The 72,089-nt window shown below is 38.6% G+C and overlaps 1 protein-coding gene across 2 annotated transcripts; it reads right to left on the reverse strand.

The window, feature by feature from the left end:
• Window positions 1-5,841: 5,841 nt before the first annotated feature.
• Window positions 5,842-52,871, reverse strand: LRIG3 (leucine rich repeats and immunoglobulin like domains 3). Of its 2 annotated transcripts, none has more exons than XM_012469791.2 (19): window positions 52,385-52,871; window positions 46,581-46,652; window positions 46,307-46,381; window positions 24,600-24,731; window positions 23,933-24,076; window positions 22,768-22,911; window positions 22,252-22,395; window positions 21,714-21,857; window positions 20,729-20,809; window positions 19,748-19,819; window positions 17,428-17,499; window positions 16,777-16,940; window positions 14,483-14,803; window positions 12,768-13,049; window positions 11,077-11,529; window positions 10,112-10,270; window positions 8,048-8,194; window positions 7,675-7,950; window positions 5,842-6,420 (listed from the first exon to the last, which is right to left on the reverse strand). In XM_012469791.2, exons 1-19 carry the CDS (start codon window positions 52,618-52,620, stop codon window positions 6,176-6,178), a joined length of 3,363 nt encoding a protein of 1,120 aa, XP_012325214.2. In that variant the 5' UTR covers window positions 52,621-52,871; the 3' UTR covers window positions 5,842-6,175. The 2 variants fall into 2 exon arrangements, with proteins under 2 accessions (XP_012325214.2, XP_012325215.2); XM_012469792.2 differs by lacking the exon at window positions 52,385-52,871 and adding an exon at window positions 52,145-52,157.
• Window positions 52,872-72,089: the final 19,218 nt, after the last annotated feature.

The following is a 72,089-nucleotide window of genomic DNA, read 5'->3' on the forward strand; positions in this document are numbered from 1 at the left end:
TGAACCGGGGAGGGAGAGGTTGCAGTGAGCCGAGATGGTGCCTTTGCACTCCAGCCTGAGCCAACAGAGCAAGACTCAGTCTCAAAGAAAAAAAAAAAAAAAAAAGAAGAAACAGTTCCAAATGTATTCATAATTTTCAAATGATAATAGCATGAACTCACCGTGATGGTTAGTTTTACATGTCAACTTGTTTTTAGGGTGTTTCCATTAGAAATTCGCATTCGCATCAGTGGACTGGGTAAAGAAGATCCCTCCACACCAGTATGGACAGGCATCATCCAATCCAATGCGGGCCCAGATAGAACAAAAAACTGGAAGAAAAGTGAATTCACTCTGTCGTAGAGCTGGGAAATCCATCTTATCCTTGCCCTTTGGCATCAGAGCTCCAGGTTCCCAGGCCTTTGGTCTTGAACTGAAAATCTCTTCTGGTTCTCAGGTGTTTGGGTCATGCCGCATTACACCACTGCTTTCCTGGTTCTCCAGCTTGCAGACAGCATATTGTGGGACTTCATAGCCTCCATACTCACAGAGACCAATTCCCATATAAAATCCTCCCATATATCTATACATGACCTATTGGTTCTGTTTTTCTGGAGAAGCCTAATATATATGCCTATTAAAAACCAAAGACCATGTTGGGAAAAGTTTAACTATATTTTGATTATAACAGACACAATTTTTTAATTGTGATTAAAACAACACAACATAAACTTACCAACTTGAAATTTAAGTGTACGGCTCAGTAATGTTAAGCTTATTCACATTGTTCAGGAACAGATTTCCAGAACTTTTCCATCTTGCAAATCTGAAAATCTGTACCCATTAAGTAACAACTCCCATTTCCCCCTCCCGCCAGCCACAGGTAACTACTATTCTACTTGGCTTCTTTGCCTGCTTCTGATACTTCATGTAAATGGAATCATACTTCAAAAATGGGACAGTAAGACTGGCAATGACAGAATTGGGAAAAATATACCAAGCAGATAAAAAATTAACTTGGTAAAGGATAGACACATATCAGACACTCCAAGCAAGTTAAACCTTGAGTAACACTGATTTTTAAGAAGTGGGCCGTGGGAGATGCATCAATGAAAGAGACCAAGAAAAATGACCAGCAAGACAAGTAGGACTAGAAAAATGTAAAGATTCAGAAAGGTGCTACAACAATGTATTAATCCAGTAAAATAAAAACTGTAAACCTATGGGCGAGTTTGGAAATTAGGAGAATGGGCAATCTTGGCAAAAACAATTTCAAGTGAATATGAACAAAGTTTAATCTTCCTAGGTTGAAGAGGAACTAAGATTTTGAGAAGTCTGAATGAGAAAAATAAGAGAGTGAATAATCTAGAGGCAAGGTTAAGGGAAGATGGATATTGGATTATAGGATTCTCACAATCATATATACAGGTTGAGGACAAAGTTAAGACAGAGAGACAGCAACTTCTCACTCAGGCACATCACTATAGCTCCCACATAAACCCCATACTTTTTAACTTGGAGCCACTCACTGTTCCTACAGGGGAAAAAAAAAAAAAACACCTCGACACACCTGGCCACTCGTTTACCTTTAGTAAACTGCACAAGTTGATTTCCGGCTAAGTGCCCACACATCATCTAATTCATCATGTGATCACACTGCTAAGTGCTACGCCGCGATTGGCAAAAAATATAGACCTTTTTACTTCGTTTCTTCCTGGAAAGTAACTGATTAACATAGAGGTTAACTCTTTTTAGTATTTCTTATACAGTGACGTAACAGCTGACTTAGTAACTAGCTGCTTCCCTGTGATTTTCTCAGATGGTTCACAGAGTTCCATGGGAAAATAGCTATCATGCTTGGGGTAAAAGCAAAAGAACTGGATTCTGCCAAGTGAGAAAGAAGAAAAAACATTTCAGGACAAGGAGTCTGTCATCTATCGAGCACTTTCTTGAGAGAATATTTGTCTTAGTAATATTATCATATCCACAGCAAGTAAGATAGCACCTAGCACAGTAACCACTCAAATGTTTGCAGAACTAAAGATGAGATAATCCATACAATGATTTTTAGTTTCTAAAAGGACACAGTGTACAGGGGCGGATAAGGAGTACTGTATGGTCAAAACTTTCGGGGGTGATGAGAGCATGGCTTGAAGGGTGTGCTTGGATGTGTACAAAAGGTCTTATATTCCATAACTAGGATTTAAAATCGGTCATCAAAGGGTTTTAAACAGGGAGGTGACCCATTCAGATTTACTTTAGAACAATGACAATGGATTGGATAAAACAAGGGAGAAGACAGGTTAAAACACTGCTACAAAAGAGAGATAAGGGTCTGAACTGCAGCTGTGGCAATGGGGTAAGAGGGAAGGTATCATCCACCTTGAGAAAACCCAGGAGCAAAACCAACAGGAATGGTGATTACTGATGATTAAACCAGAAAGAGTACCAGAACTGTAACGGCTGTGGAATGCAGGTGAAGAAAAGAGATAATTAGCTTAGCCAGGGACATGCTGGTGAGGTGCACGAACCACTGCCAGGTAGTACAGTTAGAAAGCAAACATTCAGAGAGAGTCACTGCCAGGCACAGGGGCCTACTGAGCTACAGCATTTAACACATTGATAATAAGTATTTGTTCATGAACCTGCTTCCTGTCCCACTGATAATAAGATTTTATTCATTTTTCACATCACCAGAGCATAAGAAATGTTTAAAACTCAAGTGTATCGTTTCCAAATTTCAACTCTGCGCTGTACTTAGATCAAAATAAAGCCACAGGAAGTAACTCAAAATAACCACCAAAACAACTACAATAACCTCATGAAAGTATTAGATATTGTACTGAAGAAAAAAAGTTAAACCTGTAAAATAGAAGCCAAAGTTCAACATGAAACCCAACAAAGGCATATAATAAAAAATTATAGAAGCAAGAATTATGCAGTTGTGAATTCCCTTGTCATATTCTTTAAAATGTATTCTTAAAATGTCTTTAATTAAAACATGTAATTTTAATTAAAAGCTTCCTGTGAATGTTGGTTTAACTTTTCTGGTATTCATGGTGATAACCATCATATAGGCAGATATGGAATCCAGATCTGACACTAAAAAAAAAAAAAATAGAAATGAAAAACAAACTTGCAATTTTTACAAGAGTTAAGAATGAACTTGATAAATTGTGCACATTTTAATCTACAATATAGACTTTCATATGTTTAATTTCATAATAATGTACCTTGAGTAAAATAAAACATTTTCGTCAAAAGACATCCCATTAACAGATTTTTCAACAACAAAAACCAAATGGCCCAAGATATTGGGATAATTCAGAAAATATGTGGGCAAAACCTCTTCTCTATTAAAATAAAATACCAGTGAAAATACTTCTGTGCCATTTTAGATCACATTTGGGATGAAGCAAGACAATTATTTCAGTGCCTTCCTATTACACATTAGTTTAAGAAATGCCCCATGAAGTAAGTTCTGGCACCTAGATATTTCTGGAGTATGAAAATTATTCAGTTCATGAAGACACTGTACCTCTCTTTGAGGACTAATTGTTTTCTTGGCAGGGTACTGTGTTATCCAATGTGTTAAGAGAATGCTGTCTTAAACAATGAATTCTAAATTATCCTATTACATAAATCTGATCATTTCAGATTGCAGAAGTGAGAAGGACAGCTCAGGCATTTTGCAATGACATTTGGTTCCTATTCTCTTGAAGAATACCAGTGTAGCACATCTATCGTAATATTGATTATAAATTACTTCCTATCACATTGAATTGAAATAAATAGAGCCTCCCAAGAGTGTACAAACGCCAAACCACTTTCCTTTCTTCTGTCAATCTTTAAATAGTAGTATGGCTACAATAGATTGTAAGAAATAACTTTTGGTTTCCTTCTGTAGAAAGGCTGTGAAAATAAATTATATATATTCCACAGATACTTAACTTTCATAAAATTTTGCCAGAACTAAGGAGTACTTCTTTCCCAATATCCTACAAAACAGGTAAGATTATACATTGTCACTATCTTAATAGTGCCAAATAGTGGAATTAAGACAAAAATAATACAGAAATTTTGTGAACATCTATTAAGATACGTTACACATGAACTCATATCAAAAAGCATAGGATGATTAAACTGGAATTTTTAAGCATTCCTTCAAGCAATGTGACATTTATCTACATTAGGCTTTTAACCTTGAGTCTATGTTATTTTAGGATATCTTATCACCCACTAGATTCATTTTGTCAATTCAATATGGAGTCTCAAAATCATATACATTCTTTTCCTGCAACTGTCAAAGAGAAATCAAGTTCCTACTCTTTCTCCAGATAGTTAAGATTACATTTAATCCACAAGTTTCAGCACATGCCACAGTAAAAGGGTAAAATCATACTGATGTACAGTGAATCTAATTTTTGAATTTCAGGTGTTAATGATTTAAACTTTTCTGCTAAGTATGGAAAAATTCAGTCTTTTAAAATTAGTTCATAATCACTGAAAAGGCCCCATCTGGCAATAATGAAGACAAACTAACAATAAAATTTCAAATATCTGGCAATATGATCAAGCCAAAGCCCACAAAATTACTTCTCTGTACTTAGTCACTGGTGGTCCAAGGAAGGATCAGCATTCTGTCTTGGACTCTGGCATCTAAATTAAAGCAGGAAAATCGACTGCAATCTGGGTTCCAGGCTTCTGGCTTACAAACAACAAAGCTCTAAACTCACTAAAAGCAGAGACTTTACCCTCAACATATTCTCTAAGAAGAATCTGCTTTTTGAATAGCTGATTTCAGTGTAGTTCAAAGACAAGACAATGGCATAAATTCACACCTTTGAGGTCAGTTAATTTTTAAAGCTTATTGTGCTATATTAACTCCTTTTGTGCCAGTTTATCTTGAGCAAGGGGATTTTTCTTTAAACTACACATATGAACTAGAATTTGCTAAAGAAGAAAAAACAGTATAATCTGAATTATTAAACTGAATTTTTTTCCCTTCAATTACTTTGAATTGTGTCATCTAGTTTTGAAAATATGGTTATATTCATTTTTCTGTGTAGATATGTCTGTCATATAAATTACACGTTTAACTAGTACTGTTTTAAAACAAATATTTTAAATAGTTTTACGAGCATAAGTAACAGATTTGCTACTTAGTTTTTAACCAAACCTTGATGATCAAAGAAACTATTTTGGTAATTATTAAAGAATGTTGAAAAATATCTTAGGAGTACCATTTATCTACAGACTACTCTTCAGCAAAAATCAATAAAAACAGAAAGCAATTCCAGCAGCATCTCATTATAACCTGGAACAGTGCATGAAAGTCCACCTCTGCTATAGCCATTTTAGCTATAGACATGTACAATAAACCACTCGCTTGTTGTAAGAAAAGAGACGGCAAATGTGAAACTACTTGGATAAGCATAAGGCATTATTATAATTAAAGAAACATGAATTGAGCAGTGATTTAAGGAACGGCAGTTGTACTATATTATACCAGATCATAACAACAAATCTTTTTTTGTTCATAGATTTAGAAATGAATTAATGTACCTTAAATCTCTGTAGCTCCTTCTTGTTTACAATTGTGCTTTCACATGCACAATCTGATTTGAATCTATAACAATCCTAGGAGGTAGAAAGAACGGTCGTTTTTGTTCATACTTTAATGGGCTAAATATAATTCCCATCAATTTGAGACGTGATAATGTGAACTAATTAAGCCTAAAATGGAAAATAAAATTGTTATTGTATAAATGGGGCTTGGCATCAAATTGACACATTTTATTAAATATAATGTGCAAAATATAATGAAATAACCTCTATTCAAAAAACGGTACAAGGCAGGTATTATTTCAAATGCTTTAGTAACTCATTTTCAATAAAAAGAAATCTGGCATTATAAAAATACATAAAATAATCATGATTTATGTCATTAATTTACATAAGACACTTTTTTGCATAAAACAGTTATAAAATAGTTTTAAAAGGTATTCTTCTATGAGCATTATTCCCAGTATAAAAGTTTTCATAACTTTTTGTAATTTTGGTTCATCTGTATAAATAAAGCATTTTTATCCTTTTAAAACTCGCAACTCCATTTTAAAAACATAAGATTCTCTCTCTTTTAAATAAAAGTTCACTTGAGGTAGTATGTTAAGGTTTTCCTTTGGTCTCATTTAGTCTATGAGTCCAAGTCGTAAGACTGAAAATTTGGAGTCCTGTAGTTTTCTAAAGTCTGTTTAAGGGTACAAATGTGATTTTCTTCTTGAAAATCTGTCCTTTCTTTCCCATCTTCCTCTGACCCAGAGTCCAAGTCTGGGGAAGAATGAGCTTTCAAATAAGAGGCTCTTGGCTGACAATCTGATGGCCGTCCAAAGCTTGAATAGGCATCTAGGTGAGGTCTCCTGAGAGCTTTTCCAAATGTACCTGAAAGAAAGAAACACCTTGAGCACATGGGTCCCTTTGCTAGCATGTGAATCAATAAAATCAACTGCAAATGAAGAAACATCTTACCCCATGAATATGAATAAACGTTTTCTACAAGTGCACATTATGGTACTCACATACATGTACATCTGTGTTACAGACAGATCACTTCCAGAATGGAGCAAAAGACATTTGCCCTCCCTCATATTTACATTCATTGAACAAATGCATCTATTCTTTATCATTCTAATGACCTGTGGCAATGGTAGTGGTCATGCAATAAAGTTCCCTAAGTTCCCCAATAGAAGTTTCCCCATATCCTAGCTGAAAGCCCACAGATTTTGGTGAAGGGTATGCTGGACAGTACGATCCAAGCTAACTGGGCCTGAATATAGAAATTTTCTTTCAAAATAAACCTATGTCTTGCCCTTTCTTTATTAATTGTAGCAAAATATTACTTAATTGAATCAAATTCTTGCCTCAGTCGTACAAAACATATTATTTTCATTTTTTTCTGAAAAGGAATATAAATAATTATACTGTGATAAAACATTTCTTAGAAGCTAGGTAAAATATTTGAAAATTCTGCTTTTTTTTTTTTTGTTGCTGTCAACATGGCAAGTTGTAGCTGATCTTCCCATCTCTCTGTGCTCGGTGAAAAGATGACCTCTGCTCTTCCATCCCATTGTCCCCATGCATCAGACCAAAAAATCCACAACCTAATCTCAGTGCCAGCCAGCATCTAACACCACTGACTTGGGCCTTAAGGCTGGTTCTTTGCCAAAGGTAGTCTAGCTTGTCAGACTAGCAGTTGTTGCTAGGTAGGATGCTGTTTTCCACCCTTCGACTGCGGGTTCAGTTGGAAACCACCAGACATACCAAACCACAATCATGCAGAGCACACAACTCCACCCCAAAGGCCGTGGGAGCCCGAAACCACTTTTTCCACATGGCTGGCAAGCTGAGCTCCTAAGTCATCCCCAAACTCTGGTCTTGAAGTAGATGCCACACACAGTGCTACCCAGAACGCTCCTGAGGTTTAGTTATAAATTAAACACATCATCAAGTAAAATCTCATCTCAGACTTTGCTTTTGGAAGCCTAAATTTACACTAACTAGTAGGATGTCATGGCAGCACCATGGAAGAAACCATTTTTTACCAGTTTGACATTCAAAGCTCTCATTGATCTCTCACACACAACTTATAGAGTATGGATCCTCAGATGAGGTACCTGATAAACCTAATAAACTTACCCATGAAAGAACTACTCGAGGCAATCGACGCTGGCTCTGGATTTGCACTAAAATCTAAAGAGGACTTGTTTAGACACAGATTTTTCATTCCGGGTCCTTCATTTTGAGAGTAACTAGTGTTAAATAGCTTCCTCCCATGTGAAGGCCATGCTACATTACTGAAGCTCCGTTCGCAGGACTCTTCTGAAGGATGAGAACATGGGTAGCAGTCCTTTTTCTTTATGTAACTGGGCTCACAGTGGTCCATTAGAGTTGTTCTTGGGTCAGGACTGCAACCTTTTTAATTTGGGGGTAATGACAGAAGGAGATGACAATTAGCATATCTAAAAGTCTCTTTATGAAAGAACAGTACTCAGGCAAGAAAATCACCTACCTGTATAATACATTTCAAAAGGATCTGAGCCATACACATTTCCTTTCAAATACACGGGGCCTGTGGATCCCAAAAAGGGACAAAGGAACGGATCTGTGGTGGCAGCTTCCACGTCAGCTTCACTGCTATTGTCAATATGGCAGGTCCCTTTAAAACAAAAATCTTAGTCACTGATCCAAGTATTCAAGTGCCATTCAACATTATCCCCAGTTTTGGCATTTTTTATATGTATAGATGAAAGTTTGACTAGAACATCATATAGATAAAAAAAAATGTGCAGAAATTTACAGTAAGGTTTTAAAAAATGTATGAGAAGACTCGATTACCTACTGTGCTAGGTGTGCCGGCCTTATTGCTCGCTTGGTTTCTAAGGGAATCTAATGTGTGTGGATCCTCCAGCCAAAGCAGCCATGGTCTGAATCACATACCATCAGCACTGCCCCCTTCTTACAAAAGGTCCCAGATGACCAGAACCAGGGTTGGCACTTGGCCAATGACCTCTTAACGCCCAACTCAAAGATAAGCTCAGCTAAACATATCATCTCATGGGTATTTGAACCAAACAACACAGAAATGATACGCCATTTACTTCTGGACACAGCAGGTGAAGAATAAGTGATATCATCAGGGTTAGAGATGTCGTGATGGGTCATATGTCTGGAAAGCAGAAACTGGGCAGTCAGAGGTGGTGGTCTGAGAAAAGCAAATATGCAGAATGTGAGGCAGTAATGCTGGTGGCCGAGAGCTGCTCTGGGAGCAGCCTCATCTCCAGCCCTGGCATCTAGGCAGCCTGGCACTATTATGCCCCAGTTCTGTCTTTTTAGGTGTTCTTTAAGTGTCTTTTCAGTTAACCCCATTATAGTTTAATGAGCTTGGGTCTCTACTATTTGCCATTAAATGGTTCTAACCAGAATACTCACGTCTATGCTCAGATCTTCTAACTCTACGTCCTCTATCACTGCCTTGCCAAGCACTTTTAGTTGATCTCACCACTGACTAAACTGTGAAACTGAAAACAAATACACTTCTCTTCCCACTACAATGTCTAGCACAGAGCATATAATAAATACTTAAGGGAAAAGTTGGTCACATATTTTAGAATAACACTGATAGCTTCCACTTGCTGAGCCCTTAATATGTGCCTAGCACCATGTAGTTTTCCATTTTCATTTCACTTGTACAACTACCTCATCGGAAAGTCCTGTACATGCCCCACAGCACACGGAGTAAGTAGTAGGAGTTGGTCTTATACCAAACCTGTGCTCCTGTATTATGCTGTCTCCATTATTATTCTCAAAATCATGCAGCATTTAAAGCAAGGGTCAGAATTAGACCTCTCAAAGAGGCTGGGTGTGGTGGCTCACGCCTGTAATCCCAGCACTTTGGGAGGCCAAGGTGGGCAGATCACCTGAGGTCAGGGGTTCAAGATGAGCCTGGCCAACATGGCAAAACCCCATCTCTACTAAAAATAAAAAATAAAAATTAAAAAAAAATTAGCCAGGCATGTTGGCACAGGGCTGCAATCCCAGTTACTCGGGAGGCTGCGGCAGGAGAATGGCTTGAACCCAGGAAGCAGAGGTTGCAGTGAGCTAAGACCACACCACTGCACTCCAGCCTGGGTGACAGAGACTTCGTCTCAAAAAATAATAAGAAAAATAAATAAATAAAATAAAAATAAATTTTAAAAATAGACTTCTCAAAGAGAATAATGCAAACCATTTGACTTTAAAGCCCATTCATGTAACCAGTTAATATCACTTAAGGAAGGAGAACACTCAGGGCCAAAGAACATTTATAATGTAAAGGAAATACTACATTGCATGGAATAATTAAATTTCTCTAAACCTACTGGTCTTTTTTTAATTGTCAGAAACAAAGATTTTTTTATTCTCCTAGTATTTAAGAGAAGGGTCTAGAACTATACAGTTTCAGCGTTGCTAGTGATCTTGGGCCAGGTCCTAAATGTCAGTGTAATCCATGCCTTGTGAAAATGAGTATCATATCTGAGCCTTCCATTATAAGACTACAAAACAATTACAGCTCACGTTCATTTTAAATACATACCACTACTGTCATGTTGTGGTAAGAAAAATCCAGCACCTGAAGATGTGACAAACTGGTGGTGGCTTCCACTTTCTGAAGAGATGTACCCATCCTGCCTGTCAGCTAATGTTCCCTGAGATGACAAATAACTAGGAATATCTGCTGGCAAGTTGGTCTCATCTGTAATAAAACAGTAGTATTTCATTAACCAAGAATGACCATAATTGTCCCACAGGCATCCCATAGGCATAGACTATTTTGGCTTCTGTATACATCAAATTAGGGGAGATCAACTCTGGCAAAACTATCTTGATTGTATAGTATTCTGGAAAGGCAATTAGGGCTTTGCTGCTCTGGGAAGTATAATCTGATTTTCTATTTTATTACCCGCTGGATGCACCTCCCAAATTTAAAAACAACAAATGTTTTTAAAGGTTTTTTTTAAAAGATGAAGGCTTAAGAATTTTCATGGGGCAGTATGTAAGCTCTCAAATTAAGCTTGATTATTGCCATATTCCCTGCTTAATATTATTAATCAATATCTGACTTTGCACATACTAATCAAGTCACAGCTCCTCTTCCACTGATTACTAAAATCCCACCTAACTACTAACTACACACACATACGCATACACAACAAGACACACAACCACTGCAGAGAGTAAACCTCATCATTAAGGGGCTGTTCCTGGTTCTCCATCACTACCTTATGAAGGAGTTAGAAATACTTTAGTCAGTGACTTGGATTTTATCTTACAGCCACAGGATATTCTGATGTCATTTTAACAAAAAGTATTAATCTTCAAACATCAGCTTTACTTGGGGCTGGAGTGTTATTTTTAGCGAACCATATTTCTGCAGCTTGAAACAAATGAGTCACCCTTCTGAGACGAACTCAGACTGCAAGACACACCTTTTAGAAGTATTTGCAGAACCACAAATACACATGACTCCCGTGACCTGGTGCCAAGCTTCTGTTTACACACCTGTGTTGGTAATGCTGCAATCTTCATTCCTCCGCCTTGTGTGGTATATGATGACCACCCACACGAGTGACGTGCCCACCACACAGCAAACCACGGCTATGATCACGACACCCACAGTGGCCCATCCGTCATCATCTAACGACGGGGCAGTCATCTGAGGGGAGTCGCAGGTCGGAGTGGGGATCACACTGAGGCGCACGTTTCCTCTCTCAGTGCCAAGGGTATTGGACATCTCACACGTGTATTTCCCAGCATCGCTGACATCTGAGTCCACAATAATCAGAAGCTGATTGCCTGCTGCAAAAAAGTGCCTCTCAGTTACCAGCAAAGGGCTATCATCTTTGGTCCAGTTCAGTCTGGGGGGAGGGCTTCCTCCAGCAATGCACTGTAGGACGGCCGTTTCTCCCTTGGTTACAGTTCGGTCCAACAAAGGCCGCAAAAATGATGGCGTTTCTGAAATAACAAGTTATGCTTTTAATTTCCCAAATAAAATTTAGTTTCCATATCATAAAATGTAGCATTTAAATTTATTCAAATTGCAACCTAAAATTTTATTCTCCCACAACTTACTGGACATGCTTTTTTAAGAACCTAAACATACACAACATTCAGTATTTCACTATTCTGCTTTTACTCATAACGCCAGTTAAGTATAATAGTTACTATTTTTAAAATTTCAACTTCCCTCACTTTTGCAAAAGTTGGGAAGCTGGTGGAGAGGGGAGAGTGGGAAACAAAACCGTTTTTTAACATAGAAAGTATAAAAATAATTTCAAGCACAAGGGTATGTTGATAAACAAAAAAATCAGAATGCTTAAGTTTTTTAAGTGAAATACTTTAGGGCCAGATGCCTAGGCCTATACTAAAACTCAGACAATAATTTACTTTATTTAGTATCTTAATAGGTTACTTTAATTAGCTCTTTTGAAGATATATAAATAATAATTGTGTTTACATTTTTAAAAAGCATTTGTTTAGGTAAAAGATGAAAAAGAACTTTGACTTCCACAGAGGTATGGTAGGCCGAGAAAAAAGAATAAGGCCTTCCTAAGTTGTTCCTACATTTCTTTTTGAGATGGAGTCTCACTCTGTTGCCCAGGCTGGAGTGCAGTGGCAATCTCAGCTCACTGCAACTTCCGCCTCCCAGGTTCGAGTTTCTCCTGCCTCAGCCTCCCGAGTAGCCAGGACGACAGGTGCATGCCACCACACCCAGCTAATTTTTGTATTTTTAGTAGAGACGGAGTTTCACCATGTTGACCAGGATCTCTAACCTTGTGATCCACCCGCCTCGGCCTCCCAAAGTGTTGGATTACAGGTGTGACCACCGTGCCCAGCCTCTTACATTTTTTTATATGTTCTTTATGGTGCTAACACTACCGACATGGACAGCACAGTGGGTAAATTAGAGGGGGTGATCCCCCGTGAAAGGGAAAACATCAAAACTTTTACTTGGCCCCTCTCTTTGGAATGGAGGGGACAAGGATTCACCTCACTGGCCAGACTTAAGGATGTCATGCACTCCGTGACTTCAAAGTGTTCAAGAGGGCATTTGCATTAATACTTCCCAGGAAAAGGCAATGCCCCATAGATCTTCATCTCTTATTCTCACAACTTCTGGCACTTAGGGACCCTGGAGGAGCTAGTATCTTCAAGGCTGATTTAGACTATGGAATCTTAACAAATTCACCCACCTAAGACAGTGAGAGTTGCGTTTGCAGAAATACTTCCTGCACTGTTCTGAGCTGTGCAGCTGTACACCCCAATGTCCTCTATCTTCACATCCACGATAAAGAACACATCATCCTCGGGCATCACATGCATGCGTCTCTCCCGTGCAGCTGGGAAGTCAGTGCCCCCATCCTTCTGCCAGGCTATCTGTGGGGCTGGGTGCCCCACAGCAGCACACTCCAAGCGTGCCATGGCCCCAGCTCGTATGGTGAGGTCCATGGGGGTCTTGGTGAATGAGGGAAGCACTGAAATCAGAGAAACAATATAGGCATTAGCACGATGGAGTCTCAGAGGTTCACTTGCATTCCTTTTTATTTTTTTGTTTGATGCTTACAGATTGTCCCTGACATAGATTGGGCAAGGGTTAATTCCAATTTCAAGTCAAGAAAACTAAAGTTGAGATGGAAAGATTAAAAGGCTTTCTCAAGGTTACAGATACAGAAACAACGAAGTCAGGATAAAACACAGGTCATTTGATTCTCAGAATGAAGGTCTTTCTGCTATATTCTGCCACTTTTTAGTTTCCTCAATAATGAATTGTGAGATCTTGGGCATATCAATTAATCTCTTTGTACCCTGACCACTCGCTTCATCTATTTTTTTTTTAAAGTACCTCCTGGTGGCTCTAACATTGGGACTTTTAAGATACATGTTTTGTCCTACAATTTAAACTCAAAACTGTTCTATGTGGCAGGCCACGGCCATCATTTGTTGAGTGAATGCATTAAAGAATCATATTCGAAATCTTCGACCATGGCAGACACAGATAGTTAAATGATAAAGTGGCGAGGACCCTACTGTAAAACTGTATACCTACCACACAAACAAGAAGAGACTTCTATTAACAGTGGCTAACACTGAATTCTACCTTGCAGCCATGTTGCTACATCCTCTACACCATTATTTTACTGAATAAGCATAATGCCACCGGCGGGAAGGACCTATTTTTCCCTAACTGAAAGAGGTGGAACTAGAGGCTGTGACGTGAAGTAACCTGCTGAGAATCACGCAGCCACACTCAGGAGTGGCAGGATTCACACACAGATCTCTGAAATAAAGGCAGTGTGCATCCAACATGATGCTTTGCAGCTTCCCAGATCAGTATAGTACACTGTAAACTCTCAAAGAGCAAAACATGGCTGAGTGAGGTGGCTCACGCCTGTAATCCCAGCACTCTGGAAGGCTGTAGTGAGTGGATCACGAGGTCAGGAGTTTGAGACCAGCCTGACCAACATGGTGAAACCCTGTCTCTACTAAAAATACAAAAAATTAGAAAGGCGTGGTGATGCATGCCTGTAATCCCAACTACTCAGGAGGCTGAAGGAAGAGAATCATTTGAATCTGGGAGGCGGAGGTTGCAGTGAGCTGAGATCACACCACTGCACTCCAGCCTGGGTGACAGAGTGGGAATCTGTCTTAAAAAAAAAAAACAGCAAAATATGTCTGGTTCATTTCTGTGTTACTCACCACACTGAGTACGGTGTCATCCTCAACGTGATAATTGCAGGTTTAGATACAAATAACCAAGAATCTTAATTTTGTAGAAAGAAAGGTAGAGAAAGGAAGAGTCAGGTGGGGAACTGTGAGAAGGACAGGGTTAAGATTCAGAGGGAGAAACAGGTGCTTTCTATTTCTAAAAGGTATCTTTAAATGCTAAAGGAAAAGTCAGATCACATACTATTTACTGTAAGCTTGGCTTTGACAGAGTAGGATGAACCGAAGTGATTGGAGATGACACACTGATATTTCCCCTCACTGGCAAATTCCACCTTGCGCAGCCGAAGGATGGTGGTATACTCCATCACCTCGCCACCTTGGGCCCGGAGGTGTGCGTAATTTTCCATTTCAGCGTCATGCAGTAGTTCATTGTCTTTTTTCCAAGCAAAAGTCATTGGGGAATCACTGCTGCTGGCAGCTGAGCAGATGAAACTCAAATTGGAGCCTTTTATTGCCGACTGTGTTTCTGGCTGAACCGTGATCTGGGGTTTGGGAAAATCATCTGTTCAAAATGGAGAGGAGGAGACAAAACAATGTTAAGGCTCAAGAGTCCAAATCCTACTCAGATTTGAACACCAAGAAATGCGGAAACAAACAGCAGCTTAGGTTTTACCCTTTGTGTATGTTTTACAGATGGACTAGCAGGCCCTGTGTTGAAATGATACACAGGAAGAGTGTTTATAAAGTAACTCATTCATCTCAAATAGAGACGGATACCTATTTATCAATCACTATTACCTGAGAAGAGACTGTTATTTTGGAGCTATCAGAAAACACAGTTTATTCCCGATCCCTTATGCTTTGTATAAGAAGAAGAAGAAAGCAGTTTAAAAACTTCCAGCCTCATGGATCATTTTTGAATGCTACTACTATCAGAAACTGCAACTGTTCCCATGTTCTCCCCAAATAAGGAATAGCAACATTAGGAAATCGAACATCAATCATGACTAATCAACAAAGATAGCCATTAACACCCCATTTACCAAAAGAGGACCACTATTAAAAAGCAGTAATTTAGGTAGAGCCAAAAAGAAAAAAAGAAAAAAAAAGCTGATAGCAAAATATAAAGCATCTCTAAAACAAATTGTAAGACACTGGCTTCGGCCTGGAGCTTGGAATGGTCAATCACGCGGCTGTGCTACCCTGTCAAAGCTACATTATAATTAGAGCTAAGCAACTCTTTCATTCTAAGCAGTTATTTTTAGTTCTCTGTTACTTTTTGGAAAAGTTACCTTTTTGAACTTTAGTGTCTCAGATATGATCTAAACCCAGAAGGAAACATCTGGGATCTACCAAAGTGTACTATTGGGGTGCTCTGAAAAAACAACTTTTACGTTGTGTTGAATGGGTTATGGGGGATGCCTTGATAACTCCAATGCTGCTATTTTTCAATGCCATATCTGCATACTGTAACCGAAGTGGTTTATTTTCTAAATTATTCTGAAATTCGCATTTAATAAGTCAATGTTCAGATTCACAAGGAAGTTAAAAAAAACTATGGATTCTATATATGTGTTTCAAAGTAATAGGGAGTTCCTATTTTAGGAGTAAAAAACTATGAAACAAGGACCATGGGAAAGGAGCAGTTCAGGCCCTTACAGATGAGTGCCAAAAGCTTATTCGGATCCAAAAGCTACATCAGAAGTTTTATTTCCAGAAACTACTGGCACTGTTTAATGCTGCAACCTAAAAATATATATCATGGACAAAGCAGTTTTAAGTAAATTTTTAAATGCCAATGCAAAAGAAGGTTAATATTTTAACACGCATGCTTAAATATAAGCAAACTCTGATTTCTTGTTTCATAAACATACTTATTTTTACAGAGGTCTCCATGGCAGCTACCAGTAAATAGCAGTACCATGTAATAGACAGAAAACTGCACCAGAGATGAAAACTTTTCTTTTAAATCCAGATCTGCTACTAATTAGCTATGTAAAGTTTGGGTAACTAGATTTCTAACGCCGAGATTCTTGGATGCTAAAACAATGGACCTTAAAATTGTTTATAATAAATTCACATTTCCTATTGCTTGTAAATGTTTTACCTACCAATTATTTAGCAGCCCATAAATCATTAATAACTTTCTCTTTCATGTGAGCCTCCCAACAAGCCTCAGAGTTGGGAAGAGAAGAAAAGAGGAGAGTCCCCATTTCATGGATGCAGAGACTAACATTTAGGGAATTTAAGTTAAGTAGAAGGGCTGGGACTATCCTTCCATTCTCCCAAGATCCAATTTCATTCTGTTTCCACCAAACCATCCTGATGCCAAAACAAAGATGAAGCAATTTTAGAAAATTCTCTTTCCCATCTGTGAGATTAAAATAATCAGCAAACTACAGACCCATTTTCCTCTACCTCAGCACAAATAAAAGCTTTATAAAGAGATCATAAATCTATTTAAAACCATTATTTGGATAAACGGGAGGGAAAAAAGAAGAATAAATAAAAGGCCAGGGCAATACTTATACTCACCACACACAAAGCCATCTGGGCTAACAGCAAAAATGCTTCTTCCTTTAAGCAGCTGAGGATGGGCACAACTGGCATTTACAAAGCTCTGAAAGTTGTTTTCCGCCACCCACTGTGGAAGCCATTTTAGTTGGCAATCACACAAAAGGCTTGATGTATTTAAATGCCTGAGGAGAATAATTACATTCAATTTGTTCTGTATGAAACGCAGATTTCTACAAGTAAACTAAACCCAAGTAAATATTAACAAAGCAATGAATTTGGAAACTGAATACACACATCCCATGGAATAAGTATTCTACATTCCATTTTAAAATACGAGGACCTTATCTGGCATGATTTTCTGTTGTTCTTACTGCCCTACTGAGACAGAAATGTTCAATTTATCAAAAGTACCTTATAACTGAAAAATTACTACTATATTGAGTCACTGTACTGTATGTGGTCCCACAAAGTTGCGAATTTAAAATAGAAAAAGAAACTCATTTCAACAAAAAGAACAAATCAACTCCTTTTTTGTTGTCTAGTATAAAAATTAAGTAATGTTAAGAATGTGCCAGGCACTTTTTACAGATACATAATCTATGGTGACACATCATATGACAGTTTTCCCCTCTATACTTTCAGACTCCTAGAAGGAAAAGAAAAGCTTACAATTGTTGCAGTTTCTTCATTTGTGAAAATGCATTGCCTTGTAAAGACATGATTGCGTTGTCACTCAGGTCTCTGAAAAATCACCAAACCAAATGCATCAGGGCAAACCACCACCATTTTGCGCTTTGGGACAAAGTTTGGGCCCACGCTGCCCACCCCATTTGCCAAACAAATACTCCTCTCTATCTATGTGTTGAAATAAGAGGATTGGGGCACCCCAGAAGAATCCACTACAAAACTTGTGATGAAGAACGAGGGCATTTGTATCAGAGATAGGTTATGTTTTAGTGAAAAAGATTCATTTTCTGTCATCACTTACAGGTTATTTGACTTACTAGGGCCCAAGCTGTTCCTTTATTCTATGACTTTATTCAAATTAGTAACTATTAGAAACTTCTAAATATACAAATAAAATTTCTCATAATTATGCTTTTAAAAAGCATCATGTATACAGTATTTTTGAAGACAGGCACTCAGTTAAGTGATTTACATATGTTACTGCATTTATTCCACAACAACCCAAAATATGATGGTATTACTACTCAGCACAAAAGGGGAAGGTAAGAGTTGAAACAATTATTTTCAATTCCAAAACTTATGCTTTTAATCATTAATCTAATTCTGTCACACACAACTCACTAACATAAACACAGTAAGATGTTTAGACAAGATATACTTGTTAAAACAAACAAATACTTCAGGCAGGAAATTAATAATGAATGCACATTCTGGGCTAATTCTCTTTCTAAAGAGACTTATAAGCAGTCTGCATTAAAGTATTCACCGCAATGATTACCACACTGTTTTTCTTTACAGGGGTCAGAATATACAAAGGGAATATTGAGTGAGACAAGTGGCAAGAGAAGACAAAGAAAGAAGGGACCAGACACGGCTAGACAAAGAGGCTCGGGCAATCAGGGAAGATTTACGAAAACTGAAGCAGATATTAATACTCTACTAATCCACTAATTCCACTTTCCCAGAAATGGAATGGACCAAATGACAAACCCTTCTGGCTGGGTTTCTTTTCAAAATAGTCGGTTTCAATAAATACTGCAATCTTGGTCTGCCCTTCCAAAACTCAGCTTTGTAGACTCATTCTACTATAATTTGAATTGCCGCACTCTCACTGTCAGGATGGCTCATAATCCCAATCTCCCGCAGACTAACTGGTGCAGTCAGAAGGTGACAACAAAGTGGTTTATAGATAACAGCTAAATCTTCATTCTCAATATATAGCACACATGGGAGAACCAAACATGTATTTTAAATTGTAACTTCTTTTGTCCTGGTTAACAGATATTAAAACTTTTGCTATAAGCATTCCTTAACTGTCAGAGTAGATACTATACATTACGTTGTACTTTTACTTTTTACTGTACAAGTGTAAAACAGTCACCCATGGTTTTAAGGGGTTGGTTGGTTCCCTTAGTTAAAACATGCACGTTTTGATTCCTATCGAAGTTACCTAGCTTTCCTTTCTTAGTGGCTGAAAATTCCTGAGCCCCTAAATGACATTTCAGAAACGTGTGCCAGGAGTTACTGGGAGTAGCGGCAGAGACTGTACAGGCAAGAGCGGCAGAGACTGTACAGGCAAGAGCTAGTGGGATGCAGGGACACTGTGGAAGTAGGAATAGCTCTGAGCTGAGTACTGTTCCTGACAGTTACTAACTGATGGGTCAAGAAGAAACAAAAGAAAACAACAACAACAACAAAGAGAACAATGGTAAGGGGGTTGTATGTTTTATAATTAAACAACAATAAGAGACCAACAATTCTCAAAGTAGTGCTAAAACCCTACGTCACTCTTAAGGATTGTGGAACATTATCTTTGTTCTTTAATATCCAAGTCATCTCCCTTAACTGTCCAATGGAATCAATAACCTTAGAACCTCCCTTAGCTTAACATTAAAGATAATAATAGCTATTGAACTGTATTCTGATTAAAAATTAAATGAGACAATATATGTGAAAAAGCGGCACAATACCCAACATATAGTGGATGAACAATATCTAGTAGGTTTTTTTAAATTAATCACCATTTGAGAAAAACAATTAAAAACCCATTAAGGAGATACAGCTTTTGTCCTTAAATACAAAGGAAAGCATATACCTGTACACTTCAATATAGGTAGGCAGATAAGTAGGTAGGTAAGTAGGTAGACACAGAAAGAGATAGAAAGATAGGGAGACGTTTAAATGCATTTTATGAAACTGGAAGGATGCCAACAAAATTACATTCTAGTTTGTTTTATCTTTCATGACACAAGAGTAAATAACCATCTTAGAGACTCTGTTTAGGGTAAATTCTGCTACTTACAGATGCTCCAATGCATCCAAACCAGTGAAGGCTTTTTTAGTAATAGATCGAATCCGATTTCCCTGGAGTATCCTAAGGAAAAATAATTACATTGAAACAGTTAATTTAAAAAGCCATTTTGGGGGTGGAACTCTCATAAACACAACTGCTTTTTAAATTATGGGTAAACAATTCCATTTTCTTCAAATAAACAATATATCCTGTAAAAACCTGTCCATGCCATTTATTTCAATAATATAGTTCAATATGGTTTTCAAAGCATTCAACAAAGAGCCCAACAAAAGTAGGCATTCAAAGAGTTACTCTGCTGATTAAGTTAAATCACTGTTTTTCAGAGTCCTTTTAGGAATAGGTAGAGACTTTATTTCAAGTAAACTGTCTCAGAACACTAACAAAGCAGGTTAATAGTGAATGCTTTCTCCTTCCCCTTCTTCTCTGTGGATACCTTCATTCACAGGAGTTTAGGACTATAGGGAGCTCAATTTGAAAACTGCTGGCTTAAAACATGTAATTTGACCATCTGCAAGACCATTTTATGGCTAATTGTAAGATGTTTTCAACCTGTTTTGCTTGTAACCTACCACAGCATTACCAGTGTCCACTAGATTACTTCATTAAAAAAATTCCTGCGAGGACAGTACAACATTGAGGATTTTAAAATGTGGAAGTGCATGCACTAACTTTTACACAAAGATCATTCCCCAAGTCTAGGCCCTCAGCAGAGTTGAAAATTATTAAGTGGATATTAAAGTAAATTACACACACTAAAGTGCTGAATAAAACACTTTCACCTAAGGAAGAAAAAGCTAGTAATATACATCCCGCATAACAGCACGCATCTGGGGAGAGGATAAAGGGTAGTAACCACAATAAGCACCGATTTCCCATCTCTTCATGATATCAACTTGTATAGCTGACTTCAGTCAAGACAAAATTTTTACATCAACGAGTGAGCTAAATTATGAGGCAATTCATACTCACAGTCGCCTCAGTTTGTCAAGCCCAGAGAAAGCGCCATTCATGTCTTCAATAGTCCAGGAAATTTCATTGTTCTTCAGATCCCTAGTTTTAAAAGAAGCATTCCCTTTAGAGTGATAAGCTCAGAAAGCCTAATATCACCACCCATATGGCCTATCATTTGTAAAACATTTCTCATAATTCCCCCCATTATCTCCACCTCTTTCAAAATAATAGAAAACTCTTATTTCTTCAACTTATTTCTTACACCCTGCCTGATTCCTTCAACAACATTTTAAGTTTTTCCCTAAAATCAGAAAAAGTTGACGCTGGCCCTATTAATTCCTCTATCAAGATGACTACATTCTGAAAGATCTGAACAGTCTGAAAAATACATTAAACTTTAAAACCACTGTTCCAACCACACATGCAGAAGTTCGCCAAAGCATACAGCATGTCTTTCAATTATGTAATGCTTCAAATAGTGAACAGAGCAAAAGTTTCTGACAGAGCAAAAATCAAAAGCCTATTGCACAACCTTAAATTACCATTTGAGAAATTTTTCAAAGGTCAATTAATTCAACTCCCTTTTCTTTCTCTTAGGACAGAGATCAGGTTGAGGATATAACTGGCGTGATAAACGGCATCTTCCTTCACTGCCCTTTGTAGACCTTTTTGCTCTAAGTAGTTTTTGATCTGCATTTTATAAAGAAAAAAATCAGTGGACTTACACTTGTTTCCCTCTTACACAGTTACCAACTTCCTGGAGACTCTGAGAAGGCTAACTGTAATCACCAAAACAAACTGATCACTGTCCTTTTCAAGCCCTTTACAAAACACACATGGATGAAATGGATCCATTTTAATCAAACTGATCTGGGAAAGATTAAGACACTACCTCTGAGGCTGCACACATTTCCTTGACAACATAGGAAATCTGCTAGGAGAAAAGTGGGCACATTTAGGAACCAATTAGGTTCATGTACTGACAGCAAAATGTGTAACTTACAAAGTCTTTAAACTGGAAAGCCCACGGAAGGCACAATCAGCAATGTAGCTGACTTTGTTGTTGCCAATGTGCAGTGTATTCAGTAAGCTCAGGCCAAGGAAGCTTGAATCATCTAACCTTGATAAGTGATTGAAAGTTAGGTCCCTGTAAAGAAAAAAGAAAAACAACAAGAGCTTTTATTTTTCAATTCAACACAATGATTCGTTTTCCAAAAGACAGGTACTGTATGAGTTACACTAATCCTTACTTTTAAATTCTGCTTTAATAATACCCAAGTAAATATTTCTAATCTCAGTAATTAAAAAAAATACATTCTCTTTACTTGAAAATAACCATCATTGCTTTTGCCAATGTGACAAAGGACCGCAATAGCAGAAATGGCTTCAACTTAGCACAACAAAAATAAGACTAGGTTGCATGTGAAAAAAGCTGCCACCTTGGAAACTTTGTTATGAAAATTTCACAGATCACTGGTAAGAAGCTCATGCCCTGGCATGATCCCTGCTCTCAAACCTGAGGAGAATAAAAGGCAACTCACAGCTCACTAAGCTTCTGGCAGAACTCCCAGGCATCAGGGCTGATTCTGTTGATGGCATTTTGGCTGAGATGAAGTTCCTGCAGCATCAGCAAGCCGTAAAGCCAGCCTTTGGTAATCTCTGTTAGGTTGTTATGGTCCAGCTGCCTACATTTACAATAAGAATCAAAAGCAGGATCAAAGCTTCATTATCTAGTCTCTTCAAAGGGGACATATGATTACAACCTATTACATATTCCTATTGTTATTAGATGTTCAGCTTTTGTTATATGAAGATACCGGCAAAAACAAAAACAAAAACAAAAACATACTATATATTCTTTTAATTTAGATGCTTACAAATTTATGTACTTACAAATTCTCGATCATATTACCTGAATCAAAACTGAATACCAAACCATAAATAAGACTGTGGATTTATGAGATTTTAACACAGGATTTCAAATAAGACCTACTGAATGTACACTAGCATTCTATGATCATACTACCTGGGTAGGGACTGTGATAACCAACACTTACAAAATTTCCATGTTGCTCAGCCCCCAAAACGCTCCATCCATAAGTTTCGTGACTCCATTTCTTTGCATTTTCAGAGACTTCAGAGCACCAAGTCCTTGGAATGTCAGTCCATCTATGTTTTTAATCTTGTTTCGGTTCAATTCACTGCATTGAGTATCACAAGAGTTAGCTTATATGACAATTAAATTCTGGAGGTAGTAATAAAATGTGTCATTACTACAATATAGTTAAACCAGTTGGTGTTCAATTACATAGAGTATTTTCAGTTTCTAAACATTTTTATTGCAAAGAATTTCAATTTGTTAAGCAAAAAGTGAATTTCCTACTGAAATGTGCCATGTGTTTTTGTAATAATAAAATACTGAAACTAGACTGCACTTTAATTTCTAAAATCTTGTCCACTCAGTATAGACACAAACTAAGATTTGTTTTTAAACAATCCAGAATGAGATTATTAAATGTTACACTAAAACACGAAGCCTACCAAGGAGCAGGGCCTCAAGTTTATCCTGTACAATCTGTTTACAAGTTTGTTACTATTGTTCACCATTCTTTTTAGGTTTAATACTTTCTCTTTAAGGCAGTAGTTCTCAGCCTTGGTTGCACACTGGACCCAACCTGGGAGTTTTAAAAATTTCTGAAGCCTGGATCTTACTCCCAGAGGTCCTAATATAATTGATCTAGGGTGTGGCCTGGGCAGCAAGATTTTTTAAAGCTCCCCAAGTGTTTGTAATGTGCAGCCAAGGTTGCACTATTGCAGGAGTCTGTTCACAGATCGTTCTACCATTATTAACGAGACAGATCTTTACAGCCACTTAAGCTATCAGAGCCTCCTGGAATTGCTGGTATTATTCTCATAAACCACATCTGTTGAGAGACCCCGGATTTCTTCAGTGCCACAATGGCACTTTTGTACAGGTGTTGTTCAATGATTAGGCTGTTCGCTCTCTCAGTAACAATCTAACCTGTCTTGTCAAGCAGCAGCTGGTACTAGGTGACGTTTAAGGCTCTTTCCAATTTGGAGATTTTACAGCTCCAACTCTCAAAGGAAAGGCGGCTACATCCTTGTCCCTAAACTCCTTTTGCCACATTGTAGATTTTAAGCAGTAGACATCAAGGGTTTGGAGGAAGTGAGAAACAGTATCTAAGAGGACATTTTACTTACAGGTGTTGCAGCTGGGCTAATTTAAACATCTTGGGTGGGATAGCTGAGATTCGGTTCCTGTTCAGCTTTAACACAAGGAGTGTGTTGGCCAAATTGTCAAAACACCCAGGTTCCATTGATGTGACTCGGTTGCTGTTGAGATACCTGTTGAAAGTTTAAAGATGAGCTTCTCTTTCTGATTTATTTGCAAGTTAAAGTGGAGGCCATCTCTGTATTATTAAAGAGTCTCCAGGGAACCTAACCATCAGTGGAAACTTAAAATAATTACTCTTTAGGTCCTCAAGGACAGATGTTAAGATTCACACATATTGCTGGTAAAAGAGTGATTAAAATATGTGATGGTTGCAAAAATTTTTTTATAAATATCCACTTTTTATGACATTCATTTACTAATAAAACATAGCAATGGTCTGATTTTGACTGTTGTTTTAAAAATGAGCACTTTTCATACTACCAATGTTTTCTAATAAAAAATGTGTAATTTTTTGTAACCTAAAAATGTAAGAATAAATGGAAGATTGAGGTCGTTCAAGCTTACAGCAAATTCCAAGTCAATAAATTATACTTTGGATCCATCAGTAGTAAAGTGGAGTTTGTTATATCTTATTTTTTCATTATAATATTTTCATTACAGGTGAAAGTTTTTGCTAAAGAAAACTTCACTTACAGATATTTGAGCTGTAGAGGTGGAAATGCCGTTTTGAGCTCTGAAATATTGTTGCTGCTAAGGTCCAAAGTTTCAAGGGATTGAAATTCTCTCAGATGTTCAGGTAGTATTTCAACAATTCTGTTTCCAGCCCTAGAATTAAAAGAAAGCACAGTTAGCAAGGTTAATAGTGCAACAATCTGAAAGAAGAAAAATATTTTCTATTCCTGACTGGGGTTCTTCGGAAATATGAAACTGACTAATCTAAACAGTACTTTTTAAAAGTTGAAAAGCAACACCATGGCCATTTTAAGTTACTCACTGAATTATAAATCATAATATTCAAATATATGAAAAATATTTCTGTGTAAATCTGGGGTACTATTTAGCAGCTGTGGCTGTCTGAATGCTTTGCACTTAAAGACAACAGTTTGATTTTCTTTATGCTATTTTTCACTTTTGAAAAAAATCTATTTTTATTTATTGTTATGTTTTGGAGATAGGATCTCACTCTGGCACCCAGGCTAGAGTGCAGTGGCTTACTCATAGCTCACAGCAGCTTAAACCCCTGGGCTCAAGGGATATTCCTACCTCAGCCTCCAAGTAGCTAAGGCTACAGGTGAGTGCCACCTCACCTCACTAATTTTTTGTACAGCGAGGGTCTCACTATGTTGTCTAGGCTGGTCTCAACTCCTGGCCCCAAGCAATCCTCCAGCCTCATCCTCCCAAAGTGCTAGGATTACAGTTGTGAGCCACCACACCTCTCTATTTTTCTAAACAGCTCTTCTCCCTTCTCCCCTTATTAAATGGTATAGGAAATGCATAACACCAATGTGGCATACCTAACACTGATGAGTTAATTCCCTATTCCTTCTTCTTGATTCCTAATCTATTTCTAATTCTTCTCTTGAAAAGTGCCCATATTACAGGTGCCATTGAATTTAAAATACTTGTCAGATTGGGATTTTTTTGAATCATGGGAGAGAGATCCCCTTTTCTTTAAGAAATAGCAAGTTTCAAGGAACTGCCATAGTCTTCAATAGCAGTGAATATGCTCCAGGGCTTTCAATAGTACAAAAGTATCACATAAGAGCACTCCAGATTGAATAATCCCTTGGCATAATTAGATCAAAACATGTTTTACATTAAAAGTCTTAAACATCAGACCATGATGTCCAGTATGGCAGCCACTGGCCACAAGAGGCTCTTTACATTTAAATTAATTCAAATTAAATGCTAATTTAGCTCCTTAGTCACAGTAGCCACATTTCCAGTGCTCAGTATCCATATACTCCTGGTAGCTATCAAATGGTACAGCACACATACAGAATGCTTCTACCAATTGTGTAAAGTTCTGTTGGTGTTATACTGAACAAACGGAAAGAAACAAAAACAGGAAGAAAAAAAAAAGAGGCCATTACAAAGCTCTCAAAAAGTCATCAATACAGTAACTCCCGAAGGAAAATGCAGCATTAAATGACAATTTTGTTAGAAAACAGCAATCAAACGGATGTGCAAGCCATCTTAATTGTCATAGTAGATCAGGTAGTTTGGACTTTTTTAGACCATCTTTCGGCGAGGGAAAATAACAGCAAGGTAGAAAGCATACCTACAAATCTTAGAAAGGTTCCTCTTTATAATGCAAGGAACAATGAAACAATGCTCTAAACAGAATTCTGTGTCTTATACAAGCCACACACTGGTGTTTGTACAGGATCTGAAGTTAATCTTCAATTAAAAAGAAAACTTACAAAATATACCTTGTGTATTTTTTTGTAACAAAAACTGGATTTCCATGGTGTTCTGAGTGTATTAAGCTCTTCTGCATTATTATAACTCATCAGTCTCTCACTATCTCAGAAGGTTCCCAAGTGAGGTGTACTTCTCACATATTTTCACAAAATCCTGTGCTGCATGCTGACATAGCACTTACACCACTGGTCTTCTCTGCCATCCTGAGATATTCTTAGAAGCAGAATTCTCTATCACTCCTAGAATGTGTATAAAATCCAATGATGTTGAGGATCGATTAAGTGCCAAGCCCTACGCTCAACACTTTTCATATAGTATGCCCTTTAATCATAATAAAATTTCTCTGGTACAGACATTCCAAAACATTTTAAAACTAGGGCTTTTCACCTAACAAGTTCAAGCATTCCCGAGCCAACTCAAAGAATAAGCCCGGACTGTTCCTAAAGCAATCCCTTAAGGCTTCTTTCATAGAATACAGAGTATGAAAGATATTCTGGCATTTAATTTCTCATACATATGGGTACCCCCCTTGAAAAGGCTGCTACTTCCCACCTTGCAAAAATGATGAACTTCTGGTTTTAAACTGATCTGGGAATCTACTCTGGCTCACTGAGCCATCATCATGCCAACACTAAGAATGCCCCAGAACAGAGCCCCTCCCAATCTGTGCTCGCCCGCTTTGCAGGTGAGAGGGGGCCCCAGGGCCTGCACAAGTTCACCATCTACCAGAGTTAAGATGGCCAACTTCCTGGCAGGTGCCACCTTCTTCACAAGAGAATAATAAAGGGAGAAAACAGGCTATACATTTTATCTTTAAACAACAACTTAAGAAAGCTTCTCGAAATATTGTTAAAACCCTTCTGCACAGTATTTTTAAGGACTGTGGGTGGACTGTCTTTTTCCAACTTTAAAGTCCAAGTCATCAGAAAATCTAATGTCAGGGAACTAGCATAGACAATGCGTATCTTAAGAGTGGAACTTTATGATAATAATAAAGTTTAAAAACGAGACAATTCAGCAGTCCTATGTACAAGTCACAAATGAATCTCAAGCCCTTCAATTCCCACAAAGCCTTACAGACTTTTGTTTAGAGTCAAGCCAGCCATGATCTCTGCTTTTGACCATTTCCCACATCTGGATTCGCCTGTGTATAAACTCCTTGATCTAGCTGTGAGGTACAGGGTAATGCAAGTGAGACAATTAGTCAATTCCTAGGTCCTGGAGATGGATTCCATCCAAGAGACAAGCCACAAGGCCTTAGGGTCAGGGTGTGTGGGTTAAATAAAACCACACTGCTCTAGGGGACAAAAGTTTTCTCTTAAATGCATAATCCAAATGTTTGCATTAGCAGGATGTCCTCCTACAAACACTGCAGTGGCTCTGAAGTGCCCCTCTCTCTATCCCCTCCTCCATCCCTAGCCCTATCTCCCTTCAAACTCTGCATCTGGTTTTGGTCCCCAGGCTGTCTGCGGCAAGTACAGCTACATTTGTATTTACCAACAACAAACACAAAACACTCAGCTATGGATGTGTGCAATAAATAAAGCAAATTAGTTTAGGGGCTAGGGAGCCCCACAGGTGTCTATCATGTTGGTCAAATAAGGCTACAAGTTAGATAACAGACCATACAATCTTTGGTTTATATATTCGTTTGTTTATAAGGTAATTATGAACAAGGTATTAAAACTGCCAATTACTTGAGTGACGAATAAAATTTTCCTTGCAGTAAAAGTATGCTCCAGCCAAAGCCAGCAATTTCCTGAACTGCACACCTCCTAAATTGCAGTGTGAAAGTGCTCAGTTATAGATGGAGCGTGCACAGTGCTGTCTTTGTCAGCACTGCTTCTTAGCACAAAAATCCCTTACAACTGCCAGAATAATAGTCCCTGTATCACAAAAATGTAAATCTGTCCTAATGGAACTGAATTAAATCCAAATACCCATTTCTTATTAGCTCTCAGACTAACTGGCAAATAACCACCTGATATATACCATACCAATTTAAAACAAAACAAAAAACAAACAAAAACTTGCTTTGTATCATGAAGAGGGCTAAAAATGGGAGACAACTATCTTAAAAACTAAATTAAAAAATCTTTTTTATCATCTAAAACCCTCAAAAAAAAAAAAACATATTTCACGCAAATGGTCAAAAAATATCCACTTTTAGAAGACAAAGATTCAACTCAACTCCAGCTTTAATTTTTCTCCAAATAGGAATAAATGCCAAACTTGATCAACACATTAAAAGGCACTGTAGTTAATTAATATTTTTGGCAGGAAACGTGCAACGCTTGAACAAAAATACAACTCTGAATACCTTTTTCCATTACTTAATGTGGAAATACCATCTTTCCATTGTTCAAAAATCACCAAATGAACTGAAAATATTGGAAGGTGTTTCAGCCTCATACAAATCCATCTAGAGACTAGGAATATTCTGGTCTTCTATGTTTCTTGATAGTACAGGGAGTTCCACAGTTAAATAATTTCTGAAGTGAAGTATAATTAGTTCCTTGTGGACACACAGACCTGGGGACTTGGGCTGGTCAGGAACGCCAGATGGTTCCCTCAGGCTTCTAAGAGGCCACTGGAAAAACAGGAGTCCCAGGTATTTCGGCCTCAGCTTCTTGGGTCCAACGATAATGGTTTCATTTTGTTGCCAATTTCACTTTTCAGCCATCTTTGCCAAATACCTTTAAAATGCAGAGGCAAACATGGCTTACCACTTTCATTTGATGTTATTTAACTCTGAGAGTGCTGGAGTTCTACATGAACAAGATGGACATGCCCCTCGACCTCACAGAGCTTGAAGTCTAGTGGGGAGAGCAGCAGGCAATACAGGGAGCTGTCTACAGTGTGCTAAGTGCAGCGACAGGAAAGAAGAGTGGGACAGTGGAAGCAGTGGACAGACTTCTCCACAGCAGTAGGGAGAGTGCTGGAGGTCAGCAAAACTTCCCAAAGGAAGGAAAGAAACGGCCACACTGAGATCTGAGGGATGAGTTAGCTCAGCAACAGACAGAAGCCAGCTGGTGCTCCAAGCAGAGGCAAAGACTTGGGCAAGTGAGAGCAGACCAAGGCTTCCTTTGAGGAAATGAAAGAATGCCTGATGGTGGAGTACAGAGTGCATGGGTGGAGACTGGAGAAAGAAGAGGCTCAAGAGTAAGGCCACTGGAAGATGAGAGCAGTCAAGTTGGGCCCTCGAAACCACGTCAGGTATTTGGCCTTTATCTCAAGATCAACTGTGGGGAGGGGGCCAGAGGATGTCGAATGATGGGGTGACAATATAACATGTACATTGTAGAATGGCTACTCTGGTGGCTGTGGGTGGAAAGACTGGGATGAGGAGGGCAAGATTAGGTGCAAGGGAACCAGCAGGAGGCTCCTACTCCATGCAGGACAGATGACAGCATGACGATGGGCGACCTCAATGCCCAGTTGAGGGGTGAGGCACCACACTTCCTCTGGTTTCCAGGGCACATACTGTGTTTTCTCCTTCGCTGACATACAGGCTCAGCTCTTTCATCCCTGCAGCCTCTGGCCACAGGGACCCAGTTCAGCTCTACTGGAGTTCTCATTCACTATCCATTACCATTGCATTTGGTATTTCTGATATGGGAGGTTTTCTAAGACACAGGGTTCAGACTAGGGTTCCCCCTTGTTCAGGTATGAGATGCTACTGCCCGGAACAGTCCAATACTGGCATTTTAATTTGTCTGTAATCACTAAGAAAATGGATGAGTGCGTTATTCTCACATAAGAACTGTGCTAGTTTGTTCTGATACTGGTAACACCTGCCTTGAATCTAAATCTATACCAAATTAACAACAGCAAACTATAACTTATGAGGTTAGTGATATGACCACTTAGTGTGATGGTTGGTTCTACTTCTTGATTCACTGTAATCTCCAGAAAGCATAAGTGTCTCAAAAGAACCTTCACCTTCATGCTCTCTTAAGTGGATATAAATGGTGTTAGTTTAATTTCAGGGTCTGAAAGGAGAACCAGAGTGAAATATTCTTTGTTAGTGCGGAACCAGAATATCAGGTTTTCTCACACTGGAATTCCTAAACCAATCAAAGTGTAGCTTCCTGTTGAATAAGATATCTGTCAATAGTTGCAGCTGTCACCTACCTAATACACAAGATAACAGGCAGCTTAAGACCTTGCAGCTGTGATGTGTAAGGACATGCAATCTAGGCAATTTAGAAAAGGTATCTGCATGCCGCATTTTCCTTTAAGAGGATGTGTGCACTGAAATTTAATGCGAAGCCATTTTTTATGTTTGCAATGCCGTCTTTTCTTAGAATCCATGACTAACCACATCCCGTAAGTCCAATTCAGTGATTGCAACTAACAAATTGCTGAATCTGTGGTCATTCCATACAAATAACCATCAAGCAAGCAGATTAAATGTATTGACTGGTACAGTTAAGCCTGGCCCCAAGGAAATACTAATTTCTATATATAACTTGCAAACAACCAGCTTAGCAGCATTTATAAAGGAATTACAAACTGTTAAAGAAAACACTACGTTTTGCAAACACATTACAGGTCACTCATATTTCCAACAATAACCCCCACTCCCTTCCAAAAAGCTTCCTTCAAAACTATCTTGGCTGGAGTAACTAGCACCCCATAGTATCAGGCTACTTTTAACAGAAATCTGGCAAGCAAAGAATTCCGCTCATACAGATAAAAAAAATAAACTGTCTCTGCTCATCTCTTTTCTAAAAAGATAATTAAGAAGTTTCATTAAAAGAACACATGTTTAAACTTGTCCATTGGTACCGTGACATCAAAGAGCAAAGCCAGCTGAGGAAACTTTTGCAAGGAGACAGATTCTTGATGAAGAATTAAGGACACTAACCAGCAAACGATCGTTGGTATAAGAAGCAGAGTCAGTTCTTTCAGCAAAAAGCCAGGACAACCTAAAATATAATTATCCTTTGGTTCACAAACATAATAAAGATGGCCACATGTTAATATTTTAATATAGAGGTCCCGCAATAATCAGTGTCCTAGTCACGCACCAGTCATAACATGTTAAAAATGAAAAGAGAAATATGAGCCAGTCTCCGTGGTGCATGCACGTAATTCCAGCACTTGGAAGGCTGAGGTGGGAGGATCACTTAAGGCCAGGAGTTCAAATCCAGTCTGAGCAACACAGCAAGACCCTGTCTCCTAACAACAACGACAACAAAATCAGTAAAAGAAATACAAGAAATAGGAGTCAAAAGCCCATTCACACCACATACAAAACAGTCCTGCTTTGATCCTCAAGTATAAATTCAATCTAGTCCTTTATGTAAATGGAAACTCAAAAAGCAAATCCTCGAAGACAACAGGCTAAAGAAGACATTGAAAAATTATTTTAATCTGAAGTAATTTATGTACAATAACAATTGACTCTACTCTGATTTAGTAAATTTTAAAAATGTTCCTATTTCTTTTTTGAGGCAGTCACATGTCGGACCACTGATGTGGTTTGAGTCTCCCCTACTAGCTTGTGATTTACTTCTGAGTGGAAAGAAGTAAGAAGACTCTAATTTATCTCTGGATCCCCAGAGCTCAGGACAAAGAATGGGTTCAAGACCCCAGAGTGAACAAACTAGAGTCCAGACACTCTAGATCAGCTATAGAATGCACCATAAGGATTTATCTTAGCAATTGCTCAAAATGCATATAAACATCAGAAATGAGAATGTCCATTACTGCTGCCAGCCAGAAAGTGTAAACATAAAACTGTGATACTTTAATCAACCTACTGATCAGATCGGACACAGTAACTCAAACTACAGCTCCCCAGAGAGAAGATTTTGATTCTATTCCTGGTTCTGTGTCTTGATCTACTATATTTTATGAACCTTAGTTTTCTCACCTGTAAACAGAGGAAAATAAAATGATCTTCCAGCTCTACTCAGTTGTGACTCTAGATCTGGATGACAAACACTGCAAATAACCAGATTTGCTGCAGAGAAGTCATACGACTGCATCATGTAAAAATTGTAGCCTCTTGTAGAACCTACCCTCCCTCTTGGGGGCTTTTTTCACCTCTCTCCTCCTGGGAGCCCCATTACCTGGATGCCTAGTCTTCTTCTTTCTTGGTTTACTCCTTCATTTTCCTGGGGTCTATCTTCCGTTAGTTTTGCAAGAAACCATGTGTAAAAGCTATCACTTCATGTTTAGAAATATCTTTACAGGACTGACAGTTTGAGTGTGTATACTTCAAGTTATTAATCTTTTTCTCTTTGGATTTTGAAGACACTGCTCATGGATGATGCCAGCTTGGGGAGCCAGAGGTCATTCTGACTCTCTGCGCCAGTGTTTTGCAAACTTCAGCACACATCAGAATCGGTGGGCAGGGGCTTCTGGAAGCCCAAACTGTTAAGCCCACACCTTCAGGGCTTCTGTTTCACTGGGTGTGGGTAGGGACCAAGGAAGCTGTATTTCTACCATGTTCCCAGCTGATGGTGTCGAGCTGGAAGCACAGTCCTCATAGGACCATCTTTGCCTTTTCATTGAGATGTCACTCAGTAGGTCCATTCAATCTAGAAATGTACATGACTCAGTTCCAGGAAATTCTGTTGCATCTTTCGTAATTTCCTCCTTTCCGCTTCCAATGACGTCTCTTTGTGAAATTCCAGTTAGACAGGTGTTAGATTTTCTAGTTCATCTTCCTATTTTCTCATTTTTTCCTGCTCTGATTTCCAGTCCTTGTTTTCTGGTTGTTTTCTGAGAGAGTTTTTCAACTTTCTCCCAATATTTTTATTACCTTTTTAAAGTGTCTGGTACTGTATTTTTAACTTTTCTGAATATTCCTTTAACAGTTTTTTTTTTTCGCCATGTTTTTCTAGTTTTGTGGACACAGTATCATCTCTTTTCTCTCCAAATGTATTAAATTTGTTTCGACCTTCCTTTCTTCTTCCATTTGTCTCTGATTCTCATTCCTCATTTGTTTCAGACTGTGACTTCATTGTTAGAATGTTCTTCAAAAGTCTGATTATCACTGGGTACTCATTCATACTTAATAAAAAGCAGCACTAAAAGCCTCCTGAGGGCTGTGTGTGGTATGGGCTTGCTGAATGGTGAGTGCCAGCACAGATGAATGAGGGACCTATTTTAGGATGAAATGGCCACATGTCAGTTTCTGTGCATCTTCTCGCAAATTCTCCAACCTCCAGTCTGGTGAGTACAGCTTGACTGCTACCATCTGGGAAGGCTAACAGGAAATAAACTGAGGGGAGAGGGCGTCACCTTCAGTATTCACATTTGACTTAATTTTCCTGATTTCAGAAGACGTTGCCCTCAATCATCACCCCCTTCACAGCTGGGCTTGTGTCCTGAATGCCAGAGACTTTCTATTTAAGCTCTCCCAAAGTTAAATTTCCAGATCTCAGTGTCATGGGAAAGGTAGTTACTGGGCTCTAAGTTTTGGAGAAGAAATCTGGAGAGGTCTGGTTAGTTCTATTTTCCCATTCAAAAGTTTTAACCAATCCTGTTTTCAGTCCTACTCTGCACTCCCATCTTTATAGATTCTGAGTTCCTAAGCTACTTTGAGGTTCTGCAGCATCTTTTTTTTTCTTTTTTTTTTTTTTAAGGATCAACTTCACTTTTTCTCTCTTTTAAGTCAATTACCAATTTATCCATTTGCTTGCAAAATCTGTATGGCATCTTTCATTTGGACTGTAACCTCTATTCGTGTTCTCTATTTTCTCTTTGCTCCTACTGGTATACACTTTTTTACTCCTTTACTTTTATTTTAAAGGGACTGTAGGAAGGAGCAGAGTGAAATGAATGTACTCAGTCCATCATGCTTAATAGCAAGTCTTCAATAGATATTCAATGACTAAAACCAGTTTTTCTCTAAACATCAAAATAAAATCGTTATAAACTGTAGTCTGTTTTACAGAAAAAAAAAAATCAGCTTAGATCTGTCTATTTTTAAAATTAGCCTACATAAGGAATTTTCACTTCAGATGATAGTACAAACTAGAAAACACTGCATCAGTTATCATACAGATGACTGATTCCATATAAACACATCCAGTTAAATTACCTGATAGGTATGGTTCACAGACCAAGGGACTAGAATGCAGACACAGAGTAGCTTTACTTCACCCAAGTATTTATCTTGTCCTTGTGAATAAGACACAGAAAATGTGGTGACAATTATCATACAGGCAGGTGAGTTCACATCCCTTGCCTTTATTCAGACTGACATTAACCTTTAGGGAAACAGCTGGTGGCAGCTACTGTGACCCTATGCTGTCGACATTTGTACGAACAGAGACATGAATGATCAAGTGCAAATGCCACAGAACTAAAAGTGTAATTCATATATTATATGAATTGTGATCCAAACCTCTCAATGCACTAAAATAATGCTCAAAAAGCAAGATGAGAATTGAGCTGGGATAAGGCAGTGTTTTGGATTTTTAATCAAGCATTTTTACAAGGCCTATTTGAAAGCAATTCTTATGAGAAGTGACAACAAGCTCAGTGACATCAGCTGACCACAAACTCAGTATGAGCCAATAATATAACATGGTGTTTAAAATGCTACTATAATCTTAAGCTTCATTAATGTCCAGTATTCTGGTTGAGAGATGGCCCCACCATATTCTGTATAAGTCAGACCACATCTCAGATATCTTGTTCTGGGCATTGTGTTTCTATTGTCGGGACAGAAAGGTATGTGGTGGGGAGGACTTTAAGCCTCTAGACCTACATTTTCCAGTATAACAGCCACTAGTTATGAGTGGCTATTTAAATTTACACTAAAAATTCAAAACCTGGCTGACACTAGCCACATTTCAAGTGTTCAATATTCACTTGCCTAGTGGCTACCACCATGTACAGCACAGATACAGAACATTTCCATCATTGCAGAAAGTCCCACTGGACAGAACTTGTCTATATTCATGCTATACAAGAAATGGGAATGAGAATTATGAGCCAGGAGAAGGGAAGGCTTTAAGAAAATCTTATATTTTAAGACTTATGCAGAAAAGAGAATTATGAATAATTATTAATTATAATTAAGAGTAATTATTCTGCATAATTAAGAATTATGCAGAAAAGGTCAGTTGTTTTCTCCAGCACACAGAGTTATGACAGCAGGTAGAAGCTGCGGAAGGGCAGAGCTCTGCTTAATGTATAAAAAGTCCTAGCAATTAGAATTAGTCACTATGGAAAGGCTGTTCACCAGGAATGAGCTTTTGTTCTTACAAGTGATGAAGGAGAGGGAGGTCAGACAACCTCCCTTCCAGGGATTTCTCCATAGAGAAAAATGCCTCTTCCGATTCCAAGTTACTAGAATTATGTAACAGCACACTAAACTATCAACAAATGGGTTATAACCAGTTATATAATATAGCAAGCTGTTCCTAACTCCTTTCAACCTTTCTTTAAAATATACAGGGGGACCATACTGGGGAAATAAAGGCCAGAGGAGAATAAGAAAAAGAGAGATTTATACAATTAATCGACTACTTCCTTGAGTCTGTAAACATCCATTCATCTTTGAAGAACTGTCCTCTATCCTACATTGATACCTCGTGTGGGATCACAAAGCACCTTATTCTTTAAAAAAAATAAATTCTCATTTTGATTCTATTTTATAATTTCTTATTTTAAAAATGGTTAAAATCGCTCATGCATGGTAAAACTGACAGTCGAAGTATGCCATGTTTATCCTGTGCTGTATGATACCTGCAGCATGAATATTGCCTTAATATTTCATTTTGCCTTCCACCTCACTCTACAGACTGCTCCAGCTGCTGGATAAAGCTAGATGAGAGACAGGGAGACAGCGGGCAGGTGATTTTAAGTATCAGAAAGGAGGTGTTTATAATTGCCTTGTCTTTCATCTTTTAAATTTAGTACTTAAGCAACTTTCAGCCAAAGAGAGAGTAGGTGGTACTACTAGAGCTCTGTTTCATTGTTTCGGTCTCTCTATCAAACTAGGGCCCTGAACCTCTGCCCTATAGAAGACAACTGAGAAACCGAAAAAGGAAGAGAACCGGGAAAAAATAACTAGGCCAGGAGAGAGACACATGTTGAATCTTGCCATCCTAATCATGAAAAGAGACTGGCTGTAGCTTTCTTGTCTTGTCTCTCTTGGTAGAACAAGTCTCCTTTTGGCACAGAGACGTCTCTTGGTAGAAGTTGTACCTGATACTTTAAAGCACCAACTGAAATGGCTATTAATAGAGTGAAGGTGAGAAAGGGCATGAGAATGCTGTAGGTTCAGGATAAAAATTGGTAACACAAGAGTTTTTGTGGCAAGCTATACTGAAAAGTCAAGTCAAGTACATGGGGATGAATTTTATGGGCTTCAAGAAACACCACAGAAAGGTTGCCCAAGATGGGTCATTGTCAAATCTCAAATTGTCATTACCTTGGAGAAACCAAGTCTTACTAAGGAACACAATGGAAAGGCAGGAAGAGCAAAGTTAACCATATATATTAACCTAGACTAAGCCATCCATTCATTCATCCAACAAACATGTACTGAGAATCCACCATGTGCCAGGCACTGTGCTACATGCCAGGGCTGCAATGGGGAAACGAACAGACATGATCTCAGCCGCTGCAAAATTTCATTTTGGTGGGTGAAACATTTTAAAGAATAACAGATAGATGAGTAAAAAATACAATTTCTTATATGATAAAGCAGACATTATAATAAAGGAGATATAAAAATGTGTAAGGGGAAACCTAAGAGTCCGATTTAAACAGAGTATAGGGAGGGTGAGTGTTCTAGGCAGTAGGGAAATGCACATGCAAAAGAACCCAGGGCTGGAACAACCTGGCACATTTGGAGAACAGAGGAGTGAATCCAGAGACGGCTCAATGGGCCAAAAGGATGTAGGTCATGCAGAGCATTGTATGTCTTGAGAAAGATTTTTCTCCTCACCTAAGAGCAATGGGAACTGCTGAAGGATTTAAAGAACGAGGCAACAATCGCAAATTTATGTATTAAATACAGTCATTCTAAATTGAGAATTCAAAAACCTAGCAACCATGAATTCTGGGGACCAGTTTATAGTTAAACGTGAAGATAAACTTACAGTGTTTGTTACAAATACAGCTCTGTGTATAGTAAACTCTCTTTTATGTGTAAGTCATCTATAAACATTTTAAAATCCAATAAAAGATTACAACTTATCATATTAAGATGTTTATGCGTTTATTTTGTAAGACTTGAGCTTCATGAGTTTATTTCCATTACACATAATATCTGGTTTGCATGTACTGGTGAAGGCTGCAGTCCCCTGCTGTGGTTTTAACATCTGTCCTCTCCAAAACTCATGTTGAAATGTAATGCTGCATGCGGTCCTACTGATAGGGCCTTTAAGAGGTGATTCCATCATGAATGGGTTAGTCCATCCATGAATTCATGGGTTAACAGATTAATGAGTTATCACAGGAGTGCGACTGGTAGCTTTATAAGAGGAAGAGAGACCTGAGCTAGCGTGCTCAGGCCCCCTTGACACATAATGCCCTACACAGCTTAGGGACTCTGCAGAGTCCTCAGCAGCAAAAAGCTCGCACCAAATGAGGCCCATCAGCCTTGGACTTCTCAGCCTCCACAATAATAAGAAATAAGTTTCTTTTCTTTATAAATTAAAGATGTTTACAGGTATTCTGTATAGGTTTCAGGTTTTCTGTTATAAGCAACAGAAATCGGACTAGGACAGCCTCTAACACAATGATGGTCCTTTACATATGAAGAAAACAGCCCATTCATCTGCATCAGGACAGCACACGCTCTGGATAAATTCGGCAGTAAAGCCGGTCAAATTCCATGGGTTTCTCTACACTCAGATGTGAGTAAGGATGGGATATGGTTTCTGTCCACTTAATCAAAGCAAAACTCCAATTTCCCCAGAAACTGAAGTTCTAATTGTGGCTAAAGCTTCTCCTCAACTTCCATGATTAATAAGAGAAACTGATGACCACTTTTCAAATACTGAGTTATAAAAGTATTGTTTTTTATAAAAAGTAACTATTTGAGCTCTACTGTACATCATTGAGACATCATCACTTGATGTGGACAAGTGGCTGCCCTACCACGAGAAGTTCGCAAATACATTCAACGCTTACCTTCCCTCTTTGCAACTTTACCTCTACATTGACAGCATATTAAAATATCAATATTACTTTAAAGTTGTAAGTTGAGTTTGATGGATTAAATAAACTCTGTGCCATGCACCCAAGCAACAGTCTCTTGAATAAGTGTTTCCCAAACTTGTTTACTTAATGGTCTGATTTTTGGAACGTAATGAGGAATGCATGCTTATGAATGAAATTCTCACTTATTATGGTGCTGGGTTCAGTACATAAACAGGAGAATATTGCAGATCTGATTTGTGATCACTAGGGCCAACTCTACCCTATTCATCATTCATAAGCCAACGCTCCTATGACTCCCGCCTCATGGCCAGTTTCCCCTTATGAGAAAGAGATGTGGGCCTAACACACAGGAGGGCTCAGATCACTAACAGCTCCAGGGGTCAACGGATAAGAGGCAATTGGCAAATCATAATTATTTATTATCAAAGCTGTATTTGTTTGTATCCACTTGATTTTGAAAATGAAATGATTTTAATGAATGAAAATGAATGACTTTTTCTTTAATGGCTATCAAAGAAAAAGAGAAAAGCAGATTCTGTGCTTAACTGTAGTCATTTTATTGCCCTGCTTAAAAAAAAAAAAAGAGACCGTCTTCAATGACTCACCAAACATGCAAACCACCCAAGCATGGAAGAAGCTTCCTGAGCTGATCCTTACCAACTCACACAAGTTTCCTTCTTTCTCCACCTCACTTCCCCTCACGCTCCACACATCCTGAAACCCATGTTCAGGCACCGGCACAGGCATACTCCACTGTCCCAGACACACCCACTTAGGCTGTATCTTTAGTGTCTGTCTTCTCTGTTGTTCAGAGCACCTTGAAAGTGGAGGCCAAATCTTATTTTTCTTTGTTCCCTAGCACTTAGCACACAGCAGGCATTGTTGCTAGGCATTCTGAAGAGCTTGAAATTCACCTTATAGACACACAAGCCCTCAGGGTACAAATATTGTTATTATTTATAATTGAGTATCCATCAAATTTTAGGAACTATTTGAAGAAAACAGAAGTTTTCCTGAAAATTCACCCCCAAAGCAAAGTGCTTTTTCCTTCCCTCACCTCGTGCTGGCAGGATAATGTTTCTAAATCTTGCATTCCTCCCGTGACCCTCCCACTCAAGAATCCACTTTGGCCCACTGCCTCCAGTCTCTGCTCCTCTGCCAAGCCCACCGCAATACAAAAGCAGCAGCTGCTGCCGCTCATACTTTCAGAACTCTTTCATGTACATTATGCCATTTGATCCTTTACCGGAACCCTAGGAGAGAGACGGGCAGACATCTTAGACTGTTTTCACAGATAAACAAAGAAGTTAATTAAGTCTGCCTAAGGTCAGACAGGTTAGCAGTGTGAGGCGAGACGAAAACCTGTGCGTCTGTGAGTCCAATTCCCAGCTCAGGTCTCTCTTCCGCAGCACAAGGGCCCATGATTTCTCTTGTCTACTCAACTTTTTTTTTTTTTTTTTTAAGACAGAGTCTTGCTCTGTCGCCCAGGCTGGAGTGCAGTGGGGCAATCTCGGCTCACTGAACCTCCACCTCCCAAGTTCAAGAGATTCTCCTGCCTCAGACTCCCGAGTAGCTGGGATTACAGGGGCGTGCCACCACACCTGGCTAATTTTTTATATTTTTAGTAGAGATGGGTTTTCACCATGTTAGCCAGGATGGTCTCGATCTCCTGACCTCATGATCCGCCTGCCTGGGCCTCCCAACGTGCTGGGATTATAGGCATGAGCCACCGTGCCCAGCCAATCTACTTGATTCTTAATGAGTACTTTCTATGTATCTGAGACTCTAGGGGGCTGAGGGGACTGAGAACTCACTAAGATAGAAGTCCGACCCTGGAAGGAGATGTGTGACCACGCTATTAGAAACTACACGTGCTGTGCCTGTAGAAGCTTCAAAACTGGAAAAGAAAAATCATCATCCTTGGGATTCTACAATAACTACAGTTCATGCCATACAAATTGCCAATACTCCCTACCACCCAGTATTCATCTCTGTAGCATAGCAATGGGCATGACTGTCTAGCACCCCCAACGTATCTCCAATACAGAAGGATGTATGATGCAATGAAACCACATCTCACGGCATTAGGTTCCAAGCCAGCAGATGGGGGGAAAACCATGTATCATCATCACACCCTTGAAGATCTCTTATGACACCTGCAAGGTACTTTATGTAGACAGTCTTCCTCTCTCAATGAACCTAACATGGGCAGTTTTCCTTCAGTGTGGGAACGGATCGATTTGGGAAGAGAAAGATTTTGTCATTATTGTTTTGCACTTTAAATTTTTAGGTCAGGGTCTGTTAAAATAGTTCAGAAGTATGAAGGGCACAGGGGCTGTGAAAAAAACTGTATCTCTGAACACCAAAGTCACCCTCAGTGGGCTGAGATATTCACACTCAGAAAGGCATATGGGAGGCCGGGCATGGTAGCTCATGCCTATAATCCCAGCACTTTGGGAGGCCAAGGCAGTGGATCATGAGGTCAGGAGTTCAAGACCAGCCTGGACAAGATGGTGAAACCCCAATCTCTACTAAATATACAAAAATTAGCCAAGTGCAGTGGCGGGCACCTGTAATCCCAGCTACTCAGGAGGCTGAGGCAGATAACTGCTTGAACCCAGGAGGCGGAGTTGCAGTGAGCCAAGATCACGCCACTGCACCACAGCCTAGTGACAGAGCAAGAGTCTGTCTCAAAAAAAAAAAGGCATACGGGAAAGGGGGCTTTTATTTCCCACTTCATACATACTCTAGGGCATGCACTCACTGGCTAGAGTGGTGAGCTGAATCCTTGTGTTAAATTACTTCTCTTGTCCTTTTTTTCCTTTTAATTATTATTGCTATTGTCAGAATTTATTATTTTCTCAAGTGTGCATAACTGAACACAAGTTAAGTAAAACATAGATATGCTATTGCTAATGTAAATCTTTAGCCACTGGTTTAAACTAAATAGCTAGAAGGAGATCTGTCTGAATTATGCTAGGTAGAGCATGTGGTTATTCCATGAATATTCCTTAATTCACACATTAATTAAACACTAACTTATGCCATATACCTGCATTAAATGCTAGGGTAAAGAACAGTTAGCTACAGAGGCCTCAAAATACAGCAGAGGAGAAAAATATAAACAAAATTATTTCATTACTGTCTAAGTTGGATATACAAGGTAAGATGGGCCTGAATGTGGCATGGGAGGCTTAGCAAGACAACCGAATATCCCCAGACACACACACAACTCCCTCCCTCACCTTCAGTCCCTGATTCCAGTATCTTCCTCCCGTGGCCCTTTCCCTATAACCCCATTTAAAACTGCAAAACCCCTCTTTGCCCACACTGTCCTGACACCTCTTCCCTGCTGCTCCTGCCCAGCACTTATCCCCTTCTGACCACATCTCTTATTTATTTTTTATGTTTCTCATTCCACGAGAAGGTCAGCTCTATGAGGGCAGGGATTCCTGTCTGCTTTCTGAATCCTAACCTTAGAATCCAGCATATAGCAGGATTTGGTAAATATGAGCCTTTCCTGACCACACTAAAGAACAACTGCCAGAGCTCTCTAATCCCCTCATTCTCCTTTCTCTTCCTTTATAGCATTGATCATGAACTGATGTTAACTTTTCTTTTGATGTGAATTTACTTATTTATTTTTCTGTCCTCACTAGAATGGAAGCCTCAGGATAAGAGGGAGTTTGTATGCTTTTTCACTGGGGTGTCCTAGCACTTAAAGGAAGGCTTGATACATAGTAGATACTCCATAAATTTAATTGAATGAATCGTCATCCTTATCACAGCTCACATTCACTGAGCACTCAGTACATGCAAGACAGCTTTACCTATATTCTCTACATCTTCACAGTAATTCTGTGAGATAGACACCAGTATTATTCTCATTTTAGAGATGAGGAAACACAGTCAGTCAGTAACTTGCCCAAGGTTACAAACCAGCAGTTAATTTCAGACCACCTGACCTGAGCTTTACTTTTAATCACAATTCTAATGACGCGACTTCACTGGAGAACAGGCCACCGTGGCTTCTCAATTATCACATGATCTAATTATCTGCCCCTCTAAACCATCCTCCTGCTACTCCCAGGTGATTTGCCACACTAAAGCCAGTGTGACACTTTCAAATAGCAGATCTGATCAGGTCACTCTGCTTTACATATCTTGAATGGCTTTCCACTAGTAAGTCCATGTTTTGGTGTCCTACCCAAAGGTAACCAATATTTACAATAACTTCTCTGGAATAATGACAATGTCACCTCTGGAAAGATAATGATGGACTTTAATAAAGACAGTGATGGACTAAGAAGAACTTGAGATAAGAAATAAAGAGAAAAGGCTTACTTGATTATGAGACTGGCCCTTATCAGTAATTCTAGAAATATTTATGCAATATCTGATTAGAGTATTGCATATGTTAAAATGGATACTCTTGAGTCCCACCCAAATCTACTAATTTAGAATCTCTAGGGATAGTGTCTGAGAATCTACATTTTTAACAAGTACCCTAGGTGCCTCTTTGACACTCACTGACCTAACACTCTTCCACTCTAGGACACCAGGCAAGCATCTGCATGCTAGGAAACACTACATAAACCATTAGCATCACAACTGGCTCTATTTCGTAACCAACAAGGCTCTTTTCTTCAACGATGTTGTAGAACTCACAGATTCCAAACTCCCTAACCCGTAGCACAGGTTTCCATCACATCCAATGCTTGAGCAATTCATTCCACATCACACAAAGCCAGAAACTGTACATTCAGAAAAATCAACTCCCTTATGTAAGCCAGGTCAATAGAGTTTTACTCTAAGATATGTTCATTCCAAAGATTATTCCACTTTTGAAAAAATATGTCATCCTCCTATAGCTAGCATATTGTGAGAGAAAAATTAAGAAAACACAAATCACGCCTTGCCCCTCGCCCATGGGTTGACTTCTCAGCCAGTTCTGTGTGGGATTCAAAAGAAAGCATGTCTATTCGGGTCTTGTACCTGCTAAAAGATTCTTAAAAAGGTTAGAGATGAGCTTTGTTAATGGAGCATTATCCCAGATTGCCATCATCCCAGATTCCCTGATACCATGAAGAACAGGTCCCTAACTGAATTCATCTCTAGACATGGGGTACCCTTTGATCTAATTATCAGCTCCTGGCTCCTATAGCTATGAGAAGACAAAGGTCTCACCAGGACAGTCTTCTCTGCATGCCCCTCCAGCTGGGAGGCATCTTTATGGCACAGAATGGAAACAGTATGGAGCAGTAAAATTAAATCCTAAGGTTAAGACTTCAACTAATTACATATTTTATTTAAACACGAGTTTTCAAACTATTTAACCTGTGCAAATAACTCGTAAAAATGTTTTCCTCTGCAAAATGTAAAAGACACAAACAAAAAACTCTTAGTAATATGAAAGTCAGCCAGGCACAGTGGCTCACGCCCGTCATCCCAGCACTTTGGGAGGCAGAGGCGGGCAGATCGTGAGGTCAAGAGATCGAGACCATCCTGGCCAACATGGTGAAACCCCGCCTCTACTAAAAATACAAAAATTAGCTGCGTGTGGTGGTGCGTGCCTGTAATCCCAGCTACTCAGGAGGCCGAGGCAGGAGAATCGCCTGAACCCGGGAGGCAGATGTTGCAATGAGCCAAGATTGCAGCACCACTGCACTCCAGCCTGGTGAAAAAGCGAGACTCCATCTCAAAATAATAATAATAATAAGAAGAAGAAAGTCAAATCATTCTAAAAACTACTGTGAAAGATACGAGACTTAATTGTGGTGTACAGCAAGTTTTCAATCTGTATCATGTTATACAATTTAACAGATTTTTTTTAATCTCAAAAAGTATTTCAGAACTGATTTTTAGCTTTGATTATTTTCACATGCTTCTACATAAAAGAAAATGTTTTACTACACAACACAGAAATTTAAAGTGCTTGAGAAACAATGACTGTGTATTACAATATCCAATGAAGCCTCAGGCGGAACCAAAACATATGTAGATAAAAACAACCAGAGAGGTAAATCTGTCAGGATATTTCTTAGGCATAAAAACACATTTTTACTCTCCACATTGAATTATCAGCCCCATGATATAAATTACTCTTCCCAGAGTCTATGTAATCTAGATTACACTTTGGATGTATCATTACGTGAGATGAACAAAGCAATCCCTGGCCAGAGGTACTATAACACATTAAGGAGAAAGAAAGTGAGATTACTCAGGGTGATTTCACACCCAGCACTTGCTAAAGTGAAACACAAAAGCAATATGGAGATAAGGACAAATGTTGAAGGAGCACAAATTTCTAACTTTTGAGAGGTCATTCTAGCTAGCTTTCTAACTACAGGTTATAATTTTAAAGTGTAAAACACTAGGTTACTTGTAATTTTCTCATTTCCTCACAAGTTCTTAATGCTCTCAACGCTATACCATGCCAAAGAGTAGACTGCTTGTCCCATCCCACCCAGATTTCAAAACTGCACTGCAAATCCTCTCAGCCATGAAGTATGCCATGACCCTCAAGTTCTCTTAAACATACTGACAGAATCTGCCAACAGGCAGTGAGAGGACAGGAAGAGCAAAGTGGAATTTAAAAAGCCCACCTTGGTCAAACAAGAGTAGCTGAAGATGTTTACGACACCAAAACCAGTAAGTACTCCATTTAGATTCTAACATTTTAAGCAATTGTAAAAGACAAAGAAAAAAGGTATTTATGCTAGCATAAAAAATGTTTTTTAAATATAGTGTTTATTTGTCAAATACCAACTGCTTTTTCTTTCATTCCTTTCTGTTTCTGATCTTAGGAAAAACCACATCAGTATCAAATGTCACTTAGCTCTTATTCAAACAGAGGAAAGCAGACACAGCGGCTACACCCGTGACTTAGCTGACCTGGGCCCTCAGTAAAAACAAATCTCTATAAATCACCAGATGTAAGCAATTGGGTAGTGATCACTCTATTAATTGAACAGCTTTCCTGAAATTGACTGTATAATTTCAACCCTCCCAACACCTTTCCCAGAAGCGACTAACAATGGTGGTTTTTTTCCTTAAGTTGCGTAAAGAAAAAAATTTTTTAACATTAGTAGCTTAAATATGTTTTTTAATTATTTAAGATTAAGGTGGTAAGCTACTTAAATTTTAGCAATTAAATCACAGGTATTCTAAATGCTACCTTTAAATACTGAAAGTCAAAATTATTCCAAAGCCTACATAAGTGCATGTATATACATATTACCTACACTAAAAATACAGAAAACTTGGTACAACCTTAATTGCATTTAAAAACTTGTATTTGCAAAATAACCTGCAACATTGTCTTCAGTCACATTATTTAATTTTTACTGTATAGGCTGGTATTTTGATTTGCTCTCTTTGAACTCTGATTTCCACTGCAGGTACCACACTTAAACAGGATATGCCAATGGTTTCTCCTCACAAAACAACTCTGCTCATTCTCCACTAGGAAGTATGTAATACGTAATCCACAGATTCCCAAGCCAACCATTGAGCAATACCAGAATTAATGTCCTAGTCTACAGAATATGATCAGATACACATTTCTATGGGGTGAAGCTGGTCTCCTTGAGTCTTAAAGACCAGTTTGGCACCGACAGCAAAGTGTACAGTGTGTTGTTATAAGAATACATGAAATTTAGGGATGGCAGAGTTAGAGGCTAGAAAACAAGTTAACCAATTTAAAGAGCCTATCTTTATTACACCCTGAAGAAAATATCCAAATTTTTCTTCTAAAATCCTATGCTAGTCCCTATGGAAATCCCACTCAAGGTTCCGGCAAACATACATGAGGAATTCTGCTAACATTCACTTACAAGGACAGAAGTGTAATATTTGCCGAGACTGGTCCCAGATTTGGAATGGTCGCCAATTCATTGTTGTTCAGTTTCCTGTAAATGCCGAAAAAAGAAAAGCTGATTAGGTAATCTGTAATTCACAGAGGTGAAAACGTTATATATTATTTCAAGATACCTCCCAAGTTAAAAGTTTTGAATAACTTACTATAATCCAAGTATTCTTTACAGTTAAATAACATAAGAGGTAATGTATTTTACTCAAACCTTAAAAAACGAAATAATGAAGACTCACACTTCTCGAAGGCTTTGAAGGTGGCTCATGGAACTGGCCTTGATGAAAGATAATCTGTTGTGACTTAAGTCCCTATGAGAAAACAAAAAGTAAATTATAAGTCATTTCTAAAAATCACAAATAGTGCTAAATGGGCTTATGAACTATCTCTATAAACACTAGCGGGAGCAGGAGAAATAACTGGTCTATTCTGTCCACAAACTAGATGGCAACCAAAATGCCAAACTCAAAAATACAAACTCCAAGGACAAAATTAGTTTAAGGAGACTGGCAGATTCAAATACTTTAAGCCCACAAACGTTTTAAGAGATGTTTTTTGGCACATGGTGAACAGATCTTTTGTGAACGGGCAGGTCTGCTTCGCCCTCCCATCTCCCCACTCCCAACCTGATACGATGACATCATGGTTTATGAAAAGGAGCTAATTAGGCAGGTTGCTGAAACTAAAGGCTCTATAGAAATCTTTTTATTGTCATAAATTTAAGCATCAATGTCCTTATTGCAGTCAAGAAAAACAGAAATTGCTTTGCATACATATTTATTTCTCTGCCTTAAAGCACCAAATCATTTAAAGTATTATTTTGTGTGTGAGTGTTGAGAGGATAGAAAACAATCTGAACCCTCTGCTTTCTTAAATTCCCTAAATTTCAATATCTGGTAATATAACATATCATTTAAACCACATCACCATCTAACAAAGTTCAGCAGATTGCACTGGAAACTTGTGAACAGATTTCAATCATTAAAATAAATGTGCTTCTTACTCAGTAACTCAATTTAACTTAGTAACAATTTCCATAGAGCATCATCACTGTTAAAAACAATAAACCCATATATATATATATATATATGGGTTTATTGTTTTTACAATAAACAGGGTGTAATATATATATATATACACACACACACACACACACACAATACTTGACGCTAGAAAGTCATCTTATTTAAGATTCAAAATACGGAATAAATTCTAGCAAATATTCTTGGTTATATTCCCAATATGTGTTAATATATTGACTATGTGCCTTCAAAATAGTGTAATAAAAATGAAATGGCTCAAGAGCGATGAAATACCAGGCTAACAAATAGTGGCTTAAAGCTTGCCACTGAAAGAGGTTACTCAACCCTTACTAATTTTTTCAGTGTTAAAATGGAGATTTGTAAATAACTAAAGTTTTAAACTACGAAAGTTGATTAAAGAAAAGTGTAAATTATTTGTTATATGCATAAGTATACCCCTCCTAAAAAATAAAGAGAAATCACCTCCAAAGAAGCACAGGGTTGCTTAGTTAACAATTAGAGATCAGAGATCCTTGCAGTCTCTCAGTTTGTGTTTTGAGCATAAACCTGGATTCCCTTTCTCACCTAAAAAAAACAATCTGCAAGGTTTCATTTGAAATATGTTTGCCCAAAGACCTACCAGACAGTGACAGACATGAGTAGATTTGTTCTGGTAGAGTTATAACATGAAAAAAATCTGGCACAGTCTTTAAACTATAAAAATCCTGCAATTACAACCACTGCTGTGCCTGCTCACCACGCTGGCTGGAGCCAGACACTTTCCCTCGCAGCCCAGCTCAAGTCCATCTGGAGTTCATCAAGGAAGCCGTGAGCCCAACAACTCACGTTAGGATTCAAACAAAACCTGTGTGCTTTTAGCACCCCAGACAGTCACAGATTTCCCACACGGTTTAAAAAACAACCAAGGAAAAGAGTCTTTCACCTGGGAGGTAGCCTGAGTCAACAGAAAGTCTCATTTGGACCCACTTAACTAAAGAGCATTGAACCAGCATAAAACTGCATCCCCTATTGTTTCAGGTCTTAAAAAGAAAGGGGGAAGCAATTTGGCATTAATATCTAACACAGGTGATTTTCTTTTTAATTAAGAATTTAAAAAAAACTAAAACTGAGTTCTCCACTTCATTTTAAGGATTATTTCACAGGGCAATCCTGTGAGAGAAATGAGATGGAGTGCTTAAATTTGTTTCAACTAGCAATGGGATAAGATTCCCCCTACAAAAGACCTGCAAAAAATAAGAAACTGCCTTCAGAGACCAGTGCACGTGGTGGAGACCCCTCATTTCTGATCCAGAAGCAGGAGCTGACAACTTTAAATATTTCAGTTATTGCAACACACTTCCACTCCTGAGCTTTGTGTACTGTTAAAACTACATTATATGTAGGAGGGAAAAAAAATACCCCTTAAATGACTTTTACTGCTAAATACTTACAGCTATGAAACTTTTAGTGTACCTAAATTTAGATTTTATATAGTTTACATTTGAGAAATGATTACTTTCCAGTTAAGGGATGTCACATTTTCCTAAATCTTCCTTATATTGTTTTTATGGCTACACCATTAAAAACAGATTCAAGTTGTACAATGTCGATGTTTTCTTAAACCCAGAACATAAAACATTCAATAAGAAAGGCAGATTCTTCATGTTTAGAGTTCCATTAATGAACATCCTCCCCACAAAACTTTTACAAAAACTTTTTGTAGGGGGGTTAATGAATGGGAAAGATAGTAAGGTACAGACGTGTTACCTATGTACCCAGAACTCAGTTGGCCAAAACTTGAAAATCAAACTCTTTCTACGTGGTTAGACAGACATCTCTCTTCCCACATATTAGCAAATGAATAAATATATATGAAAATAATCAATTTGCAACATTTGGTTCACGCTATCATTTTCTTCCTTTTGGCATTTGGAAATCTGACTTCCAAGTCAAATTTTAAATGCAAATCCAGCACAGCTTCTTAATCAATCCCACTGGGGCCTACAGAGCTGCTAATTCAGCAGAAATCTGGAAAGCCGAAAAACAAAAAGCCAGGCTGTAGTTGTTTTAAGACACTGATCCAAAGTGACTCATAAATCAGCCTGCTATATTCAAGTTTTAGTCTGGAAAATATAGAAAAACAGCTGTGAAAACCATAAGGACTATTACCCCCACCCCACCCCCAATTCTGGTACAGACCAGAAGATTTATAGCAGGTCAACACTAAAGAAGTCACACCAGCAGAAACTACCTTTGGGACTTTTGCCTGAGTCCTGTTGAGAACCCAAACATTTCTACAAAAGACAAATAATTCTGAAATGCCAGTGAGAATTTCATAATACTGGAAGTTCTCATTGGCAATTTAGCAACTTTTCCGTCTCTGAGCTAAATAACATTCTAACAAGCATTCCTCTTTAGGTTGAGAACTGTTTAAGCACAAACTCTAGACATAAACTCTAGCTTGCCTTTAATGGTAGTTGTGAGCAGGGCTTTGCATAGTTACTGTTTTTTTTTTTTTTTTTTTAAAGACAGAGTCTCGCTCACATAGTTACTCTTTTAAGAGCCACTTTCATTAAAGTATTAGAGGTTATTTTCTAAAAGGAGTACTGATACAGTATTATTATTTTACAGCTCAAACTATTCAACTTTTCACACATGGGACTCCTATAGCAATAAATCACAATCAAATAAAGTGGAAAAATACACATGTAGAGATTTTTCTTAAATTTGCAAATTCAACAAATGAAAAAAAAGACACTGAACTTTGTCTGAAAAGTGCTTTCATAAACTAGTCCAAAGACAAACTTTCACTATTTTGAATACCTAAAGAAAGGGAAGGTAAGATATGGGGAGGAAAAACATTCATTTTTCTACTTATATCTGAACTCGGAAATCATCTCCTTAAGATGGTTTTCTAATTATGAAAAACTTTTCGACTTCCCATTTTAAAATATCAAATAACAGAGTAAGTAAAACCCAATTCCACGTGTTTTTCTCCTCCTTTCAAAAGTGGAGAGAGGAGACCCCCAGAGCTTTAGGTACAAACAAAAGAAATATTTACAATAAAGAATTCAGACCACATGGTTTGGTGACACCTACAAAGATGGTTAAAAGTCACAGAAATACAAGAATGACAGAGCTGTCCAATGAGTGATCACAGCGGGGTTCCTGACAACAGACTGAGTGCTTATTTATACAAGTGGAACTTATTTTCACATACATTTAAGGAATGTGGACTAGTATTGAGACAATTTACTGCTGGTGGAAATGTAATTAAAGACTGTGCTAACCAAATAAACTCTAATTTGTTTTTAGTGTGCCACCAAATTATCTGCAAAACAAAATCCTAATTAGGTCAGCTACATTTAAGACAATGTTTAAGTAGGTATCGAACCCCTTCCTTTTGGTTCAACCCAACTTCTAATCAAGGGCAACGGACTTTTTTTCCAGACATCTAAATCCACGAAAAATAAATAGTATTGCACACTAGCATGACCACAATAGACAACTTGACATGGAAAAACTACTGAAGACAAGTTAGATTCCGTGAATAAGCTAAGCATTTCTAAACACACTCCAGGAAGCACTGTATTCATTTTCTCTTTCTCATCCCTCTATTATTCCTAAGTGTTCACCTCCAGTCATTCAATGTTCAGTTCCATATGTTGTCAATAGAGCCATTCACATTTCATGAATAAGGCAGCATGACCTCCACAAGAGGCAATTGAACAGAATTAGCCACAACTAATTGAAAGTCTTCCTGCTTTCGGTTAAAGCCCTTATCTCCTCCTCCAATTGTAATGAAAACTACTAAATAAAATGTCCCATCATAAGAAATTAAATATCAATCTAATACTCTATTAAACTAAGACATTAAAAACATAAAGAATATACTTTCTGATGGCCAACAATTCTACATTCACAAAAGTTATTTAGATTAGCACAGTCATTTTAAAATATAACTTCTTAAGCACCTAACCAAACGTCCTACCACGATTAGGGCACTAGTACAGTTCAGTAGAATTAAGAACTTAGAACTTTCATTGCAAACTAAGATTACGTATGAACTGCACTTTATTTTCAACAGAACAACTACTTAAAAAAAATACAAGTTTTGATTGTTTATACAGAACTCCTCCAGTTTTAAAACTGGGGACTGAGGAAGAATAGACAGATGACATTTGGAAAAGATCAGCATTTCCAACTAAATTACATTTTCTTCCTTGTTCTTCCACGCAGTTGGCAGTGATTTCAGGTTTTCAGACTTCAGCTACAATCCAAAAACTTGCATAACATCACTGCGCTCTCCCCTAAACCGTCTGGGCGTGCTGAGGAGCTACAGAAATCACGCCCTTGATTCTGGATAATCGAGTTCCTCCCTTTACATAGCTACTGACCATTCTTTACAATCTGGTTGAGGAGTGGGAACTTACGGTCTCCTAAGGGTAAAGCAAGCAGAAGGAGAGCAACAAAAGTACCTCCACTGTAACTTGAATAGTGACCGAATTCTGTTGAGGGGGCTTCCCAAATGAAAAGCCTGACTTTAGTTACGGGATGGAAACAGAAAAAGGAGTCTGACGCAGCTAGAAACTAAAACTGAACCACAGAGCTAGAAACTAAAGCTGAACTTTGGGAGAACAGCAAACTCCTGTTGTGCGCAGGTTGCCACTTATCTCGCCTAGGCCTAACAGGAGCGCGCATTTGAACCACTTGGCTAGCTTAAGGCGCAGGACTTCATCCCCGGCCTCTGGCGTAGTCAGTTACCCCCACCCCGAGCCTACCTGCAGCCAGTTAGGACGCGCCAAGAACACGCAAAGCACGTGGGAGGGAAACTGAGGCCCGGACAGTTGTTTTACCACGCCCACGGGCGCCCATCGCAGTCTGGGCCAGAAGGAGCTACCCGGAAAAAAAAAAAAAAAAGGCTATGCACGCCGAACCCCGAGCAACCAGGCCCTCTCTGGATCCAGTTATCCAGAATCTCCAGCGGCCCGGCCCCCTCCGCCCGCAGAACTAATACTTACAGCCGAGCTACCCAGGGCGGGAGCGGCTCAGGAAGACGCGCTAGCCGCTGGCGACTGCAGTCCAGCAGGTCCCCGAGGCAGCGGCAGGGAGCGGGGCACTGGCGCTCGGCGGCTATCCCGGAGGGGTGCCCGAGTGCCCCGCGGCCGCCGCTGTCCGCCCGGCCCGCACGCCCCAGCACCGCGCACAACAGCAGCCCCAACGCCGCCGCGCGCGCACGGAGGTTCGGCGCGCTCATCGTGGTCCAGCGGCCTTGGTCTCGGTCTCGGCCCGCTCCTCCCAGCCGGCGCGCGCTCGGGGCCCCGCACAAACTTCCAGCCGCGGGTGCACGCCCGCCCTCGCGCTGGCGGGTCAACTCCTTTTACTCCCGGTGGCGAAGCCCTTTCATGCCTCCAGGCAGCAGGAGGTAAACTGAAAAGAACTGCCAACTGCGACAGAGTTGCAGCCTGAGCAGCGTCGGCTCGCAGAAGCCCCTTCTAGCCAGCTAAAGAAACTTTCTCGCCTCCACCCAGCGGCGCGGCGCGAAGTCCCCGCGCGGCGGAGTAGCGAGGCGGGGCTGGGAGAGGCCGGCGCGCGCCCATTGGCCGGCCGGCTGCGGGCGTCCCCGTGGCCACGTGACAACAACACGGCTCCAACCCGGGGCCGGCGCGCGGGAGAAAGTGGAGCTGAGATTGTAGGAAATTCGGAGTTATATTTTCCAGCCTCTCCAGCCAGAAGACTCCACTACGTCTTGGGAAACATATATCAAATGGAGTTGAAAGGCAAAAGGGAGTGAGCAAATACTAGGCTAGCTCTTGGAGTTGGAGATATTTAGGAGAACTTCAGGGAAGTAAAGTTTAATTAACAGTGTTTTCAGGAAACCTTTCAATTCCAAATTAAAGAAACTGATAAATTATCCTACCATCCACAGTTGAAACGGTGGTTTAAATGAAAACAGTTCTTTTAACGTTAATGCTGGCTTCAAAAGTAAAACAATAATAAAACGTAAAACTCGTAGTTTTGGAAAGTGTATTGAGTTACAAATAGCCAGCCTTCGTGCACTGGATAAAGCTGGGCGGGGTGGGGGATGGGGAATGACCTTCTAATAGACCGCGCTGGCAGTCAAACATTCCAGGTAATGGGAATAATAAAAGTAGTCACAGTGACATTTCAAAGTAAAATGAAAACTAAGACCTTGGAGGAAGAATTAGTATATGCACCTTGGTCCACTTGCGCTTTGAGTAATGACACATCTTGATTGAGAATGCTACCAGGGTAAAAGTACTTCCCTGCCTCCTCAACTAGGGCAGTGGATGTTTTGGGGCTGGATTCAGGCTACAGGACTTCGCAATGAAGTTAGTTCCTTAACTTACAGGTGATCAGGGCCACAGTAGGTTGAAACTGATGGAGACCCCAGAGATCATGTACTAAGGGGCCTTCCTCTTTTGGGTAGAGAAATAGTCCTAGAGAAGTAACTAATGTGTGTGTTGCAAAAAATAAAATAATATAATATAAAAAGTAAAAACAAAGCAAAACGAAAAACACAAACCAACCAAAAAAGAAACCCTGGAAGCTTAAAGTAAGTTTTCACTTCTGTACATTGTTTATTGTATACTATCTGCCCAAGCATGCCTGTCCTTGGAGTTACGTAAACTGCTCATGATTGGGGAGTGGAGATAGCTTGTGGAGTTGAGACTTTAACCCTGACTCTAATGCCCATTGGTTTTCACTGTAGCTAATCACTCCCATTCATGGGGGAGGAAAAAGACTCACTTTGAAGTTGACACACCCTATTTTAGATATGGTACCCTATCTTATTTCCAGCTACCATTAGCATCAACCCCATTACCTTTTTGGATGATGTATAATTAGAAAATATCTATAATGATGGCATCTTGGTTTTGAATTTATGATTTTGCCTGCTTAGACGTGGACAAGAAACACTACAGTCATGGTAAGGATTTTCCAGCTCAGTATCCCCAATCCATTTTTTTTTTTTTTTTTTTTTTGATAAGGAGTTTCCCTCTGTTGCCCAGGCTGGAATGGAGTGCTGTGACGAGATCTCGGCTCACTGCAACCTCCACCTTCTGGATTGAAGTGATTATCCTGCCTCAACCTCCTGAGTAACTAGGATTACAGGTGCCCACCACCACGCCTGCTAATTTGTGTGTGTGTGTGTGTGTGTGTTTTTAGTAGAGACAGGGTTTCACCATGTTGGCCAGCTCGTCTCAAACTCCTGACCTCAGGCGATCCACCCGCCCTGGCCTCCCAAAATGTTGGGACTACAGGCATGAACCACTGTGCCCAGCCCTCCCATCTATTTCATACAAGGAAAATTAGGTGTAGTTCATTGAAGTTTTTAAAAAGAAGAAAGATTCCGTTATATACATGCCGTTATGCATAAGCATGGTGGCATCAGTATGGGGCTTGCTCTTGAGACATGAGACACATGACAGGGATATAAATGTGCTACCATTTTGGGGAGTTTTGGCTCATTTCCTTTTCTCATTCTTTAGTCTCCTTGTATCACTTCATCTTTTTCCATGAATTCCTTTTACATTTACATGCTGACATATACAACATCTATATTTCCAGCCCAGGTCTTTCTCCTAAATTTGAAATCCATATGTGTGACTAACCACAGATCATTAAAAATTGGATGTTCAAATGTAACATGCCTAGAATTAAATTTCACCACCCTTGAAACTGACTACTTTCCTCCTGAATTCACTATCTTAAAGAATGAATACCTCCCTCCATCCAGATGACTGCCCCAGAAACCTGAAAGTCATCTTAACATTACTTCATTCTCCCCACCCCGACCACACCACATTCAATCAATTAGCAAGTCCTGTTGAAGCTAGCTCCTAAATGTATCTTCTCTCCATAGAAATTATGCAAATCCAGACCACCAGCAGCTCTTGCCACCTAACCAGCATTCTACTACTTTCTCCACAATACAGTCAAGTGACATCTCTGAAGGTCAAATCTGAGCCTGTGACTCAACTGACCAATTCTCTTCATGGATTCCTAATGTCTTGAGAATACAGTTCAAAGTCTTTAAAGTTAAAATTCTTTACAGCATTTTTTGTTTTTTTTATTTGTTTTTGGTGTTGAGCCTCTACTTACCTCTTGAATTCATTGTCTTTCATCATTTTCCTCCTACTCTAGGAGCTACTTGCAATTCTCCTCCCAGCTGTGCTCTTGCCTTCAACCCTCTTGCAAATGTTTCTTCTGTCCAAATCATTCTCTGCTCCTCTTCTGCCTCGTTGATCTGCCCTTTAATTTAGGCGTTCCTCCTTTGGCAAACACTTCCCTGAGTCCTGTTTAACTATCTATCCCTCCAGTGTACTCCTAGCACATCAATATTGGCTGGAATTTAATAGACCATTTTCACTCCAACCCCTAGATAATACTTAGAATTTTCCCATAACCACAAATCCCTTATAGCCTTTAAGGGTTTTACCAGCTATTGTGAAGTTAAATTACTTAAGTTTTCAGTATCCCAGTTTCTCAGTCTGTAAATTGGGAATACAATTAAAAAACTGTCTTGTTTGGCTAGCTTCCATTTTATCAGCTCACTGGATTAGCAGTCACTCTGTTCTCTCTGTACAACCTACTGACTGATCCTATGACCAGCTGAAATCTAGAAACTACCAGCCTCTCCCTAGAACAGCCTTTACATGTCTGCTCCGACCTGTCAGGTGTAGTTCCAGACTTGTTTATATCTATTATTAATTTACATAATTAAATATTGTGTAAACTAAATAAATACAAGTGCAACAAGAAAATAGCTTTCATTTCTATAATAATGAATATGAAGTTTGAGAAAGATTCTTTAAAGGTAATCACTAAAACAATGCTATCCAATTAGATGAGGATAAGATAATTGTAAATATGGGAGGAGGGGATTATAAATATCTACATTTCTTTAGACAACTTTGCAAGTAAGATCTTGTTTCACTTTAGTTGTATTTGGGAATCAATCGACAAAGGAAGCTTTATGGGTGTGGCTTACACTTACTCAGAACTTTATGTGATAGTTGAGAGAGTAAAAGAGGATGACATGGAAAGAATGCAGCACACATTAAAACTCACTATTCTCCATTTCAGTATGTGCTTAACCACATGCCAATACAAAAGGGGAACTAGTCCTACATGAAAGGTTTATTTATTTATTTATTTTTTTTTTTGAGACAGGGTCTTACTTCATTACCCAGGCCGAAGTGCAATGGTGGGATCTTGGCTCACTGCAGCCTCAACCTCCTGGGCTCAGGTGATCCTCCCACCTCAGCCTTCTGAGTAGCTGGGACCTCAGGTGCATGACACCACACCCAGCTAATTTTTGTATTTTTTTTTATAGCTGGAGTTAACCATGTTGTACACTGGTCTGGTCTCGAACTCCTGGGCTCAAGAAATCCATCCACCCACCTAGGCATCCCAAAGTGCTGGAATTACAGGTATGAGCCACCTGCCTGGTCAAAACTTTAAATCAATGTGATGTTTTACCAGATTTCTCAAATCCTTCCTGAACCACAGAGCAGAGAGAACTTTCAATGGGTATCCACCTAGGCAGATGAGAACTAATATCTTTTGAGGTCCCTCACAGCTCTGCTCCGATTCCTTTATAATATACAGAAAATAGGCATGAAGGAAGAGTGCCAGCAAAGATAGTTTGTAATAGAGGAAAAAGAAGTACATAAAATTCTGTTTAATCTCCTAAAATTTATCAGTGAATAACAGTGACCCAGAAACAGGATTACTGTATCACTGAATTATCTGATACTCTTATGATGTCATTTTCTTGTACACACACACACACACACACACACACACACACACACAGGACACAGTGCTATCAAATGATGAATCTCAGTTTTTGTGGCTAGTATCTTATGAATAAAGCTTTAGTATGAGAAAGTCAAATTATTTTGACCAGAGGTCTTTTAACATTTGAAATAAAATGAGATAAGATGGTGGATTTCTCTACTTCAGAGGTTTACACCGGTTAACCAAGTAGTTGAAAGTTGGCTTTCCATTGGAAATTGCTGAGATCACATCAGTTTCCAGCTGTGTCTCAGTGAATGGCAAGTCTCATCCATTTTCAAAAGGGTCTCCTACTGCCCATTTTGTGGTTTAGCATAACCCAACCCCAGTGCTCTTTTCAGTTTTCCTGGTCTTTTTTCTTTCCCTGGCAAGTGTGGGACTTTCTTATCTTGAGTGCTGGCAAGGCCAGTGACTCACTGATAAAAAGTAATGGAGGTGCTAAGCTGTCAGTTTAACATCCAAGGACAAGAATGAAAGCTAACAGTACTTGCTTTATCATTACAATGAACGACACAGTTTGTGTAAGTTTGAGCTGTGAAAAGGGAAAAGAGATAAGCCAAAGGAGGAAGAAAAGCACAAAAATCCCCAGATAATGATGCTCAAAACAAATGTTGCTGTACTTTGTAACCTAACCATATCTTTCCCCATTCATTAAGGCATTTTAGAAGAAATAGATAACCTTCCTTTCTCTCTTTCTCTCTCTCTCTCCCTCCCTTTCTTTCTCTCTCTCCCTCCCTTTCTCCCTCTCTCTCTCTCTCTCTCTCTCTCTCACACACACACACACACACACACACACACACACACAAAATGCACAGCTTCACTTAGAGAGCAGATTACTTTACAGAACCCCTGCTATGAACATGTCTTAACTTTCAGAAAATATTTAGAAAAATAAAGATAGCCACCCATCTGTTTTTCTCAAGTTGGCCAACTGTGTGATATTACTTGAATTGAAAACAAACACTGTTATCTGAACTGCAAATTAAATATATGCTATTTTGTATTTTATTCATTTCTCAAGTCACCCTCTGGAAATAATGTAAGCTCTGAGGGAAACTCATACTGTAGACAACACTGGATACCCTGGAAATCATTTTGGAGCTGCTGGGAGTCTGGAGATGGGTAGGGAATGGGAAAAGGAGGAGGTGCCTTTGGCCTCCACCAGACCCTCCTCAGGGCAGAGTGTCCTTCCCAGCAGCAGAGCCTTTGAGAGGTCTCCAGTTTTCCCATTCTTTTTAGAATCTCCGAACACTTTCTCTTCTTTTTCCAATTCTTGCTGCTGCTGCTTTTTTTTTTTTCTGTAGCCAGCTGCAATCCTAAAACTCCACTGAGAATCTTAACACATGTAAAATAGCCCACCTTGTCCGGAATACAGAAATCCAAATGCTTGAAAAGGTGTTAGAGAAGAAGCAGCGTGGTCAGAAGGTGAAGCACTGTAACTTTGGATTTCCTTATAATTCTATGCTCTATTTTTCTCACCTGTAAAATCCAGTGAAAAATGATACCTTACTGCACCATACTACAATACTTTGCAGCTATAAAGTCCCATATAGATTCTAGTTCCTATTACTTAACTTCCAAATTGCTGTTTTCATTATTCAGGGAGACAAAGTGAGTGAACTACGAAAACATCCCACTGCTGGGATTAATTACTAATGGACTGTTGGGATTAAGTAAACCTTCAACTACTAATCTGAAATAGAATGAGGAAAATAATATTTAATTTTTAAATGAAAACAAAACTTAAACTACTTTTAACCTTAATACAAGGCCTTAAATCTGTCTGTTATGACAGCATACTATATACATAGTCTGAGATTTTTTTAGTAGGAATTTTATTATGCCATCTCAAGAAGTTACTGCATAACTCAATTTGCTATGATTTATGCCAGGAGTTCAGAAAGAATCATTAGGCATATTTACTAAAAAGACTCATATATCCCTCCTGAGAACAGTTTTGTAGAATGTTTTTCTCCCACTTCTTGGATGAACAGTTGGTCTATACACTGTTCTAAGAATTAATTTGCATTTCAGAACCATGAGAGCACTCATAAATTAGTTATTTATTACTTTTATTTATAGTTTCATCCTCTTACACATATTATATTTACCTAGACCTATCAAATTATTAAGGTGACTTTGTCATGAACATTGTCAGAATCAAGTTCCCTGTGCTAAAAGCTCTGCTTCTGTCCCTAAATATAAGAATTGCTATCAAGTTACAATATCATTCCACATATGTATTTTCAAATAGACAGTAAGGGATAATTTTTGTGGAATGGGGTCAGTTTCAACATGATACTATACACCTGTCACAGTAGGGACAGTACGGCGACTTTCTTGCTAACATCTTAAAATTTAGCCCAAAGCTTTCCACAGTTCTATTATGTTTATCCATCCATGCAGAAAGATTTCCACTGAAATACTGACATGGAGCATGAAGAAGCTCTGCAAGAACACCTCGCTCATCTGCTTGCTCCAGGCACAACCGTGTCTACATCGGGAAGCCTCTTCTGCTCCCACAGCAGGTATTTCAGACTTGAGCAACTTTTTTTTCAGTTAGAACATTCATCTTTACAGCCCACGTAAATAAACTTCTCCTGCTCTCATCATTTGAGTATGTTTGATCTATTTTTTCCTGGGCAAAATCAAAGCTGTCACCAGCAATATTCCTTTCACTATCTCTTTGCGAATTAAATAATTATAATTCTTTTAAACACTTTTGCACGAACACTACTGTTCTTCTGTCTCACACCCTCATGAGTATCAAGGATGTCTTTCTGCTTATGTGCCTTATAAAGATAAATATGGAGACACTGAGGTACAAGGCCCTTACTGCTATACAAATGATGATATTTGACATTTATCAAGCTCTTACTACTCTTACTATTCTCTATATATTTGATATTATTAACTCACTTATATTTTATAATCACCTTCTAAGTTATTATCTCCCTATTACCAGAGAAGGAAACGGAGGTACAGGGATGCTAAGAAATTTACCTCTGATGAAATTGGGATAAAAATCAGCCTGACTTCACAGTGTGCCCTTAACCACTATGCTACCCTGCTACCCACTAGAGTCAGAGGAAACAAGGATTTTCAGTGTCTTCCTTAGTACTAAAAAGAAGGAATTTCCAGTAGATTGAAATCAATAAGGAAAGCATAAACCTTGCCTGGTAATTTTTGAAGGTGGTTAGTTGCAATCACTCCCCCTCCTTTTTTTCCTCCTTCTTTTCTTCTTTCCTCATTAATCCAAATTTAGGAAAAAGATTTGTTTTATGCAGATGTATGAATCAATCACTTTAGGGTCTGACTTGTGAAGGTTGATGTCTTGGCCAGATATCAGAGCAGTGCTTGGAATCTAACCATTAGAGACGAACTGTCGGCTCAGGCATTACTGTCTTTCCAAAGTCCTCTTCTGCAATAGCAACACACCCTCACCACCAGGAGTGTTGCATAAGGTATTGTTGACATTTTAGGGTCAGTGTTCTAAAAAACTAAGTTTGGCTCACAGGAGAACCTAGGTGATTGGTAATCAGAAGAGGAAAAGGATGCAGAAAGGGAAACAGGCTTTGCTTTCTTTACAATTTTGTTGAGTGCTGCACCTAATTAGGGGAACCTTGAATGGGGTGCATGTGGTCTCACAAGTCTAGGGAAATGAAATATTTATACCAGAGATTATGTTTTTACTGTTAAAATCCTTTACATGTGGTAACAGAATTTTTCTTTTTGTTTATAGGCAAATGCTTATTTTTATGCTTTTCTAACTTCTAAACAGTATAAGGAAAAATTTTCCAACAAAAGTGTCCCAAATTGGCTAAGTTTAAATTCTATTTAAACTTTCCCATTCATCTTTTTTTTTTTTTCTGAGACTGCCCTTCAAGTCCACTGCCAAAAGAACATCTCAGAGGCTTCCATTCTTTAGGGGACTACCTGAGTTATCTCAGTGAGGCTTGAGTTAAAATCTTTCCTCAAATTCAGACACAACACAAATTATAAAAGTCATTATATTCATTTATTATAATCGTTGTCTTAATATAAGCCATTCAGTGACATGACAAATACTTTCTTCTATGACTATGAATAACACAATACACATTATGAAAATGAACCTACTGTAATTCTGATAAAATCTATATTTTCTTATAAGACAAAGTGCTAGAGACATATACTCCTTGTGTTAAAAGTTACGAATTCATTTTTGAATTTTTATTATCCTCTAATATTGAGAACTCTAATTATGATTTTATCAGTCCACACACAAAAATTATTCATACAAAAGTATATTGAATTTTTCAGTTATCTAAAAAACATTATTAAAAGTAAAGCTTATTTGGGCAGTTAGTCCTACATAGTAAATTATTTAATGTAGTGATAGTATTTTTTAAAGCCAAGGCATCTTAACAATAGGAATTTGGATAAAACATTTATTTCACCTAATGAAAATATACTATGAGGAAGTTAATGGAAATATGAATAATTATTATTTTTTCTTTTTTCTTTTTTTTTGGGGGGGTTCACATTCCCTTTGCTAATCTGATTAGTCAATGCCTGGGATACTGACGAGTCTGCATTTTATTAATGGGTGTGATTACTGGTCCTTAAAGACAGGACTCCAGACCCACCTTTCTCTTTGTCCTTATGCTTGAGTCCATCTCCCTTTAGTCTATGCTCTCTGAATATTCAGCTTGTCAGTAATTAGATGAGGACTTACTTTGAAGATCTATCTATCTATCATCTATCTTATCTATATATTTATCTATCTTATCATGTTCTGATCTATCCTTCTAATTTTTTTTTTAATGAAAGAAAGAAAGAGAAAGAGAAAGGGGGAGAGAGAACAGGAATCTTGCTCTATTGCCTAGGTTGGAATGCACTCTAAAAATAGGTATTGAAAACCTCTTTCATGCCGATAATTGTGCTTAACAGCGGAGACAGGAAGGAATAAGGGAAGAAAAAAACAAACAGCCAACCAATATTTCATTTAAGTCTGTGAAATGCTATGCAAATGCTGAAGAGTGATTTACTTCCAATTATGTGGTCACTTTCAAAATAGGCGTAATGTGATACTGAGAAAAATGTATGTTCTGTGGACCTGGGGTGAACAATTCTATAAATACTCACTGAGTTTACTTGTTCCAGGTCTGAGTTCTAATCATAGATGTCCCTGTTAATTTTCTATCTCGTTGATCCGTCAAATATTAACAATGTGGTGTCAAAGTCTTCTGCTATTATTGTGCGGGAGTCCGAGTCTCTTTATAAGTCATTAAGAACTTGCCTTATGTATCTGGGTGCTCCTATATTGGGTGCATATATATTTATGATCATTGACTCCTGTTGTGGCATTGATCCTTTTACCATTATGTAATGTCCTTCTTTGTTTCTTTTAGTCTTTGTTACTGTTAGAGTCTATTTTGTCAGAGACGAAAGTTACAACTCCTGGTTTTTGTTTTTTTTTCCTCTCCATTTGATTGGTGAGTCTTCCTCCAATCCTTTATTTTGAGTCTTTGTGTGTACTTACTTATGAGATGGATCTGGATACAGCGTACCGATGGGTTTTGACTTTGTATTCAATTTGCCTGTCTGTGTCTTTGATTGGGGCATTTAATCCATTTAAATGTAGGATTAATATTGATATTTGTGAGTTTAATATTGTCATTTAATGCTATCTGGCTATTTTGCCCATTAGTTGATATAGATTCTTCATTATGGAGATACTCTTTACCTTTTGGTAAGTGTTTGGGATGACTGATACTAGTTGTTCCTTTCTGTGTGTAATGCTTCTTTCAGAAGCTCTTGTAAAGCAGGCCTGGTGGTGATGAAATCTCTGAGTGCTTGCTTGTTCGTGAAAAATTTTATTTTTCCTTCATTTATGAAGCTTAGTTTGGCTGGATATGAGATTCTGGGTTGAAAATTCTTTTCTTTGAGGATATTGAATATTGACCCCCACTCTTTTCAAGTTTGTAGGGTTTCTGCTGAGAGATCTGCTGTGAGTCAGATAGGCTTCCCTTTATGGGTAACCTGACCTTTCTCTCTAGCAACCCTTAGAATTTTCTCCTTTATTTCAACCCTAATGAATCTAACGATTATGTGCCTTGGGGTTGGTCTTCTTGAGGAATATCTTTGTGGTGTTCTCTGTATTACCTGGAGTTGAGTATTGTCCTGTCTTGCTAGGTTGGAAAAGTTTTCCTGGATAATATCCTGAAGAATATTTTCCAGCTTGGATTCATTCTCTTTGTCACATTCAAGTACACCTATCAAACGTAGATTAGGTCTTTTCACATAGTCCCATATTTCTTGGAGACTTTGCTCATTCCTTTTTACTCTTTCTTCTCTAATCTTGTCTTCTTGTTTCATTTCATTAAATTGGTCTTCTACCTCTGATATCCTTTCTTCTACTTGATCAATTCGACTGTTAAAACCTGTGCATACTTCGCAGAGTTCTCGTATTGTATTCTTCAGTTCCATTAATTCACTTATATTCCTCTCTAAATTGTCTATTCTCGTTAGGATTTCCTCAAACCTTTTTTCAAGGTTCTTAGTTTCTTTACGTTGGGCTGGAATATGTTCTTTTAACTCACAGAAGTTTCTTATTATCCACCTTCTGAAGCCTAATTCTGTTAATGTAATGCACTCGTTCTCCATCAGGCCTTGTTCCCCTGTTGATGAGGAACTGTGATCCCCTGTAGGGGGAGAGGCATTCTGATTTTGGGTATTCTCAGCCTTTTTATGCTGGTTTCTTCCCGTCATTGTAAATTTATCCACCTGTCATCTTTGAATTACTGACTTTCAAATTAGGTCTCTGAGCGGACGTCCAACTTGTTGATTCCCAGCACCAGAATCTGAGCAACCCACTGCACCAGCTAAAACAGCGGCGATAAGGTTCATGGTGCTTTTCTGCCTGGGAATCTCCAGTCTGGCTTCCCTCTTGAGTCCCTTTTTCAATCAGCTGAATGGGTGACTCCGCCTTCCCAGAGCTCCAAATGTCGACCAGAAGGGGACCCAGTCCCGTTTACTCTGCACCGAGAACCGCCGTGCCGAGGCGCTGGCAAAACCGCCACGCCGGCCACAAGAGTCGCGCTAGCAACCCATGGGGCTCCTCCACTGGGAATCTCCTGGTCCATGAGCAATAAAAATTCATCTGAAAGTGTGGCATCCTCTCATTCTCTGTGCTTTCAGTGGGAGCTACAATCCTGAGCTGCTAGTAATTGGCCATCTTGGATCTCTCTCGGAAATATGAATAATTAATTGCATTAAATGTCAGTGGATCTGTCCCAAAAGGATTCTATAGCATTCACAGTTGATGGACATTTTCCTGAAGTTTGTGATTATTCATTGAAATTGATATGCTTGTGAAGTAAACAATAAAATACACTATATTTTTTCTATAACTTTAGATCTTTCTCTATAGTGTTCATGAGAGTACACGACAAATGTCTCAAGGTGAGGGTAGTATTCTCCATCATGTTAATAATTACACTTGACTTCCAGTGATCTAAGACAAGAATGGTAGAAACAAAATTATGCATAATTTGAACCTACTGATAGCAGCCACAAAAGCTCTTTCTAAAAGTTTTGTCCTAGGCAAGTTTTTTTAAGTCATCTTTATAAAATCATTCAAATGTAGCATGCTTTCCTCCATTAAAAATCACTTCAATATACTAAGGCAATCCATATTTGGTAACTATAGTTGTATCTTTACAATGCATTTTATTTGTGACTAGATCTGAGATTAAGAGCTATCAGCTTCTTATAACTCTGATATTTGAAAGAATAAAAAGAAGTTTAGGTCAGAGAATCTTTAAAACATCTTTCATCTTTTCTCATCCTTAATTACAGAACTTTATCCTGAATACAATTCCTCTGTCTACAATTTAGAAGGCATAACACACAAGATAAAACTGAACAATTTATAGATGATAGCAGTTCTCCAAGGGTGATCAGTGTAAATCTAGCATCAGACATAGAGGAGGATTATCAAACATAAAAACTATTCAAGCCAGCTATGGTGGCTCATGCCCATAATCCCAGCACTTTGGGTTGCCGTGGTGGGAGGATCACTTGAGGTTAGGAATTTGAGGTTACAATGAGCCATGATCATGGCACTCCCCTCCAGCCTGGGTGACAGAGACCCCATTTCTAAAATAATAATAATAATAAACCATAAAGACTATTTGGCTTTTTTACAACTAACTGAATTAGATATTCTACGGATGGGTTCTGGGGATCTGCATTTTAACACAGCCTCCAAAATTTGAGAATCTGCAAGTTGCTACTCTGGAACTGTAGGGAACAAGTTCCATCATTGTGTAGCTCTTCTTATGGTTTCTTCCCATGGGTGATGAAACTCTAAGCATGCATAAACTCTTCTCTTTCTCCATCCCGCTCCAACAAAGAATATAGATGAATCTTAAGGAATACAGAAAAAGACACTCTGGGCGGGGTGTGGTGGTTCATGCCTGTAATCCCAGCACTTTGGAAGGCTGAGGTGAGTTGATCACCTGAGGTCAGGAGTTTAAGACCAACCTTTCCAACATGGTGAAACTGTCTCTACTAAAAATACAAAAATTAGCTGGGTGTGATGGTAGGCACCTGTAATCCCAGCTACTTGGGATGCTGAGGTAGGAGAATTGCTTGAACCTGGGAGGCGGAGATTGCAGTGAGTTGAGATCACCCCATTGCACACTACCCTGGGAGACAAGAGTGAAACTGTGTCTCAAAAAAAAAAAAAAAAGGACACTCTGATTTTATCTTGAGTAATCATCATAGTCCGGACAATTTGGAAATTTGGAAAAAGTGGGAGGGAGAATACCTTCTGTGATACAAAGCAATAGATACTTAAATGGTAGGTAACCATGAAGAATCTGCTGCTATACAAACTAATTTGTACAGTCAGCCAGCACAGAAATATCAGATATCCACATAGCAGCAGACTACATCATTCACTTGTCTATTTATGCAACTTACAAAAGGAGAAACATCTAAATAAAAGTTATGAAAAATCCAGAGATAAGGAAATTCCTGTGTATATTTTTATTACAATACTTGTTAGGGGTGTGTGTGTGTGTGTGTGTGTGTGTGTGTGTTGGTTTATTCTCAGTGATATGAACTCCTTGCATCTTGAGTTCAGGGCCTGTCTTAATGATCTGAATACCTATCTCAGCTAGTAGTATCTCTTTTTATCCACTCACCCAAATTCTTAGGGATCTTCCTCACTCCTCTCTTTCTCTCACAGTTTACACCCCACCTCCCATCTCAGCAAGTTCTGTCAGCTCTACTTTCAAAATACATACTGATTCTGACCAATGTCAACACCTCCACTCCCACCACCCTATTTTAGCCATCATCGTCTTTCACCGGAATTAATGCAAAAGCTCCTTACCCCATCTCTGATACTAGTCTCAATTCCTGTAATCATTCTTTCACAAAGCAGCCCACATCTGCTTGTTAAGCATGCACCAGATTCCTCTGCTGTCCTGCTCCCGTGGTTTCTCTCACACTAGGAATAAAATCCAGGGGTTTGCCCAAAGTCTATGAGGCCCCACAGGATCCATTTGCTTTCTCAACCTTATCTCCCCCTGGCAATGCCACATTTGCTCCCTTTCCTTTTATTTCTGGCACATACCAAGGCTATTATCATCTGAGGTCAGTTGTCCTTGCTGTTCACTCCACCTGGAACGCTTGGAGCCTCATGCTTCATTCTCACCTCCTTAAGCCTCTTTTCAAATTTCACTTTCCAGAGAAATTTTCCTTACCACATCCTCAAAATAGCTTTCTTCCTCTCCCTGCCTCCAGGCAATCTCTAGTCCTTATGAGACTTATTATTATTCTTTGTATTACCACTACCTGAAATTATATCTGCATTTTTTAAGTTGTTTATGCCCTCCACCAGAATATAAGCCCTGCAGGGTAGGAACTTTGTCCTATTTACCACTGAAACTTCATGCCCAGAACAATGCCAGCAATGCCATAGTAATCAACAAAACCTTATAGAATGTCTGAATCCCTAGGGCTGACACATAATCATGTAACGGGCGACAGGGAGCAGGGGCTCAGCTCCCTCCCCGTTCCACGTGCCCAGGTCCTTGACCTCTCTTACCCCAGGAATGGGGAAGGGATTCCAGAGGCACGGCCGTTGGATCAAATAACTTGGACTCAACAGAGAGTGGTTTATTAGGCAGAGACAGAGAGAAAGAGAGGAGCGAGAGAGCTCCCACACTGCTGTGGGAGGGGATTCAAAGGTGGAATCCGCACAGGTAAGGGGTAGGGGGATTTTAACCCCGTAGTTATTCCCGCCCCATTCATGTTCTTGTCCAATGAGAGGAGTTTTTCAAACTTCTGCTGGAGTGATTGATCTTTGACTCTGATACCGTATTGGCTGCTAGGTCTGCAACTTCCTCCCAGAGCTTTTCCCAGGCTTTTTAAACAAAGAAGCACTCCTGGAATTTCTACCCAGCCCATCCGCGGGAAAGTCAGACAAAGAACTTTACATTCCTGGATGGGGACGTGGATGGAGGCATGGCGCTGGAAAATTCTTGCTTTTAAAACCACGCCCCTTGTGGACTGGGTTTTCCTTAACACAATCTCTCAATCAGAGCTTAGTATATCCATGCTGAGGGTCTAAATGAATGAATATTAGAAGCTTTGTTTTTCTGGTTGCAAATATTCCCCTTGAGCAGAATGTACTCCATGCAGATGACCATTCTAGCCTAGTCCTGAATTCTATTTCCTTGACCATATTCTCCCATAGGAAGATTTATTTTCTCCTGTTTGAATGAAGGAAGTCAAGGAGAGGTCTAGTTCTTATTAATTAAAAAACAATTTGGGATTTATTTCATCCTGTAAAGTAATCAGAAATTAATTTTGCCCAACAGAAGGATACAGGGTGGCATTCAACTTATCATGAAGCAAGTCAATATGAGCGATAAAACAATAGAGAGTTAATAATGGACAATTCTCTACTTGTTTCTATGTTCCTCTTCTCCAGTAAGGACCTATATATTCTAAAACAATCCACCTGTTTTGGTAATGCCTTGTTGTAATTTCAGATTCCTTATGAGATTACCGGGGGACATGGACTTAGGTTTTAGACACAAGCTGTCTTACTGTCACATTTCTAAACAGAAAGTCTTTCTCTATGCGACAAAAACAGTACAATGTGTAGCTGGAAAGCTAAGTGGAAAAGCTAAGACCAAGCAGCACTTTGGTCTCATGGAACAGTAGCTTTCTATTAGTACCTTAAGAAGTATCCTCAAAATATCATCTGCTTTCATAGACAGAGAGGTATAGCCTCCAATGATACTATCCAAAATGTTTTGGAAACTGATGTTAATGATGAATGCAAAATAAAATCATACAATTGCTTTATGTTACAGTTTCTTCCCCATCTTAGAATCAGTTTGTGGATAATTTCAATTTGTAGACAACTGCCTCCCACATGTGAATTATAGTTAAAGTATACCAGTGATGTCATTGATGTGGAATATGAAGTGCTGTGAATTTTAGTGATCGCTATTTCACCACAGCTGTGAGCAATGTGTTCCATAAAGACTGGTATAATTCTCCCAGGAGTCATGTTAAACCCTTACTCTTGAAACTCGTAAGCAACTAATGCTTAAAAATGTATGCAAAAGACATTTACCTACAAGGTCAGTATTTTATGTATTTCCTAGTTAACAAGTTTTAAAAAAGTTCTTGCATTATTATATCCATTATACATTAGGCTAAAGTCCAGCATATGCTATGTAAATAAGCAAGTCTGCAAATTAAAGTAAGAGAGTGATCAAATACGATAAAGGTGATTTTCTGGTTTGAAATAAAAGCATACGCATGTGATGCCTTTGAACTTTAAATATTGAAGAAAAATAGCCTGGGTCAAAGGTAGAACTAGAGTTTTCTTAAAGAGCTTTAGGATCGCCTGCTCTTATTTTGGTTGGATTAAAGCAAATCGTTTGCATTACTGTAACCTGGGTCAGAGCTGGCCTGCGGGGATGGCTGTGTGCCCAGTAGACCTGCTTCACCAGGGAACTGCCATGGTGGCCCTATCCATGGCAATTCCCTGGTGGAGCGGGCCCTATCCACAGGTGTCCCTTGGAGCACAGTCCTCTCCTTGGGGGGTCTCAGTGAGTCACCACTGAATTTTCATTGAAGAGAGAAAGTTTCCCAAAAGGAAAACAACAACTGGCAACTAAAAATAAGCAGCTGAATTTAGTGTAGAGAAAATGAGATTATTTCTTGTATCCAAAATCCTTTACCTTTTTGCCCAAATTCGATGTGATATGACTCTTAGCAGATGACAGTCTTTGTCTAAGACATCTGTCTTGGTTCTTCTTGGCCAGATTTTGCAAAAGGAGTGTTCATTCCAGTCATTGAAAAAAATAGACTATTGGGTTGAGATTGTGTGGGGAAAAATGGTTATTTGGGACAACGGTTGATAAAACATTTATCAAGAGTGAACGTGTGTAGGGCCTTTGCTATGTGTCCCTACTATTATGAGGGCTGAGAATTCAGAAATAATTTCTAAGTTATTTATCACCATATTCCCTGAACCTAGCTAAGTGTCTAGTGCCTAGCACATTGTTCGTGCTCAAGAGAGGGGTGTGTGCATTGAAATGAATAAACATAGAAGGGAAAAAGTTAAAGAGGGAAAATAAACATGTTACTGAGTACGAGGTCTAGAAAGTGGTATATGACCATTTTCAAAGCAACATGTAGATCCCTGAGCCTGAAGAACTAGGCTGTTGAACAAATGACAAATCAGCATGGATGTTAAGAACTAAGATGATAAACTCAGCCAGGACATTGGGTGGCTTTCTAAAAAGTCTTGATAGTGTGGAAACAAGGCTGCCCAATAGCTTGTGGAAACAAGGCTACCCAACAGCTTATGGAAACTGTTTATAACAGCCACAAATCCCCGACGGACATATTTGCCCCTGTGGCAAGACCCACTCAGTAACACCTGACTCACTGGACAGTGCTCTCTGTCCTTGCAACACTCCCTCCTCCTGCTCGTCCCACTGGAGTGTGCATAAATCTTAAGAGCACGTGGATCAGTCTCTAGGCCTGGAAGACATAGAAAGGTTTCCAAAGACACTTCGTTTAAAATCAGGAAGTCTCTCAGACATCAAGCTATTTTGGCTTAATTAAGAAACAAGATCCTTGACAGCTACAAGTGGAAAGTTCTTGGGAGGGGACAGCCTTTAATAGCCGCAAACTTGGCAACCTTTAGAAGAAATGTTGCCAGTTCTTAATTTTAAAACTAAGGCTATATTTACGCAACACTTAAACAACTGGTTAATTCAGTGAAACTATCGCCCCAATTTAATTTGATGACATGTAAATGAACAGACCTTTGATGAACTAATTCACCTTCCAACTACTTCCAAAAGTGGGCTGATTTCTATTTCACATAGCTGAGATTTATTATATCATTAAAGTGCTAAGGTTCAATGACTTCAAACTATGATCAAATTATGACTTAAAACAATGTCTTACATTAATAATGGTAAGGATATGAAGGTTTGCTTTCAAACTTGGTGCAATATTTCTGGCTTTTAAGTTTTAGTGACATATTTATCAAGGGCAACTAGGTGCTGAGTGCTCAAATGCACCTGTAATCATGCTTTTATCTTATGTTCAGAAAACTATAGCAGTCTTTGTTTTTTTTTTTTTTTTTTTTTTTTTGCCTTTTGTGACACTAATGACTTTCCTCCAATCTGTTCTATACTACTAAGGAAATCTCCTTAAATATTAAATATTATTAATAGTTTTTCTCCTCAGAAAACTTTAACATTATGTATGTGTGCAAATCTCATTATACCCAATGTAACTAAACCTATAAAAATAATAAAAATATGAATAGGTATACCCCAGAGTGATATATATGGAAGAATTTTAAAGATTCTTGTTTTTTTAATCAGTGTTTTCTTATTTTCTGCAATGTGTCTTGCCTATGTAAAAGAAATTGATTTCTTTTCATTTTTTTAAAGACTCAATAACTCTCCAGTTTCTTGATTTAAAAAAAGTGGAAAGCACATATGAGTATAGAAATAATCAAAATATAATGGCAGTCACTATTAATGTAAATAGAATAAACTTTCTGGTTAAAAACAGATGTGAAATTGGATTTTAAAACAAACACAAAAATCTAGCTGCATTATATTCACAGGATACACACTTAAAACTTCTGAATAAAAATTTAAAGCCAAAAGACAGACAAATTTTGTTTACTACTCATTGGTAAACAAAAGAAAGTTAGTGTAGTCATTTTATTATCAGAAAAAGTAAACTTTAAGAGGCATTCCTGAGAATTATAAGAATTATAATTATACTGCTAACATATAATAGTGCTATTCTTATATGCACCTAATAATATAGTCTCTGGGTGTAGTCAGAGATTTTATACTACATCTCTCAGTAACTAATAAATCAAGTGGAAAAAACATCAACAATGCCATAGAAGATTTGAACAGTACAATTAACAAATTTGATGTATGCACTATTCAGAGAACATCATACTCCACAATTGGGGAATAAATATTCTTTTCAAACACAGGAGAAACTTTATAAAAGTTGACTACATTCTAGGGCATAAAGATATACTCAACAAATATTAAGCCTTTGATAACCATATATCTCACATTTCTTAAATACCACCCGGGGAAGTAAGAAATCAATCTAGTCATAATTCTAGGAGAAAAAAACCAAATGTCAGAAAACTTAAAAATAAATTTTCAGAGAACTAAAGAAAGAAATCATTGAAATGTTAAGCATTTAAAGCTAAATAATAAGAAAAATATTATATTACAAAACCTGTGGGTTGAAAGTAAAGCAAATTTTGGAATGAATTTTATAGCCTTAAATATTTTACTTATATAAGAATGCTCAGAATAAATGAGC

The sequence above is a fragment of the Aotus nancymaae genome, unplaced genomic scaffold (genome assembly GCF_030222135.1).
Source record: "Aotus nancymaae isolate 86718 unplaced genomic scaffold, 86718_ANA_hifiasm-v0.15.2.pri h1tg000016l, whole genome shotgun sequence".
NCBI lineage: Eukaryota > Metazoa > Chordata > Mammalia > Primates > Aotidae > Aotus > Aotus nancymaae.

Bases quoted from the DNA above. Each gene is read 5' to 3' on its own strand.
- LRIG3 (XM_012469791.2), bottom strand. From the start codon at position 52,620: ATGAGCGCGCCGAACCTCCGTGCGCGCGCGGCGGCGTTGGGGCTGCTG. The intron at 16,941-17,427 runs GTAAGCTTTTCT...TATTCTCCTCAG, and splicing joins ATGAAGAAACTGCAACAATT to GCATTTAAATACATCAAGCC. The intron at 6,421-7,674 runs GTAAGTTTATTA...TCTTTCTTTCAG, and splicing joins CTCGAGTAGTTCTTTCATGG to GTACATTTGGAAAAGCTCTC.